The sequence below is a fragment of the Pituophis catenifer genome, unplaced genomic scaffold (assembly GCF_029215685.1).
Source record: "Pituophis catenifer annectens isolate HBS135680 unplaced genomic scaffold, rPitCat1.0.hap2 SCAF_2, whole genome shotgun sequence".
Lineage (NCBI taxonomy): Eukaryota > Metazoa > Chordata > Lepidosauria > Squamata > Colubridae > Pituophis > Pituophis catenifer.
The window spans coordinates 271304968-271377056 of NW_027256882.1; the positions used below are offsets into that span (position 1 = coordinate 271304968).

Below are 72089 nucleotides of genomic sequence, written 5' to 3' on the forward strand. Positions count from 1 at the left end.
CACTGCTTGGATTCCTTCGGGTTGTTTGCAGGTCCTTTTAAAGATAAACTAGGCCGAGAAATAAACCTCACTTCAACTAAAAAAAAAGGGGGGGAGGGAGAATTAAAAGAGCAAATCTAAGCAGAAGTCCACTGCGAACCTCATGATTTCAAGAACACACAATTAATTACTAAACCGCCATTTTACTTGGATGGTTTAACGCCTGTCTGAGTTTCTATAAATAGGAGAAACCGTGATTTCTAAGCTACGATGACTGGATTCACACGACAACACTGAGGAGAAACAGCGCGAACCCAACCGCTGGGCCTAAGTTTCCTTTTCCCTACGTGGGCGTTGGATTGTCACTTTACACCTCAGGCTAAAAACTCAAACCCAAAGACGTGCCGCAAAAACGTTCCCATTGGGATTGACACCCCGGATGCGAGGTGATAGCCGGGGACGATGGGAATTGAAGTCTTGGGAATCTTGGCGGGGTAACGGCCTATATATGGATCCAGCAGAGCGCCTTTTAGGAATCTCCTTAGGGAGCAGACTCAGCGGAGATCCGGCTATTTTTGGAAGGACTTTTTTTTTTTTTGGTCGCGTTTAACGCCGGGTCACCGCGGGGTACAGCCCCGCGCCAGCGCTCGGACCCGGATGGCGACGGCCGGAAGACTTCCTACCGATCCCGCCCGATCCCCCTTCCCCGCCTCCCTCGTCCTTCTCACCCGCCTCCCTAGTTTCTCCCCCGCCGCTGGTGAAGCGAGAGATCTTCCTTCGTCCCGAGCCTGCGACGCTGCTGAGGCTCGGGGCGGCGTTTGTGGCGCCTGGACTCCTTTCAGTCGCTCAGCTCTCTTATCAAGATAACGACGCGAAGGAAAACAAGCCGCGCTGAAGCGGATCTCCTCTCCCAGCGCCTCGCATTCATGCCTCGCCTCCAGCCCCTCCCTCCCGAGCAATTGGCCTGGTCTTTTGGAAAGGCTCGCTCTCTCCCCCCAATTTTTATTTGGATCTGGGGGGGGGAGATGTAGAGATAAATCCCACCCCTCCCCGCCCGGAAAGCAAGGGGAGCAGACGAGGCTATGGATCGATCGCGCTTCCTTGGGTTGGACGAGAACCAGTTCGGCTGGCAGTGGCTTTTCTTCAAGTCTGAAAACTGCTTCTTTCTTGTTTATGTAAAACAGATCTAGCTTGTTAGGCATTGGTCTCAAACATCAATGGATTACGGGTTTAAGCGCATTTTTTTTTATCCTTTTTGAAAAAGGTCCGAGGAAAATCTGCGCAGAACCTATAAATATCCGGCCAAAATGTTGTCATATTGATTTTAATAGAACTGCAGAAAACCGAAACAACCTCTTCACTTAGAATTGGTCTCTGAAGTTTCTCACATACATACATACATACATATATATGTATACACACACACACACAGAGAGAGAGAGAGAGAAGAAAGCATACACACACATACACACATATATTAAAATGACTGTGACTGTTGCTTGCATCCTTACGATTTATATTGATAGTTTCCTGATTGCTTATTTGTACCCTATGACTATCATTAAGTGTTGTACCTTATGATTCTTGATGAATGTATCTTGTCTTTTATGTACACTGAGAGCATATGCACCAAAGACAAATTCCTTGTGTGTTTAATCACACTTGGCCAATTTAAAAAAAAATCTATTCTATCCTATTCTATCTAAAATAAAACTGCATGCAGAGGAGTCCAATATCTTGCAGACACCCAAGGTTGAAATCCAACGCTATAGAAATTCTCCATCTATAGAGTACTTGGCATTCGTGAGAATCCCCTGCTCTTTTAAATTAAACTTGGATTATTTATCCAATTTATACCGAGATCCAGACACATTAAGAACAACAAAGCAAACAGGAATTAAAGCAATTAAAGCAGGCTGAAGTTAGAACCGAAAAACTGAGGTCCTTCAAATCGAGATAAAAAGGAAGCCGTTGCAAGAACAATCAAAATGGAGGGCTCGGCAGGAAACCTGTCTCCAAAAGCTGCTCCTTGCTTCAGGATCTTATTGTGTAGTCTCAGCCTACTTGGTCCATCTAACCCGAATTTCTCCATCCTTGCCCCTCCCCACACCCCAGCTCACCATGACTGGAACTAGCAAGATAATGATGGGGAACAAGCCACCCAACATGCAAAGCTTCCTGATTTGGGACAGATTGGGCTAAATTCAGCATGTTCTTCCAAAAGTAGACACAGCTGGAAGAGGAGTAGCAGGAGGAGGAGGAGGAGAAGAAGAGGAGGAGGAATTAGAAACTGGCCTCAAAAGTTTTTAAATAGGGAAATCAGGTTTTCCTTTCAATTAGAAATCTCTTTCATACCCACCCACCCCCAACCTCATCCCACCCCATGCCAAAAATGTTCTGGATTGCAGTGGCAAATTCTCCTGTTTCTAATCCTTCTGCTTTATTTTGAAGGAGAAATACATCTTCAAGAAACCACAATTCAAAATGGATAGAATTCAATACTGCAGGCTACTTCTGCTGACTGCCTGCAATCTGGCAGTTCGAATCTCACCAGGTTGACCCTTCCTTCCATCCTTCCGTGGTCTGTAAAATGAGGACCCAGATTGTTGGGGAAATATGCGGAGTCTGTAAAAACTGCTTAGAGAGGGCTGTAAAGTACTGTGAAGCGGTTTATAAGTCTAAGTGCTATTGCTATTGTCTCCTTGGAATTGTTTTGCTATCCCTTGCTCTGTTTAGGGTGGTCTTAGATAAATGTATACTATGAATCTTGTTGCTATTTTTCAAGATGCTTTTTTTTTCCAGGCAAAGCTAACAGCGTTTGACCTGATTTAGAGGATACCACGTCTGAAGAAGTTTCCTCAGAGTTAATTACCAAGCATGACTAATGCTCTAAGCACACTTCTTTGGGAGCAAATGCTGTGGCACACAATGAAACATTGTCAAGAACAGAAAGGGATTAGTAGCTTTGGTTTCTACTCTCTTTACATCTCTACACTGAATTTAAGTACTTTTGGGGGCTTACTTCCACATAGGTGAACACAGCACTGCAGCTTTAAATAACTAATATCAGCACTGAAACCATATTTTTAGATGACATTGATCTTTGGTGGTTTAAATGCTTGAAATGAAAATTTTTCTAGGAAAGGACATGAGGCTTCGCTACAGGGAAACAGCAGCTGATGAATCCAATAAAGTCACCTGAAACTGAAATGAATATAGTTTCTGTCCAACACACAGTAAAATGGTCCAGCTTTAGAAGATGATTTTAAGCAAATTTTGGGGGCTGTCCCTTCATTTTTAATTTGTCTTTTTCCTTAAATTTGTCATACGACCATCTTTGTAATATCTCATGACCATCTGTGTATTCAGAATACATTTTATTATTTCATGGCATTGTCATTCTAGAGTTACTGTACTACAACAAATTTCCTAGAATTCAGCAAAAATCTTTTTGAATAAAGTAAACCCACTCTATTTAACTAAAAAGCAATAAGGAAGGGATCAAAAGCCCCACACCAAAAAAAAAAAGGCATATAAATAAACCGGGAAGGTCCCTTACTGTTTATTCTCTCTCTAGCATTTCAGGACAAAATAATGATAATAAATAAAATAAGAATGTTTTCAGACTGAATTCAAGCTAATACAGTTTTGGTAGCTACGATTTGGAAGTCCCTGGCTTGCTGTTGCTTTCTCCTAAAATGAGTTTTCAATTTCCTCATCTATCCTATAAGAGGGGATTTCAAATGATATTTCATTGAATTATTAAGTAGGCCTAACCCCCATACCAGGTATGTACATAAGAGTTTCCAGGAGTTAGTCTGAAGTGCTCCCAAATGACACAACTAACCTGATCTTCCAACTAAATTTCCCAATCAGGTAAGCTAATGCTCCTTCTCTGGAAGATAGAATAATATTTCTTCATCAAATCCCCAACATTTAGCAACTACCTAAACAAAAACAAAAAAGAAAGGAAAGCAATCCCTCCAATAAATCAACAAAAGAATAGACAGAAAAGGAGGTCCTTCCTGGCCACCAGACCAAAATGTGCTTCACCTTACAGAATAGACATCTAGCACCAAATCTAAGAGGTTGATCACATGTCTAAATAAAAATTAGCATCACACCCTTTCAAGATCAATCCAGGGGGCACTCACACAGACACACATACAAAACAAAGGAAACTTCTTGAAAACCCAAGTTTTTATTGTTTCCTTTTTAAAGGAAGCCACTTTGTTGGGCCAGGGAGGAATGGGAGAATCAAAAGGCCATGAAATATTTATTGCAACAGAACCCAACACTGAAGCAAAAGCCCAGGGGCACAATGACATTAATGCTGCAACCTAGCTTGGAGCTACTTGCTGCAGAACTGAGACACTCGAAGAACCTGGAGTTCTGGAAGGTCACAGCAGGCAGCCAAAGGTCCCCTGTGTCAGATAGATTCTCTGGGAACATGGTGGTTCGTTGGGATGCTCATGAGATAATAGTTTGCTTGGTGCTTTACCTGCAAGAAAATCTTACTTGTAGTCCCCTTGTTTCAGAGCTATGCTAGAAGGATGCTTGAGGCATTTTTTCTTTGAAAGAACTCCCTGCACATCCCATACTCAGAAGTCTGCCAGGAAAATGTTGAAGGTTCACACAAGACAGTTTATCTGGTCTTTGGATTAAATCATTGAGCTGCACAATATTTTGAATCGTAAACTAATCAATTGGCCTCTGATATCTACACACTAAGTGTACAGAAAAGCCTTAACCATGATTAAAGCCAGCTAAATTTTCAAAGCTCTATTTGACTTGGGTAAGCACCTTTTCTAAATGCAATGAGTCAGGTCCCTTTTACTCCTTGCACACCTAGAGGGCATATCTCCTCCCTTGCAGGTGAAGTCGTACAGTCAATAATATCCAAGACAAAGAGGTCAACCACAGCTCCAGAAATTGGTGGAGCTGGAAGACAAATAATCTCAGGAGAAATGATCAAATTGAACAGGTTACAACCTTGAGATGTCAGAACAAGGTTGTTGGTTCAATGCCAGAGAAAATAGTTAAAAACAACTAAGTTGAATTATGCATTATAGTGGACAGCCCTGTTTGATTTCCAAGGGAAAACCATCATTGCTCCCATCTTTAAAAAAACAGATAATTAAAATCTGGGTGTTTTCCACTTAAAAGGTTATGATCATGCCACAAGGTTAATCACAGTTGTTACTCAATTATCCCAGGTTTTTGACATTACATTCTGGCATAATAGCATATGTATGTATGTATGTATGTATGTATGTATGTATGTATGTGTATGTATGTAAATATCTGTGTTTAGGTTCACTTGTGTGAATCCAGACATATGTACACAACTCTTCTTCCTTCCAGACAAACAGAAGTGTTATGGAGTGCTTGGTAAATTTTGTTTTTGACTTAAGAAATATTGTGTTAGACCTCCGAAGCATCCCTTCTTCAAGCCAAGATGTCTGGGCAGCAAAGTTATCACCATTTACATTCCAATGTTTATATCCATTTATCAATTCTCCCTTTACAACTCTCATTCTTTTAGATCTGCTCAAGCCCCTTCAATCCCAACCGGCCGTCCCGCCAATTAAGCGCTGCATAGCCGATCGTTCAAGTAGATCTCTCGGGAAGGTACAAGATCCTCTCAAAAGGAAGCCAGGGCTATTTGCTCTGCTCTACCTGCTGTGCTGAGAACAGCCCTCCGTTGAAGTTTGCGGGGCTGACTTGAGAGGACCAAATCCTTAGTTTCCAGCCCAACTCAACTTTCCCACTTTAATGCCATTTGCCAGGTTTACTCAGGAGGAGACAGAAAGTGAAGCCGAACGCGCGATTCTTGCGCCTCTGCTTAAAAAGAAGTTTTATACGGTTCAATGAGACTCGCGGGAAAGCGGCCATAGGATGAGCTAAAATTAATAGAACTACAGCTTTCAAAAGCTCGGGGACCTGAGCGACGCTGTCAATCAAGCTGACAGGTAAAGAAGCAAAGAAAAAAAACCTTCTGTATATCTGAGCCGGTATGTATAAAATATGAATTAATATATAAATATATAAATATTATAATATATATATATATATATATTTGGATAGCCCCGTTGCAATAATCTGTCTGAAAACTCTGATTAATTGGCCATCGAGAAACTATCTATCCGAGCTATCCGCAATAAAATGAGCGTGTTTTATTTTTTTTTTTGTTTTTGTTTTTTTACAAAGAAAAGAATCGACTTGTGAACACAACCCACATGCGATTTCCAGTCGACGGAACGGATAAAGACAGAGACTGGTCTAACGAACGACTTCATCGTCAGTGACTTAAAAAAAAAAAAATCCTACTTAGAGCAAAATTTGATATACCGTACCTACACCTCGCTGTCTTCAACCAGCTGTGCTGAGCTGGTAAGACGGAAACACCCTTAGAGTCTCAGTGGAATTAAGAGCCATATTCTTCAATAGGGTTTGCTTCAACCTGGGCAAAACACCGGACTGCATTTCTCACCGTGCAAAGTTGCAGGTCAGAAGCGGGGAAGAGTCCAGCCATTGCTTCCCCAAGCAAAACGTCGTGTACAGCATGTGTCATCAACACAGCACCAATTTATCCCTTGTTTTTCAAAACCGCTTTTTAAAAGCGAAGGTTTTTTTTTTTTTTATTCCCCGGTGTTTTGCTCCTTTTATACCCCAACTCTCCCCGTGTGAAAATGCGCTCTGAACACCCCATGGGTGGCGAGACCGTTTCCACTTAACGCTGGTGAGATAAATGCTCACCCACCCATCCACCCACCCTGAAATCTGTAGCGCCCCGCCGATCCGGAGGCTACTGACCAGCAATATTCCGAACATAGTTCGGAAATGCCATTTTCGACACTCTCGGCGAGCTAAACCAGCCCTCCCTTTTGAGAGGCTCTCCAAAAGTCATCTCAGGCCGAGGAAGGACAACTAAAGATACCTGCAAAGCCGAGGGAGGACAATGAAGATGATGCTTGCAAACAGCAAACAAATAATTTTCGCTCACGAAAGCGCACCACCCGCCCCGAGAGTCCAAAGCTCTTCGGTTTGCAGCTGGGCACCGCTTGGGAATCTCCGAGATAAAAAGGGAGGTGGGAGCGCCGGCGCTTCTCGAGACACTTTCAACTCGATGGTCGGGTTCACACGAGTCGTCTAACCGAATCCAGTTGAAAACCCGATGATCGCGTTCTCATAACAGGCTAAGCTCGGCTGGTTTTAACCTGGCATGTGTGAGAACCCAACTCCCAATTTAATTCGGTTCAGTGGCTTGTGCTAACCCCCAAACTGGATTAATTCAAAATAAAGGAAGAGTATTGTGTGACCGCTGAGATCTATCTATCTATCTATCTATCTATCTATCTATCTATCTATCTATCTATCTATCTATCTATCTATCTATCTATCTAATACTTTTTTAAAAAAAAATTAAAGGTCTATCTGTTCTTCCAGTTTCTCTTCTTTTTTCAATTTTCCTTTAATGCTCATTACTATCAAACTGTTTTCCCGTCGTGTTATTTTTCAGATAACGACAGGTCCCATTGGTCTCAGCCCACTTATCCGCTGAGATTGCGAATCATGCAGGTCTGAAAAGCACCAGGTAGGAAAACGTTGGTGTAAAAAAAAACCCCTTCTGTTCCGAGAGTTGGAGTAAAAGACGAGCAAGTATCCGTACTCCCAGGCCAGTCTCAGCAGGGAAGGTAGATGCAGCCTGTTTAGCCGCGTTCTCAACAACGCGTTTCCGAAATAAGCCCATTTTGTGCGTTCGCTCAATACAAGGAACAACAAAAGGAAAACGGCATCGAGTCCAACAAAACCCGAAACAGCAAACAGACCGCTCCCGCCATACACAAGCGGCTTAACGACTTCGGGAGTCTCGGCCAACCCAAATGCCGAAATCGCCTTAAGCCAGTGTCCCAAATTCACCTTGGCTTTTTGCAAGATGGGAAGTGGTAAGGATTTTCAATCAAGTGGAAGTGGGTGGGGGGGGGAGAGAGAGACGATTTACACCCAGGTGGTTGTGGACTAAACCAAAAACCAGGGCAATCTCAGGTGCCCCTACTCGGGAGTAAATCCCCTGGAGCCCCACAAGATTCACCCGGCTAGGCTGCGATCCTCAGCTGTAGCTTCTATCCAGAAGCAAATCTAGAAAGGTCCACGCAGGATTGACGGATGCCCAGAGCGCGCGTGCACGATTGGAACCTAAACCACGATTTTAAGGGGGTGAGGGTGGGGGGTTCGGACGCGAAGGGCCGCCCGCTGTGTGTGTAAACACACAAACACACACACACACACACACACACACACACACACACACACACGCACACCAGAAACTCAGCCCCGCCACCTTTCAAGATGCCAGAGCTCCGGTTATTCTGATTCCACCCCCCCGACCTCAGTTTATCGCCTTCCGAGTTTTCACCACTGAGCCTCTGTCCCACTCCCCCACCAAAGGGGGAAAAAAATGGAAGCCGAAAGAAAAACAACAAATAAGGATCTTCGGAGTCCTCTCCAGCCAGAATCCCCCTGCAGCATTTCCAATTCTGTTGACAACACAGTGACAAATAACAGTCATTGTTTAGCTGCTGAACAAAAGCCACCCCCACCCTCACTCCCCACACACGCACAGACTCTTCCCAGGGGAGGGAGGGAGGGAGGGAGGGAGAGAGAAAAAGATCACGTCCACAAAAAAATAATGAACCGATAGTCCACGATGTTTCTTAAGATGCATATATATTTTTAAAACTCTACATTTTCCTTGAGTTTGGAATGGGGGGAGGAGGGAAGGGAGGTACATTCTCAGGTTCACATTTTCTTGGGGGGGGGAGAGAGAAAGAAGGGCCACCTCCCACGACCAAACCGGATTTATTGAGTTGTAAACAAACGTTGAGTTTGTTGCCCCCTTTATGCTTTCCTTTTCAGTTTAAGTCTTCACGTTGTTTGCGGGATAGTCCCCCGTTTTTTGAAATTGCTGCTACGGATCTAAATTGGTACACGGTGGCAGGGGGAAAAAAGCTAACCGTATTTAATCCAAAATAGTCTTGATGGGACTTTTCCAGAACCACAATTCTTAAAGGGAAAAGGGAGAAGCTTGTTGGGTTTATTTATTTATTTGTAATCTCTGATCTAGAAATTTATAAGATAGCTCTTGATGCACTTCATAAAATATTACATAGAGTTTCTTCCAAGCTTAGAATGTAATATTTTGTATTCAGTATTTAGCAGCTAACTCCAGTGCATTCCTATATAAATATAGAATAGTAACTCTATATATATATATATATATATATATTTCGTAAGTTTTATGTGTATTTCTCTTTAGCTAGGTTCTACTTACGTAAGCATAATATCTTGGTTTACATAGGTAGAACCTGGCTAAAGATATATATATATATATATATATATGTCTTTGGTTATTCGGGTCTTCTCCCACGTAAAATTGGAAGTGTCTTGGCTACGTCTCATTCGTCATCTTTAGGCTGGTGTTCTTGGCTTCGTGCTTCCTGGAAGCATGAAGCCCAATTTTACGTGGGAGAAGACCCAAATAACCAAAGACCTACATACAAACACCCGCTTTTATATATATATATATATATAAAAGAGGGTACTTTGGTCATTCTTAATTAGTTTATTGTTTCTCTATACCAAAAGTGTATGGAGTGAAATACTTCCTGAAGTTATCATTCTTCATTCTATTTAGGAAGAGAGAAGTCAAAAACAAAAAACATCCCAAACCATTAGGAAGTTTTAAAAGCCCCACAAACCTGACATAAACATTCAAAGACAGGGAGGGGTGACCAGATAACTCTCCCCATCCTTCATACTTCCTTTGGGTGAGATCCACCCATAGATTCTCCTGCATAAAGGAGTCTCACCTTTGTTATGTTAGCAATTTTATTTTTTTGTACCGGGTCTTGTGGAGAAGAACTATCTTTCATGAATCTCACCCTTTAAAAAAAAAAAAATCAGCCAAAAAAAACAATCAACATAAATCAGGACAATAAAAAAAGTGGCAAGTCTTTGGATAATAAATAATAAATTACTTTATATATATTTTTTGCAATGCAAGAGCAAACAAACAACGAAGTTTAAGAAAGGTGGGGTCGGGAGAGAGAGAGAGAGAGGAAAAAAATAGAGACAGAGGCAAAAAAAACCCCTGCCCTTTATTTCCAGCAAAGAAAATAGGAAGAAGAAAAAAAAATCCTTTAAAAAAATAATAAAGTGAAGAACTATACACATCTTTGGGGGAAAGGAGGGGGAATGTTATTGAACAGTCAGAAACAATACCCCAACATACTTTTTTTTTTTAAATAGCCAAAGAGAGGTATACCTTGTTGCAAGGGAAGTTTTCGACTGGATTTTAAGAAATAAAACAAACTTTTCTTTTTAAAAGAAATCACTCCGGGAGAGAGAAAAGAGAATCTCACCAAAACGTCGCCCCCCCCCCCAAGCAGGTGAAAAATAAAAATAAAAGGAAGGGGACAGAAGAAAAAGCTACAGTACATGCTAGGGGAAACCCCAAAAGTTGGAATAAGTCTGAGGAAAGAAAGAGAAGAAAGAGAAGAAAGGAAAGGAAAGGAAAGGGAAGGGAAGGGAAGGGAAGGGAAGGGAAGGGAAGGGAAGGGAAGGGAAGGGAAGGAAGGAAGGAAGGAAGGAAGGAAGGAAGGAAGAGAAGAAAGAAAGAAAGAAAGAAAGAAAGAAAGAAAGAAAGAAAGAAAGAAAGAAAGAAAGAAAGAAAGACCCAGCTCCACAGCTTCATAATGGCTCATTCTGTCATAAGGGGGGAGGAGAGAAGCTACAGATGGTCCCTTCTTAATCTGGGAAAATGCAACCTACCAGGGCTCCTTCTGATTTCTTTTTAAACATTAATTTAATTTGGCAAAGGGAAGGCCAGCATAGAAAGAGCACCGTTCATGTTAGGATAGTTACTACTAATAGATTCTTTCTTTCTTTCTTTCTTTCTTTCTTTCTTTCTTTCTTTCTTTCTTTCTTTCTTTCTTTCTTTCTTTCTTTCTTTCTTTCTTTCTTTCTTTTTCCTTTCCTTTCCTTTTCTTTTCTCTTTTTCTTTCCATTTATTTATTTATTTATTTACTTATTTATTCATTCCTCCAGGATGTGCAGTCACCGAAATATGCCTTTTGGGGCGAAAATAGGAGATCCTCGTGGGTACAAATCCTCTCTGTTTCTCAAACATCTTTTTCTGGTTTTCCTTGTGATCCGCCTATGATTCTTTTGCATGGATATACTGTCGTCGTCATCATCATCATCATCATCATAGTCATCATGTGAACAACATTTTCATTTGTTCTTGGAGTATTATTAGATCCCATGATTGTCTTCACAGTGTTGCTACCTTATCATTGCAAAACAAACAAACAAACAAACAAACAAAAAAAAAACTGAACAAGAATCCCCAGACAGTTCACGGAGTTTCCTTTGCTTTAGGTTCATGAACAAAGTTGTCTTAAATACTTTTTTTGTCTTTCTTTCCTTCCTTCCTTTTCTACATTTTTGTCTTGAGTCCCCAAACTTGACAGCTTTCCCACTCTCTCCAGCAGGAGGCGAAAGGTTTCAAGGCCCACAACAGCGCAAAGAAGTTCCTCATGCCTCAATTGGACTGGCTACCATGCTGTTAGGTGTATCCGGGAGTTGGGAGGACATAGATGCTACCTCACTTCCGGTGGAATTGGAGCCTGGGCCTCCTTCTGAAAAATTAACCTGCCAAACATGTTTAAAGAGAGAGAGAAAGAAAGAAAGTTTACAACGAAGAAAAGGAAAAGGGTTGGATCCAGATTTAGTCGTTACTGGAGATTAATGGGACTTCAGTTATTACTAGCTTCCAAGGATGTCATGGATCTATGACAAGTGTAAGAAAGCTTAGATCAAATCCAAGGTCTTTGTTTCTCTGACTTTCAAAACATCATTGGTTGTGTTTCTTCAGCACAAATTCTTATTTAGAGGTATCCACATTACATAAATGTTACCCCAAAGAGCCATGTAAAAATGCACCCATGCTAACCTTCTCATCCCATGTCAACCTCTTCCATTTTGTGTTCGGCTTCTTTTTTTTACGGGCGAGGGACTACATTTTTCTCCCCAACCAAAATCCCAGCGTAAGAATAGAAAAACAAGGGATCTCTGAATTAAACTCCTTTTATTTATTTATTTATGTACTTATTTACATAAATAAATGGTTATTTGTTTATTTATTTGTTGCTTTCCATTCCAGAAAGTTACCCTGAGTTAGTCATGAACTATGCCAGTAGGTTTGGGAAAGTGATGGGATTTAGCCGGTTCTCTCCAGATTGCACGAACCAGTAGCGGCAACTGCAGGAGGCTTCGCCCACCTGCCCGGACGTAATGCACAACTACTGTGCATGCGCAGAAGTCCGTGTGCATGCGCAGAGGTGGCGGGTGCGCTCACATTTGCGAATCAGTAGGGAAGGTAAGTGACTCCCACCTCTGGTTTGGGAACATATTCCAAATGGAAAATTGGGTCGCTGAGAACATAAGGCATAATCAGCAGTTACGACTAGAATAAAGAGAAATGGAAAGGCAACATTAAGCAATTCCCATATAGTAAAAGCCACTAAGTTTGATATGTAATATTTTCCAAAGAACCTTGGATTTCACCGAATATTGACTGGCCGAGATATTAATCAGCATGTCAGTTTTAGTATTGCTCTCCAGTATTGTAGTGAGTGGTGAAAGGAATGTGACTCCAAAACAGAACTCTCCAAAGTGGTCAATATTGACACCCAAGAGTTGATGGGATTTAGCCAAGAGGCAGTTACTCACAGTACTGTGAAAGTACAATGTATTCAATTATTTTCATATAATAAAGGTTGGGGCCCAATGAAGAAACTTCTGAAACTTCGGGAAAAAGTTCATGAACTGAAGAGTTTGGGGACCCCTGCTCTAAAGAAAGGCTACAGCCCTATGAATTCTTACTCTGAGTCAGTTATATTGTTAAATGCAGTGAAACAGATTTCTGATTAAACAGTGTCAGTTTGTATTACACTGACAATATACTGATACTAGTAGAGGGGGGGGAACCTATTCAGCCAAAGATTGGGTTCCAGATAAAGCAGATGGGAGAAAATTTTGAATGTTTCCATATTAGAACAATTGTAAGAGCCTTGGTGGCGCAGCAGACTAAAGCACTGTTAAGTAACACCAGCTGCCTGCAATTACTGCAAGTTCAAATCTCACCAGGCTCAAGGTTGACTCAGCCTTCCATCCTTTCGAGGTAGGTAAAATGAGGACCCGGAACACCGCTGGGGGGGGGAAAGCCCTACTAAGCAGGTATATACAAAAGTATGAAGGCTATTGCTTAACGCATTGTAAGCCGCCCTGAGTCTCCGGAGAAGGGCGGCATATAAATTAAAGCAAAAAAAAAAAATGTATTGTAAGCCGCCCTGAGTCTCCAGAGAAGGGCGGCATATAAATCGAACCAATAAATAAATAAATAAATAAATAAATTCAGGGGATGGGGACAAAGAGGGCTGCCATTGGCAGCTAATTTGGAAGCATCAGAGAATGGCAGAAAACATTTGGAGAATATTATTGACAGAGCCAGGAAGGGGTTTTCTGCCTAGGGGTGCACAAAGAATCTGAGTATGACTAGGAAAGGTCTCACCCTCAGACACAATTCTGCAGTTTTATGCTATGTCTATTGGTCTCAGGCTGGGTCCCGTTCTTTTACAAATCTGCAAGTAGCTTGCTTTAAAAGAAGTCTTCCCCCATGATGTCACAGAGTAGATAAGTAGAATTACACTAACCAGTGGATGGAATTCATCACAAATTCATCATATATCCAGGTCTATGAAAAAATTCTCAGCGAAGCCACTGGCAAAGCAGTGGTCCTCTACTAAAAATCCATATATGCTAACGGGCAGTTGAAATTATACCTATCGAATAATTTCAATCCACACTTCTGTTTTAGTTCTACTAGACCAGTGTTTCTCAACCTTGATAGCTTGAAGATGGGTGGACTTCAACTCCCAGAATCCCCCAGCCAGCAGCGAGAGCAGCAGCACCCAGGAGAGATTTGGACATCTTAAACCGGAGGTGTTCCAACCTTACCAACCTTTAAGTCACCTTACCATCTAACATTTTCCATGAGTCTGGCAGAGACTAGGAAAATGACAACCATCTTTGATAAGGTGATGAAGGTGTTGTGTTTGGATGAGGAAGGCAGACCATGAAACTCACTCTGTCATTCTGGAGTTGCCGCTCAATCTTGGCCTAACTATTTCCCAGGGCTTTTAGGATCAAAAAGAAGACACGTCTTATCATCTGTGCCTCTTTGGGCTCTCAGATGAATGATGGGATCACAATATAATAAATTAAAATTCTAGCCAATTGTGAAATTATTCTAATTTTAGTGGGAGTTTTGCCACTAAGAACTAAATTTCAAACATAACAGGGGAAAAAAAATTGCCGCATAATTACTCACAATTTTAAAGCTGCCTAAGGTATCTCTCTCTCTCTCTCTCTCTTTTTCTTTTTCTTTATCTGTCTATGCACACATATAAGGCAGCCCTGCATATGTCTATTTTTATTACTGTACATGCAAGATACAATAGCTGGGCTGGTAATCTACAGACTATGAGAACTTCTCCAGTTGTATACACCCTACAAATCAATTGATAAATTAACAAGTTGCACTAAATCCTAAGGCTTCAATCCAAGTGGGAAGCACCATTAAATAATTTTTATTGAATAGTTTACTTTAAATGAGTTTTGGAACCAGTTCTGAAATTAATGCAATTCTCCTAGAGCTCAGTCAGTTATTTCCTCTCACCTCCCCCAGAAATTACAGCATGTGAAATGAATTTTTTTAAAAAAATATTTTATAGATATTCTATATTTGCAATCAAGTGCAAAAACAATGGGTTGGTTTTGAATATATATAGCAATAGCAATTAGAATAGGAACACATCCTTTCTCTCACATATTTCAAATAGGCGAGTACACAACTGCCACTGTACTATCAAGAGCCTTGATAGTACAGTGGTTTAGTGTACCCTGTTATTAACACAGCTGCCTGCAATTTCTGCTGGTTCGAATCTCTCCAAGGCTCAAGGTTGACTCAGCCTTCCATCCTTTCTAAGGTAGGTGAAATGAGGACCCAGTTTGTGGGGGCAATAAGCTGACTTTGTATAAAATATACAAAAGAATGAAGGCTATTGCTTAACGCATTGTAAGCCGCCCTGAGTCTCCGGAGAAGGGCGGCATATAAATCAAATTAAAAAAAAAAAACATATATACCAGTCTACATGTTATGTTTAGGTATCTGCAGATCAACAAATATGGCATAAGGCAGTTATTTTAAAAAAACAAAATTCATGCTATGATTACCGAGAGCAACTTTCAAAATAATGCCATGCTATAATTTTCTGAAAATTTTCTTCTGCTGAAAAAGAGCTTTATCTTTTCCGGTCTTATTTTCTATCTCATTTTCAAGCTACTCTAAAATTTAAATTGGTGGTGTTTTGAGCAACTTTATGCTTGCAAAGCAAACTGCTCCTATTTTGTCTTTGTTATAGAACTCCTTCTTACTCTGGTTTCTTCCTGTTATCCCCTCCCTTCAACTTCCTATCTGAAAAAAGCCCAATTTGGGCTTCTGGGATATTTAACTGATGTTTAACCAACCAGGGGAGCTGCATTACACTGGAGAGATTATCGCACAATGAAGGAGGTCTACACAAGTCCCTGTACCACTTCCTCGCTAATGGAAATACAGTATGCAAAAGATGCTTCATATACTAGCTGTGAGAAAGAAATTCTCATCTAGAAATGTATAACCCATCTCACAGAACTATTAGGGATATGTTTCAGGGGGAAGAAAAACATTTTTCCCATCGCTTTTCCTCTAGAAAAGAAAAGAGAAAAGAAAAGAAAAGAGATACAGAAATGTATCTCTTTTTAAAGTAGAAAGATTTTAAAACAGCAGTACTAGAATTAAACTACATGAACAGAGCTTATTTCTGTATGTAGAACCATCCTTTCTGAAGGGACACTGATCCCATTTATGAAGTGCTGTACAGTTTCGGAAAGTTAGTGAATGATTCTCAGGATCTTTCTGGATCACTAAAATCAGAATCAGCCATCTGCAATATGTTTTTTTTTAACTTAATGAAAGTTATTTCTTCCACTATCAGGTTAAGTAGACTGCCAAGTAAAATGTATCGGGATTTTAAATGAAAATTTAACAAGCACTGAAACCCTACACAGGTATTCCTCAACTTACGACCACAACCGAACCTAAAATTTATGTTGCTAAGTGATACATTTGTTAATGTATCGTGTTTTGTGATGCCGCACGCATGTGCACGCTCACATTTTCAATGTTAGGCAAACTGGTTGCTACATGTGAAGGCCACCTCTGGCGTGAATGCCTTGTCTTTCATTTGGCAAATTTTTCTCTGATTGTCTGCAGCCTCCCTGGCTTCCCAAAACATCAATTAAATCCCAGATGAAAACATTGTGAAGAAACTCATCCCGCGAAGAGTTTTCTGATCAGAAAACCCGGATAGCCAAAGGAATTGAAGCAAGATGTGGACATTTGTAATAGAGCACCACTATCTACTGAAGATCAGGAGTCTTTTTTGAACGGGGAAAAGTAATATTCAAAAACTGAAAGTCAGATGCCAGTTAGATTGTAGGAAAATTGTATACATGAAAAGCTATTTCTGAAACAGAAAATGTGAGGGATGCCTTCTTTTGCTACAAACCAAGATCAGGCAAGTCATTGGAATTCAGAATATGATATAACTGCATGTGGTGTAAAACCCCATTTTCCCCTTATCAGAGAGAGAGGGAGTGAGGGAGGGAGGGAGAGAGAGAGAGAGAGAGAAAGAAAGAAAGAGAAAGAGAGAAAGAAAGAAAGAAAGAAAGAAAGAAAGAAAGAAAGAAAGAAAGAAAGAAAAAGAAAGAAAGTAAGTTAGTTTATTGGATCAAATCAAAAGTCCTTGTAAACTATGTATTCAGAGATGCCCAAGGCCTTGTTTTGTCATAGTAACTGGAGCTACTGTGAGTGAGTTCCATTACGAACCATTCAAATTAAAAACCATCACTAAGGTGGCAAACTTCAAAAGATTCATTTCCTGAAAGACATATCACAGAATCTTCTGTGACATCACAAAGGATTCTGGAATCACACTTAGGTATATTGTTGCCTCAAGAAGCTGCTTTTGTTTAGCACAACATCAATATGAATGCTAAGATGTTTCTTCTTTGGGCTCAATGTCAGCAAGGCCAAAAGGTTAGAACAGTGTTTCTCAACCTGAACAACTTTTAAGATGTGTAGAGCACAACTCCCAGAATTCCCTAACCAGAATGCTGACTGGTGAATTCTGGGAGTAAACTCATAAACTAGCCAAGTTTGAAAACTATCTAGTTAAACTCTCTTTTGACAAATCACATTAAAAGACAAATTTCCTGCATCAGATTCTCATTATGACTAATTCCATATGGATTTTTCTCCCACTCAAGACTTTTTCTCTATTTTTGTCATACTGATATTTTTTTTTCACATTGTACTATATCATGAAATCTTCCACTATGTTTTAAGTCTCATTTCCTCCCATAAAATTCTATCAGTCACTTGCATCTTTAAAAGAAGCATTGAAATGTCAGTATAATCCCATCTAAGTACACACACAGTCTTGGAAATAAAATATAAAAACTAAAACTTCCCTCCCAGTAAATAGGAAGTCTATTACACACTAGTAACTAGTATGGGCCTTTTCAGAATATATTATAGACGTTTTCATTTGTAGGGGTGCCCTTTATGCTGCCTTTACATTTTACTTCTTTTAAACGTACATTCAGATTTCTCTCAGTGCATTTCTTTGGAAGTCAGTTTGTCAAAATTAAATAGGTCTTTTCAAGTCAGGTGTTGCGGTATAAACCAGGGGTGAAATGCTCCTGGTTCGGACCGATTCGGCCGAACCGGTAGCGATGGCGGCCAGTGGTTCAGAGAACCGGTAGCGATGGTGGCATAAGGCTCCGCCCACTCACCCAGTCGTCATTACTTCCTGGTTTTAACCAGGAAGTAACGACCTGGTGTTAACCAGGAAGTAATTTGTTTTTTACCCTCTGTGCATGCGCAGAAGGGTTTGCACATGCGCAGAGGGTCCATGTGCGCACTTCCAAACCAGTTGGGCAGGTAAGTAGATTTCACCCCTGGTATAAACTATTTCACAATAATTCTATAAAATTATTTTTATTATTATTCTTGAAACAATCCATTCACTATATCATTAAAAGAAGCTTGGACTATGAAGATATATTTCTAGAATAAAAACTTAGATGTTTTCTTTGAATTTGGTAAAATTACACCAACCCATTCTCAGATGTCCTACCATTCCTACTATGAATTTCAATCACTTAAAAATCTCAAATAAAATATAACTTCTTACATTTAAGATCTGGTTTTAACACACCTAGGGCAGGAAATCGAATTATGGCTAAACTTCTGTCCTTAAATCACTTACTTTGACATATATATTGCAGACAATATCATCCCATATGAACTACCAAATGATTAAGTGTTAAGAAAGGGAGCTAAGAATAGAACACAGTGATAAATTCCTATTGGCTTTTGAGTCAAAATTGGTCCATTAATATTATGTTAATATTGCATGTTCTACATGTACCAAATGTAAATATGTTTTTTTTAAAAAAAAGAAATGGATCTAATGGCAATGGAAAGTAAGAAATACATCACTTAACAATGCAATCCTACAAAACCTATCTGAGAGTAAGTCCCATTGAAGAAATCAGGGCTTACTTCTTAATAGGAATGTATACGATTGCACTGTACTGGTACATAAAAGAAAGACATAGACACTTGAAAAAACTGTGCATTTGAACAAATTGTTACACTGGCAAATATGACAATATATAGAAAGTAATCCCTATGACTATTTGGGATAAATAAAAGGGATTAAGTTGTATAAAAAATATAGCAATGAACACCTGTAGAGATTTTTTTTAAAAAAAATAATAATACTGTTACCATCAAAACAATGTAAAGAAAAGAAGATATAATCTCAAATTTTATATTTAAGATTTGTTCTATATTCTACACACACAGCCTAGACCTTAGCAACCTATATTCCATTATTAACGTTGTATTTCATCAGTGTACTCACTTGATGGGTTCAAAAATAACTTGGCAACAATTCCGTAATGTCCATACAAATGCCCATAATCTTAAGCAGTTTAAGATCTGAGGCAAAACACTGGCAGGTTGGAGCGTCTACCAGGCAAACTTTGTTGGTGTTGGTTATAGGAAATGCAGGTTCAATTCTTGGCCATAAAGACCTGTGGGGGACGGGAGAGGTATTCCTGTATCACTTGTGCTGAACATACTTGGCCAGTCCATTCTCCCACCCCACCTTTGGGTCCTCTCGATGTACAGTATAGAATGGAATTTCCTGGATTTTCAATTTATAATGGAAGTTAACTTCTGGAAATGTATCTTATGTTCATACAGACTGGAAAGATTATAAAAATGGAGTTTAGGTAGGAAGATGGGTTTTGTTGTTTTTAACGGGAAGTTGTCTATGAAAGCATTATAGCAATAGCATTTAGACTTATATACCGCTTCACAGTGCTTTACAGCCCTCTCTAAGCGGTTTACAGAGTCAGGATCTTGCCCCCAACAATCTGGCTCCTCATTTTACCCACCTCAGAAGGATGGAAGGCTGAGTCAACCTTGAGCCTGGTGAGAATCAAACTGCCAAACTGCAGTCAGTCAGCGGTCAGCAGAAGTAGCCTGCAGTACTGCATTCTAACCACTGTGTCACCGGGGCTTCATATTAATCAATAATAACAATTTATTAAATCATAAGATGAGAAAAGGCTATAAAGCAGCACAAAGCTAGGTTTCTTAAATACCAAAGACATTAATAAAGTAAAGTAAAAATATTCTAATTACATCCAGGATGGACCCTAAGTCTTGCAAAGTAGTTTTAATGTTAGAAAAGGTATGGTGATTTTTCAAAATAACAACAGCAATTGCCAAATGCCCTTTAACTGCTCAGCCCTATTGATCAATTAAGATAAACTATCAAATTTTCAGCTAGGGAGATCAGGCTTTCCTTCAAGCCACCCAAGGAGCCTATCCCTTAGGAACATAAATACATTCTAATTTGGAAATGGGGAAAGGGGCATATTTTATGTGTTAGAATTGTAATAAACCTTATCTTAAAAGGGCTTCTTGCAATGTTGGAGGGGCAGTGAAGGAAGAAAGTGAAGGTGAAAAGTTTCTTCTGCGATATCGTCTGCTATGTATCATTTCTAAAAAAATTCATTTGCAATAATATTTTCAAAATTAACTGCCTTCTGTCACAATTAATTTAAAAAAAAAAAAACAGGCAATGGCCATGACCCAAGTATCAATAACCAACAGTAACAAAACACAAAGCCTATTCTTTTAATAGCACAACCAGATCCTAGATTTCTGGGCCTAGATTGCTGTGATATAGTGTCAAATGGCTAATAAGACACTCCTAACTGGATGCATCCTACTCTGTGTATATCTCCATGCCCTTCATACAGAGCAACCTTCCCCACCTGGGTGCCCTTCCACATGGATTGGACTCCATCTCCCAGGATGCCTAGCAGCAGCAGGAACGAATCCAGTCAGGTTGGCAAAGGCAGAACATGGAGATGAAGATAGCAAAGCGCCTGCTTCTTGCTACAGAAAAGGGGAAACACAGGGGAATTGGTATCCAGGGCTTGAAGACGTGGCAGCCAGGAGGGTGGGAGAGGGTTAAACAAGGATACCGAAGTGTTTCAAAGGAATGAGCACCAGGACTTGCTTTTGTATACACAGTGGGCCATTCATGGCTGCAGGGAATTGACACTTACGAGTTGCTGAAAAGCCGGTTGATCTATGTCACTCTGCAAGGCGAAATCGCTGAGGACTTTCCAGGGCGGCTGGTAACTCTGCACCTCCACCGGGTTCGCCTGCAAGCCGCCGTCGTGTCTCTCCGGACTGGCTGCCACCATGGGAGTGCCCGTCATCCCCTGGATGTTCTGCAAACAAGGCAGCACAGGCAATGAGCAGCCGAACTAAAGGCACCCTAGATGCTGCCGCATTCACACACACACAAAAAAGAAGCTATCAACTGTGCTTGGCTTTAATGCACACCCTCCCCCATCCTCTAACTTCCTCTATCTTTCATAGCAGGGGTCTCCAACCTTGGCAACTTTAAGCTTGGAGGACTTCAACTCCTAGAATTCCCCAGCCAGCAAAGCTTTGCTGGCTGGGGAATTCTAGAAGTTGAAGTCCTCCAAGCTTAAAGTTGCCAAGGTTGGAGACCCCTGTTCCATAGCACCTGGAACAAGAGGGCTACCTATTTTATCCCCTTAATGAAAGTAGTACCATTTAGGGACAGACCGATTTCTAAACTGAAACAACCTCAGAGAGCACATGCATATGAGCAAAACCCCCATTCCTCATAAATTTCCAGTTGCATTTAGTATCAGAAGGGTCCTCTCTCAATCTGCAATTTATGTTGCCTTGTTCTATATATCCCCAATGTTCTCCAAACATATAGCGTCCCCCTCTCTCAACCAATCCAGAGAAACCTATTGTTCTCAGAGATCTGTAGGACAATGAGTCGACTAGGGGGGAAAAAAATGTCGCCACTGAGTTTAAGAGGATTGTTCCAGTTCCAGAAAGGCAGAGAGAAAAATCCTTGTCTCTATTTTCAGAGAATTTAAACTAGTTCCCAATTTAAAACGTAAATGATTGGACCAAGGTCCTTTCGTCTAAAAATACAGTTGAGAGCAAATGGACTGAGACATTATAGTGAGAGAGTCACGATAGTCAAATGACTGCAAAAAATCAGGAGTCTAGGAGCACCGTTTCCAACTAAGTGATTTTATTAAAAGGCATAATCACAATAGTATATGCCATTTAATAAAACTTAGTCAAACAAAGGAGCTAAAAGATTCCTCTTGGTTTTGAAGCCAGAAATGAGAGTTGTTGAAATTACATTCTAGGATGCATTTTTACCTGAGAGTAAGTTCCAGTGTCCTTAGTGAGGCTAACTTTTGAGTAAATTATTAGTAAGGAAGGAAGGCTTTACAGCCACCATGCATTGAAAAGGCAGCAAGATTCAGCGGGAACATAACAGCCTCTCCAGATTCTGAAAATCCTTCTTTGTTGTTTTCCTTTCAGATTCCAATTTTTCTTTGAGTTTGGGGGGAGGGGAGGGAGGGAGGAGACCAAGGCTGAGCAATGGTGAATCCTCCATCTCTATTATTCAAACACACACTCCTATTTTCTTTGACACCCTCTTTCCATCCCCTTCCACTTTCTTTTGCTGTCTCTACTTAGTGATTTTAATCAGAAGGAAGCATATGGTAGCTATATTGACTTATTCTCTTATTTGGGACTTCCTTTTGAGTAAATATGTCTTAATACTCTTCTTCACTAGGAAACTTGGTTTCATTAGTGGGAGTTACATCAGAGCTACCAGTTCTTGCCTCCAAACATCCATATGAAAAACAACATTCTCTAACTCTTTGCTCCCACTTTAGGATAATCTGGATGTGTGCTGTCAAGGCATGTTAGCCCTTGGTTACATTCATATGTGAAGTAAAAACAAAAACAAAGCCGTAAACATTGAAATTTCAGAATCAAACAGGAACGCTTATTCAGCTACTGCCACTCTAGCATATGCGTAAGATCTCAGCTTGTGTCGTGAATGATGAATGAAACTGGCTCTATAAATAAGGTGGGAGTAAAAGAGCAAATAAGCAAAGTGCAAAGCTTCCTTAACTGCTTGGGGACCGGGGAGGGAGGGAGAAGTGCAAAAAAAATAAGTTTACCCTAGAACAGGGATGTCCAACCATGGCAAATTTTAAGACTTGTAGACTTTAATTCCCAGAATTCCCCATGGGAGTTGAAATCCACAAGTCTTAAAATTGCCAAGGTTGGACCTCTGTTCTAGAAGTAAAGATTGATTTATGGAATTCAAGTCTGAACATGTTTGGAATCACCATAATTCTCTCTTTCCCCATTCACACATTGATTCTTCTGGATGAAGCCCATGGGATAGCTTTTGCTTAGTCTTCATTCCTAAGCATTTTGAACACACATAAATAGCATTCTCCTTAAGGTCAGCCTAAGAGGGAAAGAGACTGACTTTTTAGTTTCTCTCCTGCTTTTTTTATTATTATTTTTAATATAAATAACTCCCTTGACCAAACTGACATTTTTGGTCCTTCCCTGGTTGTGGGAAGAAGCAGTTGGGATACAGAGGGATCACAACAGGCCTCGAGTTAGGGGCAGAACTCTTCCTTCAAAAGAAGCCACCAGAGAATCATCAAAACTGACTTATGATGTTTGGAAACAGGACAGTCTAAGGAGGCAGCACAATTCCAGTGGAGTCTGCAGCTCTGGTGATTAAATTCTAAATGTAGGAACTGCCAATTGTACCACTCCAAAACAGTCCGCACCAGTCTGTATTTAAGCAGTGCTTGGTTCCTTATGTTGCAGCACTAAATGAACACATTAGGCTGTATATTTATTTATTTTTTTGTTTTTACTTATATACTGCCTTTATTAATGATTATTACTTGTATTGTAATTAATTTTCCATATTACTTATTAATAACTATTCATAATTCAAGGCAGCATAAAAACATAACAACAAATCTTCCTCCAGTGAGGTGAGTTGGGCTGGGAGAGTGACTGGCCCAAGGTCCTTAGTTGGCTTTCATGGCTAAGGCGGAACTTGAATTCAAATTGGCTTCTTGCTTTCTAGTCTGATGCTTTAACCATTAGACCAAACTGGCTCCCTTTCTTTCATTAATTAAAGTCACGGTCATGCCAGTGAAGGTTTATTTTTATGGGTTGTTTCTGTTTGGGAGGGAAGACCAAAATCCTGTGGGTATTTTAAAGGACTTGCATCCAAAATAGCTTCCAAATTCAGAGCAATTTACATTCCTTTAAATTGTGGGTTTATGACATTCTGCAGTGGTGAAACGCCACTCTTTAACCAGGGCTTTCAGTCTTTAAAACAAATTTATAACTGCTTCCCACATTTGAGTACTAAGGTGTGCAACAATTAGGTTTGCTTCATGAAAATTTAAAAGAGAAAGTGGAAGCAGGACTGGGGAAAATAATCTACTTTTCTCATTTGATTCATAAATAGCCTTTCACGATATTCACTTAAATACTGCAACTATTGATTTAAACAAGTTCAAGCCCACGATTTTTTTCCTTTAATAAATGCCACCCCGCTCAACAAGGAACCTTCCCTGTGCCAATGCGATTTAGGATTACAATTTTGGGCTTTAATTTGGTTCCACCTGGTTCCAATAAGGAAGGAGTGAAATCCAGCAGGTTCTGACAGGTTCTGGAGAACCGGTAGCAGAAATTTTGAGCAGTTCGGAGAACCGGCAAATGCCACCTCTGGCTGGCCCCAGAGTTGGGTGGGAATGGAGATTTTGCAATATCCTTCCCCTGGAGTGGGGTGGAAATGGAGATTTTGCAGTATCCTTCCCCTGCCACGCACACCAAGCCACACCACACCGACCAAGCCACGCCCACAGAACCGGTAGTAAAAAAAATTGGATTTCACCACTGCAATAAGGATATATAAATCCCTGATGTGGGTGGGGCATAATTTGGGGTACATCCTCTCAAATTTTCTGGCACCTACTTCAGATGGAACATTCAGCCAGGTTTAGTTCTGCTGAACACAATGGGCCTTACTACAGATCTAATGTTTCTAAGTTAAGATTTCCTAAACCAATTCTTTCTAAAAGAAAAGCAATGGAAAAAGTAGGAAAATATAGAAAGGTTAAGAAGACAAAATGTCAACTCCTTTTATATCCAGGGAATGAGTTAAAAAAATCTTCACAAAGGTACCTCTATCTGGAGAGAATAACAAACTGATACTGATGATCACTGACATTATTTTGCCTCCAAATTAACATTAATTAATGCTAATTAATTAACTAACTAAGAGGTCTGTAAGGGGCATGCATAAGAGCACCAGCGTGCCTACCATCCCTGTCCTAATGTTCCCTTTAATTGTACTCATTTTATGTATTCAATTCATGCTTATACTTATATATATCATCTAATATGTACTCGACAAAATAAAATAAATAAATAAAAATAAAAATTACTACTAGGAATATATTGTAAACTGCTTTGGTCTCAACTAGGACTTATTCCACTTCATAACTAGCACTGGGTGTTGGGTATAATCAATGGCACCATTACTTTAGTTATATCAATCTATTTTTCTAACTTGTTTTCTTTTGTTGCATTCTGTTCTGCCTAGGGCAAATCAGTGCAGCTCTAAGACTGAGCCTAAAACAGAGACATAGCCAAAAAATTGTAAGGCCTCCTATCATCAAAACAAGCCCCATTCTCAAAATCACTGTTCTTTTACCTGGAAGAAAAGGCCCTTTTCCTATGGATTCAACCAGTCTCTTTGCTACTGGAGCTATTATAAAAAGCACAGGACCGCCTTCAAGGAAAGAAATTGGTAGCAACCTTTTATCTCCCTCCCTCCCTTCCTCTCCCCACTGCCCTCCCCTCCTCATTTAAAGGGATTGAGAGCATAATTAATTGGCACTCAGAATGTTTCCAGCAAAACAAAACACCCATTGAAGCAACATCACACACACACAATATCCGCCCCTAAATCTCAAGGGGCTTTCAAGCAAAAATAAAAAGGGGTGAGGAGGGAAACCAAGTCCTGATGTACAAATCATCCTAAGGAGGTGCTTCTCAATCTTGGCATCTCTTTAAATTGTGTGGACTTGACTGACTGGGGAATCCTGGGAGTTGAAGTCCACCCATCTTAAAGAGTTGCCAAGGTTGAGAAACACTGCCCTAGCCTAGGCCACGGTTTGATCATGGTTGAAGCCACACATACAACAGGTTACACCTAAACCCAAAACCACACTATAGCCAAAATCGAAACTGAACAAGCCATCTTATAACTGAATACAAAGTAGGTGATCTTAGCTTATGGCTGTGTTCACCTACATATTGATTTTGGTTAGATCAACCTTAGAGTAATCAATGGCTTATCACAACTTAATGAACTGTAACTATCCACCCTATAATAAACCACACAGGGCAGGTACTTCCACTAAGCTAAAAATTGGGGAAGGGGTCATTTGTGGTTCAGTGTGTTGCACGAACACATCCTCTTTGGAATACACAACCCATTTAATTCAAGAGAGCTGGGTACAAATTCAAGGCGCTGAACTGCAGAAGAGATGCGTTCCCACGATACCTTGAACCCAGGGGTGAAATCCAGCAGGTTCTGACAGGTTCTGGAGAACTGGTAGCGGAAATTTTGAGCAGTTCGGAGAACCGGTAGCGGCAAATACCACCTTTGGCTGGCCCCAGAGTGGGGTGGGAATGGAGATTTTGCAATATCCTTCCCCTGGAGTGGGGTGGGAGTGGAGATTTTGCAGTATCCTTCCCCTGGAGTGGGGTGGGAATGGAGATTTTGCAGTTCCCCTTCCCCATAAGTATCCTTATGATTCTTGATGAATGTATCTTCTCTTTTATGTACACTGAGAACATATGCACCAAGACAAATTCCTTGTGTGTCCAATCACACTTGGCCAATACAAAATTCTAATTCTAATTCTAATTCTATTCTGCCACGCCCACCAAGCCACACCACGCCCACCAAGTCACGCCCACAGAATTGGTAGTAAAAAAAAAAAATTGGATTTGCTTGAACCCAAAGCCCTTGGCTCCGCATGAAAAAGGCCAAGCCTCGTTTGAGGACGGCTGCCCCCTAGAGGCCGGGAGGAGAAGGCGCCACGCCCGCTTACCGTCTTGTCGTTGGGCTGCTGCTGCTGCAGCTGCTTCATCATGATGCTCCTTTTTTTGTCCTTGCAACGCTTGTTTTGAAACCAGACCCGGATCACTCTGGGGCTGAGACCGGTCATTTCCACCAGCTGCTCCTTCATGAGGGCGTCCGGCCGGGGATTGGCCGCGTAGCAGGTCCTCAAAGTGTGGAGCTGCTTTTCGTTGAGAACGGTCCGGACGCGGGTCGTTTTTTCTGGCTGCTTATGGACGTGGGGCCGGAGAGCCGGCTGCCTGGCGGAGATAGGTTCTGCTGTAAGGAAGGGAGGGAGGGAGAGGCGCCTGGTCAGTGGCAAGACCAGAAGACAAACAGACAAAGAGCAACCCTGATAGCTTTTGGGAGACCTTCTGCCTCACTCCAGCAGAAAGACTGGATCCTGGCTTGCAGGGGTAAAACCTAAGCGCCTGCCTTCAGATTCCAGCGATCAACGGGAAAGATTTCCCCAAAGCCTCACTCTTCCTTTAAAGCAGAGGTCTTCAAAACTTGGCAGCTTTAAGACTTGTGGACTTCAACTCCCAGAATTCTCCAGCCAGCGTAGAATTCTGGGAGTTGAAGTCCACAAGTCTTAAAGCTGCCAAGTTTGAAGACCTCTGCTTTCAAAACTCTTTCACCTTTAGGCTCCTAAACTAGGGGTGGGCAAACGTGGCTCTTTTTACAACCTGTGGACTTCAACTTCCAGAATTCCTGAGACAGCCAAGTTGGCTCAGGAATTCTGGGAGTTGAAGTCCACAGGTTGTAAAAGAGCCACATTTGCCCACCCCTGTCCTAAACCATACTAACTAGACTATCTACAGTAGTGGCCAAAATTGTGGAAACCTTTTGGGGAAAGTGTATTTTCTAAAACTAAGCTAATAACACCACTTTTTTTTTTTTTTTTTTGGAGTAGTACTATAAAATGATATATCAATGGAAAGATAATTTAATCAAGAATGTAATGCAATAACTTTTATGAAGGATTTGCTATTAAAAACAGCAGTTACAGTATAAAGAAGAAAAGTGAAACACAGAAAAAAAATGAGATATACAAAAATGATCACCATAGAAAAAACGAGATATACAAAAATGATCACCATAGAATAAAAAAGATATACAAAAATTATCACATCAGTTAATACTTAGTTGGGTAACCTTTAGCATGAATTACGGCCTTGCAACATCTTCCCATGGAGTGAACCAAGTCTTTTTATTCTGCAGCTGTTCTAATGTGAAACCAAGATTGAATGATTGTTTCTATTAATTGGGTTTTATCGCTGGGTCGCTTCTGACTAACCAGTTTCTTTAGTCGGCTCCATAGATTTTCAATTGGGTTAAGGTCTGGGCTATTCCCAGGCCATTCCAGCAGTGGAATATGATGATCTTGAAATCCCTCCCCCCCAAAAAAAATGATGTTATTAGCCATTAAACCTCAAAAATACACTTTTCCCAAAAGGTTTCCACAATTTTGGCCACTACAGTTTTAGTTTGAAGCTTTACCTGTTAACCAATCCTCCACCCCCACTTCTCAAAATGAATCCAGCTGGCTGTTCCAAAGCAACGCCCTTTGCCTAATGCCTTGGGCTACTCACAAAATAGCCAATCTGTCTCAACCTAGAGAGCCTGATCTGTTGGTAACTGGAACCAACCCTGCTTAGCCCAGAAGCCTCTAGGGCAGGGGTCTCCAACCTTGGCAACTTTAAGACTCGTGGACTTCAACTCCCAGAGTTCCTCAGCCAGCAAAGCTGGCTGAGGAACTCTGGGAGTTGAAGTCCACGAGTCTTAAAGTTGCCAAGGTTGGAGACCCCTGCTCTAGAGTATTGACAATCAGAGATGCCGTCAAAGAAGTCAAGATAGCAGACATACAACTATCGTTTGACTTGGTTTTTTTTTTTAACCCAGACTCTGCCGATACCCCTATTTGCAAGCAAACAGAGTTGTTAACTTCTTGGGAAGGAATGTTTCCCAATGACATGCATTTTTCTTAGTGAGCTCATCGTCCATTTAGTGGGCATCTCGTCAAAGTAAAACTTTTGGCATATTAGCTCAGCCCCAGCCACCACCACCATCACTCCACATCAAATCTTCTTCTTGCTGGGGGGAGGAGGAGGAGGAGGAAGAGTGTGTGTGCTTTCGAGAGTTGTAGGGATCTGAAAGGCGATTGCTGGAAGTTTCATTTATTATCTGTGGCAGATGGATTTGAAAAACTCCAAGGAAGGGGAAAAAAGACTGCTACCGCAGCTATCGCTTGGTGGGGCCCTTCGTCCTTAAACTCAGTCCTTCCCAAGTACAATGCAGGCCAAGGCTGAGTTCATACAACCCGCCCCGCTTTTTAATTGTGGATGGCTAGATTGTGCATGGTGTGAAGCCAGATAGGTTGGTTCTTTTGTGGTTCAGTACATTTTGCAGCCTTCAGTAATTGGGTTAAATCAGTAAACAAGGAATTAAGTCTGTGGAATGCAACCAGAGGAATACCAAGACAATGATCCAGCTGCTTTTGTTATAAAATCCCAGGCTTCCTATTCACTGTTATGATGGCTCTTCCACACCCAGTTATGCACTCTGGATTTTACCCAGAAACATCTATTGAAAATGAGATTTTTTTTTCATGCCAATAATTGTCCCTTGCTAGGAAAAAAAAAAAAGGGTTTAAGAAAACTCTGTTCGTTTAGCAATTTTTTTATGAAAAGCTATTTCACCAATCCAACCAGCCAAACCAAAAATCCTGCAGGGATTAATTAAAATGTTTTCAACTGACACCCTTCCTAATATTGCAGTAGTACAGGTAGTCCTCGACTTACAACAGTGCGTTTAGTGACCGTTCAAAGTTACAATGGCACTAAAAATGTGACTTATGACCGTTTTTTCCACACTTACGACCTTTGCACCCACCCCGTGATCATGTGATCAAAATTCAGATGCTTGGCAACTGTTTCACATTCATGACCATTGCTGTGTCCCATGTGATCACCTTTTGTGACCTTCTCGCAAGGAAAAACATTTGGGAAGCCTGATTCGCTTTACAACCGGATTACTAACTTATCGACTGCAGCGATTCACTTAACAAGCATGGCAAGAAAAACTCACTTAACAAATTGTCTCACTTGACAACAGAAAGTTTGGGCTCAATTGTGCTTATAAGTCAAGGACTACCTGTATAGGCCCTTCATGAACATCTGGGTTTGTAATTTCTAACTGAACACAGATAAATACATTTTTGAGAACAATCCTATTCATTGGAAAGTAAGTTGCATTCCTATGCACTGTTTACTCAGAAATAGCTTCTCCCTGGTCAGCTGATCAGTAAATCATCCTCCAAAGAAGAAAAGTCCCAGTCTTATATTCTTTTCCCTTGGCAGAAAATGCTACAGAAAGCTAAAAAAAAAAAAAATCCTCTTCCCATCAACCTTTTTCTTGAAATATATATATATATTTTTGCTTCTAACTTTAGACTACAAAGAGATGAAAAACAACCATACCTACCAGTAAACAACTTGATGTCAAATAAACTATCATAGGTTTAGATCTGGTCTATGTGGGGGGGTTCTTTCTTCCTTCAAATACCCACCTCTTTTCTCTATTCCTCAAAGTAGAGTGTCTAGTATAGAAACAAAGAAAATGTAGTCCAAATGTGGAGCTTATTTGACTCTGTGGGTTTTTAATGCAACATTTATTGCAGGGGAAATTGTGCTGCAACCAGTGAGGCTTCCTTGGAAGTAAGCCTATAAAGGGCTAAGGCTGCTTGCTATTTTTACATTTAAAGGAGCCTGCCTGAGAATACATTACATCACACTTTTGTCATGTCCTGGGTTAGTCATGGACATGTGAAAGAAAACAACAGTAAGGCCTTCAAACTTGAACCACCTTCTTTCCCTACTAATCCCCCTTCCCCCCAACAAAAAAAATATCTAGGGCCCTCTGGATGTAGACTGCAATTGTCTTGGCCACTCAACACCCTCCATTGCCAACAGACTGGGGAAAAGGTTGGTTCAGGGGTTTTATTTATGGGGGGGGAGGAAATGCCTTCTATAAATAATAATAAATAAGGATGACAACAAAGAAGCTGGAAAGTTTTTTTTTTTTCTCAAAACTTGAGTTGGGGTAGGAATCAGGAGGAAGAGAAGTGGAGCAAAACAATGCCAACTTCCTAAACTCACTTTTTAAAACCTTCAGCTACAATTTCTACCCAAATCGTTAAAAGCTTTGGAAAGAGGCAGCAGGATCTTCTACAAAGCAATTACCAAAGATCAGCTTGTTGACAGTTGTAAATGGCTGCTGGAAAAGTTTCCCCCATATTATGAGTTTCCCTGTTCTGTAGCAACTTTCCCCATCCCAGTGCTTCATTCTAAAGAAACATCTTTGGAAGAGATCAGTGGGTGGTTGACATATTGGCAGCACCCCCACTGGGAGTACACTCCCTCTCCATTCTCTCAATCTCCCCCTATCCCCCATTGGGGGAATGCTGAAATAGATTTATTCAAAATATATATATATATATATCTTTTTAGCAGCTATTCTAGGAAGCCCTATTGACCTCACTGAAACTAATGTTTGAATAGACATCTAAGGAAATTGTACAGTACTCCAATAGATACCAATATAGTTTTCTTTGATAAGACCAATAGTAGTCTCTGTGATTCCCCTACAATTAATATTTGATTAACCTAAACCATATACCTGACAGCACAAGATACACACAAAGAGAAAGCACACACACAGGGAGTATGTCTGTTTATCCATTTAAAATATACCTAGTAGCTTAATAATCAGTTGATAAGCTACCAAAGATAACACATTATTTACCATTGGACTATAGCAGACTTTTGATCCACATCAGCCAACTGAAGTTTTGTATTGACTTCAACATGAGATGGATTGAACCTCCTGTCTCTAACAAGCAAACTATACCAATTCAAATATGTGTCTCCTGAATACCTTCAGGTTCACAGGTTAACTTAATATAAACAATGTTTCATCTCTGGATCCTAAGTACACTTACTGAAGGAATTGTGATCCCAGTCGTATTTTCTCTTAAGGAAAGTCTACTAAATACAGAGGAGTTACGGCTGCAATTTAATTCGTGTGGAAATAAATCCCATGGATATTTAGTAAAACTTACTTTTAAGTAAACACGTATAGAATTACACTGTTACTTTCACAGAAAAGGGTTTGCAAACATGGTGAATAAGTTGGATTTTATGCACTAACTTCAACAGGTGCAGATACTCACTTCAGTAGCAGTATCTGCACCTGTTACCCCAAAACACAAGCCCCACTGGTTCTTCTGAAACTTCTGAAACAAAAACTATGTTATTTTTTTCAGTAGGGAATAAATGTCTTTAAAATCACTGGAACGTTTTCTAAGCAAACATGATAGGCCTCAATTGTGCAAAAAAAAAAATGTGAATGCAAATATAATATAGTTCAAAATGTATTTGCAAATGTTTGGATTTGTCAGGCAGAGTGCCTAATCTCAGGGATAAGACAAATTAGACGGCAACTCTACGTTTACTCTTCCTGGGAATAAATCCTACTGAACTTAACTTCCTGATGAAGTGATCCACAAAAGCTCATGCAGCAATAAACATGTTAGTTTTGGAAGATACCACAAGATTCCTTCCTGTTCTGTCCTTTCTGCATAAACACATCTAGAATTGTTCTTTTCTGCATAAACACATCTAGAATTGTGTTACCAAAATCCTGACACCAAATACCACGTCAGCTCAGACTTTGGGAAGTTGAAATTAAACTAGAGTATAGTTATTGGACAATGGTTGTCCAGTCTAATGAATCTAGTATATTAGACAGGAGAAAGATAAACTTGATAAGCTTGTGGTTCAGTATTCATGGAAACCAGACTTTCAGTTTAAGGATAATTTGTTTGATTGAGGTAAATATAACAATGGTATTTGTTTAACCCTGGTTTTGGATTTTGCCACTAATTTTCATTGGATTCCAACAGATTTGATACAGAGGGAAGAAACTGACTTAGAAAGAAACTTTTACTCTATATAGGGGGATTTAATGTGGAGAAAACTATTTGGTGTAATAGTTAAGGTACTAGGCTAGAAGCCAGGAGCTTGTAAATTCTAGTTCTATCTTAGGCACAAAGCCAGCTGGGTGACCTTGGACCAATCACACTTTCTCAGTCCTAAAACTAAGAGGAAGACTAAGAGATTCCAAAAATCTTGCTGAGAAAACTGCAAGCAGTACACCAGAAGTCTAATGCTTAATTTTAAAGGCCACCCACAGTCTCTGTTGTGAAAGTGAGTGGCCATATAAGTGATTTAAATTTGTAGGCACAAAAAATAATATATCAAAGAATTCTGTTGCACATCTCATTGACTTGAATGGAAGCGAGTCCAACAGTCACGCAGGACATACTCCTCTCTATCATTTTTTCAAGGGCATCTTTCTTAGGCACATATCTAGCCAAAACTAAGCAAACCTTCATGCCCTAAACCTAAACCTTTCGTGCATGTCTTTTCATTTACACACCTGTACTATCCTTTATAACTGCTTAGAAATAGTTTCATCCTATTTATTTGTTCTGAAGTTAAAGCTCAGAAGGGCAATGGAGTTTGCTCTTGAGTACTAGACCTGTAGCTTTCCCCTTCTTGGGTGGGAAAGTGTCATCGTTTTCCTTCCACCTCTAATTCCATACCTCTAATTTCACGCCTTTGATAAATCAAGACGGTGAATAATGGAAGCTTGTGACACAATGAAATGCGTTAGTTTTTAATGAGCCCCCAAAGCTGCTTGCACTGTAAAGAAAGCTACGGCTTTGCAGCTCCCAACCACCGGATTCCAGGATTCCTTGGGGTCCATCCTTTTGAGCTCCTGCAGAAAAGTTGGGGTTTTTTTTTCTGTAAGAAGCTAAATACGGTACAGAACCGGGCATTTAAGGGTTAGGCTGGGCCTGGCAAGACCGTAGGTACAAAGGAGCGCAGCACCAGCCCAGCTGCTCCCGGAAGGGCCCAAGAGTACCTGCCATCTGCAGCGGCCTGGCGGGGTGCAAGGGGCTGAGGGCGTCTCCGGCGCCGAGACTGGCTCTTTCCACCACATCGTGATCCGCTCGGCAAAAGAGGCCGTCCTCTCGCAGCGCGAACTCGTCCCCAGGAATCAGCTGGCGGCTGCAGGCCACGCAGCGAAAGCACTCGATGTGGTAGACTTTGGAGCGGGCGCGCATCACGAAGTCGTTCTTGCTGAACCCAATGTTGCATTTGGCGCACTTGATGCCGTATAACCTGAGTTCGGATCCCGTCGGAGGGGATGAGGCGAGGAAAAAAAGAGGAAGGAAAGGGAACAAGGAGGAGGAGGAGGAGGAGAAAGAGAGAGAGAGGAAAAAAATTATTTCGTTTCAGACCTCTGTTTGAATCAAGCCCCCCCCTCCTTTTTTTTTTTGACCCGATCCGCCAAACGGCGCGTTTTTAGGCGCCCGTCCAAAGCAACCTTTTTCTATTGAACCGGCCCAGCTGGCTCTCTCGCCCTTTTAAATGGAGTGGAGGGGCAGGTGAAGAGACCCCCTCCCCAACCCAGATTTGGAGCTGATGTTTTTCGATGCTTGGAAAAAGCACCGCGGCCGCCGACGCTCTTGCCTGGCAGGGAGGAAGGAAAGGAACTTTGGGAAAAGGGGTGCATTTTTAATTTTTTTTTTAATTAGATTTATATGCCGCCCTTCTCCAGAGACTCAGGGCGGCTCACAATGCGTTAAGCAATAGCCTTCATACTTTTGTATATTTTATACAAAGTCAGCTTATTGCCCCCACAAACTGGGTCCTCAAACATGTTTTTACTAAAACATATATTTTGGTTGCAATTTATTTTTGTGCGTGTCTCTTTCTCCAACAGTGGAGAACTGCTCTGCAGATTCCTGGAATCTAGGCTTTTCCCGAGAAGCTGGCAGAGAATGACAAGGAAGGCAATCGCCTACGGTTAACTCTAGAGTCTAGACCGGTTAAAACGAGGGAGATTCAAATGTAAAGTCCGATTTTAAAAAAAACAAAAACAAAAAAAACCCGCATCCATCCTTTAAAACACATAAACACCGGCTGGTTCAGGCCGGGTCGACTTCAAAGCAAAACTGTGCTGAGCATTTCATTTACCCTCTTATAAAGCTGCGGAGAAACCATACACCTTTGGGCCAAGATCCTCGCACGGGTACCCAAAATCCCAAAGAGGGAACACATTCCTCTTCTTATAGAAACTATAGCCAGAAACGGGATTTGGGAGGCAGTCATTGGCTGTAGTTGGGGTTCTGTTTTGGAGATTAAGACTCCAAGGGCTTAAAACACACACACACACACACACACACACACACACACACACACACACACAGGTCTGAAGATGGCCATTCGTACGAAAAGCGTTCTGGTTGAACTTCTCAAGTGCGTTTGGGTTGTTGCTCCTGGAAATTTTGAAGTTCGTTTATTAATTCGTAGATGGTGAGGCCCGAGTCTCTCGGGCTTCCTGGTTCTGGATTAGCAAAAGCGAGTGGCGAGGCCTACCTTTTCGCCAAGACTGAACTTTGCTTGTTTACGCGAGTGCAAGGACGCCCACCCAAATTTGGTTCTTTCTAAAGAGAGAGTTAGCGGCCGGGAGAGAAAATCCCCATCATTTTATTTTTATTTTTCAGTCCCGGCTATCTGTACGTGGAACGAATCGTTTCGAGTTAGCTTCGCCTTCTCTACCTCGGAATTTTATATTCGGAGTTTATATTCCGGAAAGGAGGAGAAAAACATACACCGAATCTTTACAAAACTTTCCTCCAAAATACACCCGAAGCGCTCCTAGAGCAGGGACAGGCCCCAGAAACCTCTGGAGCACCGCTCAACCCAGCGAGGGGGTTAAGGTAGTTTGAAAAGGCGAATGAACAACCTTCTGTTCCCTTGCTCGCCAGCAAGTATAATTTTTGTAAGATCCGGGGCGCGGTTATACTGTGCCTGTTTATATATCAGCCGTTCCTTATCTTATCACTGTGCAACCTTCTCTTCTTAAAAGTAAACCGAGGGAGAGAGGGAAAAAAAACCATGGATAATAAAATAATAACAAAGCCCCGAACTACCGGCTGTTTTTTCTTAGCGAAGGAAGAAGTGACAGAACTCACTTCGGCCCTGGGCCAGGAATGAACTACTGGAAAGAGCGAAGATGGGAGAAGGGGCCCCCATCGGAAAACGTTTCTTGGGAGCCGGCAAGACCCTCCAGGTCCACGAACCAGCCTCTCAAAAGCAAAGGCGCTTCCATCCAGCCCCTTGAACTTGACTTTACACTTGAGTAAGCCTTTCCGAAATAACGTTTTTGCCTTTTAGCTGGAAAGATACGGGGTTTGCTTTTCAAGTAAAACAGATTTGCAAAAAAAAAGAGAGAGAGAGAGAGAGAGAGGCCGAATTGAATGCTGCAGTCCTAAGCAGAGGGACTAGGACAGTCATACCCGAAGTCGCCAGTGGCATTTCCTTCCGAGTCAACCTGCTCTCTTTAAGGTTGGCGAGGGGACAGGCAAATGGAGAACTTGGGAGATACCGTGCCTGTTACGTTAATTATTTGTTCCAATTGCTCAGCTCCGGATTTTTTTTTCCTTTTCTTTTTTTCTGAAAGCCCCTGGATTCTGAAAACGCATTCAGCAGCCGTCGCCTTCCAGAAGGATGCCGCCTCGAAGCTCTGGGACTTAACCGCCTTTCGGGGAACCACGGCAGGCAGGCAGGCAAGGAAACTGGATCTCGTTCTCTAGCGGCCTTTCTGAAGGCGAATGTCGAGGGGGGTGGGGGGAATTCTCGCCGGCGACCTCAGTCTTCGCCTTTCAGAATTGCGCTCCAAGTCGTAAATCGAGGTTGTTGTTTTTTTTTTTTAATGGGGGGAAAGGGGATCCAAAAGGAACCCGTGAGAAGAGTTCGGATCCAGCGAAAAGTTGCTACGCAAAGCCAAGACCGAGCGCCGTTTTAAAACCCCACCGCCAGCTACCTCCTCCTCCTCCTCCTGCCATTCCTGTTTAGGAAACCTTAAGCAGCCCTCTCTCCGTCTGGATTGTGTCCTCGGTGCAAGTCGCCAACCTTTGCCCCCCTCCGCGAAGATCAAACCCAACCAAGGGTACACAGTAGCTTCGCGTCTCCTCATCCCAACCCCCCCCCGTCCCCCATCCCACCCTCACCCTGCCCTGCGGTCACCGAAAAATCCCTGAAATAAGGAATAAAAAGCTTCTTTTCTTTCTCTCTTTAAAAAAAAAAAACTATTTATTTGTCGGTTTATTTAGTTGTCAGGTCAGCGGTGGCCAGAACAGCAGGAATTTTTTTCTTTTTCTTTTTTTTTTTAAAACCAGCTCCCAGATTTTCGGGGTAGGAAGGAAGCCGCTTCCATTATCTAAATGTAGCGATTGTTCGCTAACAGCTGAGGGGCAATTTGATCTCCTCTGTCCAATTCATCAAGGCAGATAAGATAAGAAAGGAGAGGCGGTCCTAGAACGCCCAAAGGGTTAATATTTAAAAAGATTAAGACCTGTAATCCTACCCACACGCTTACCTGAGAGTAAACCCTATAGAAAAGTCTGGCTCCCGAGTAGACCTACCTAAGGGGGGGAGGGTCCTGAAAACGAAGTCTTTGTGTGGGTTTCCTCATCCCCACCCCCACGAAGCAATTGGTTGTTGTTGTTTTTTCCAGCATAGAGCGGACTTTATTTAATGACCATTGCTAGAATTCATGGTCAATGCTTTTATTTTATTTTATAGCTGTCCTCTACCTTTCTTCCAATGGCTTAGGGCTGGCTGAAAAAAACCCTCCTCCGCATCGGTGGTTTATGTTTTTTGTTTTTTTTAAAAAGGTGAAGGGGCCTGGTTAGAATGGATATCGAGGGAAATGTTTGTTATTTTCCTTTCCTTATAACGCACTTTCCTGAAAAATAGAAAAAATCTGCCCCGTTACCGCGCAGGAGAAACCTTCCCCCCCCCACTACCTCCCACCTCATTTCAATTATACACTTAATTAGCTAGAGTTCAGGGGAGGGGCTGGATTCATCTGAATGACAACAAATTGCAGCTGCCCCTCTAAATATTACTACACGCCTCAAACTAGACCTCACCAGAAGAGTCGAAAAAGAAGAGCCGGGAGACAATATCCCCCCTCCCCGCTTCCCATCAAACCCGGAATGCTCAAGATATTTATTTGATGCTTTGGATCTATTTTCGAACTAAGCTTTTGGGCCAGAGCGTCAGTATAGCTCTCCTCTGAATGCCCTGCAGCAACATTAACCTTCCCAGCCAATTTAGTGGCCGTGGAACATTTTTTTAATAATAATAATAATAATAATAATAATAATAATAATAATAATAATAATAATAATAATAATAATAATTAGACAGTTCTAGGACACTTTTTGTTTGGCTTGTTCTACCGTATTATTAGGAGGCGTATTATTAATTTTTTTTTCTTTTGAAGGTGTGAGGTGGGACAAATAAATTTATTTCCCACCTTTCCATACATTTAAAGCCAAGAAGTGAATCCTGACTACGGCAAAAGCAGCTGGCCGCGAGTCCTTCCTCAGTTACCCAGGAAGTAAACGCACATACGGGCAAAGACTTCAGAAGGAGGCGGCCTTCAACCAACGTCTGACTGAGCCCCTAAAACCCTGAAGGTATTTACTCAGGAGCACGGAGACCTTTACTTCCAAACCGGCCTTTTTTTTTTTTAAGGAAGGGGGACATTTTATGCAACCTGCCTCCACCCCATACAGATTAAAAAATAAATAAATCTAAAATCTAAAAAGGGGGAAACCCATCACTTTATAATTATCTGCATCTCTTTATTTTCCTCGACCCTCGCTGTTTACTATGCGCCCCCCCACTTCTAACCACGGGATCTGCTTATGCCTCAGATTTCTCCTCTGTGTGTGTGTGGTTTTTTTTTTGAGCCTGCGTGTACCTTTCTCAACACATTATTCCAGGCTTCCGAAGGGATAAAATAAGAGCTCGCTTTGCCCTAAGAAACAAGTCCTCCTGTAAGACTCGAGCTTCTCCTGTAAGAACCAGAAGAATCTCAACCGTTCGGTTGGAAGCGAACCAACCGCGGACGTCCTCCCCTCTTCCTCCGTCCTCCCCTCTTCCTCCCCCTCCCCCTCTCCCCGGACCTACAGTCGCCATAACTCCCAGCGCGGTGCGGAGGAGGGGGAGGGGAAGAGACCAGGGCAAGAAAAGAGAGGCTCCTTACCTGATATAGTCTCGCTTACAGTAGGTTTTCCCATCCCTTACAAAGCACGTACAAGTCTCGTCCAAATACTGGTTACATTCCGCGCACTTCAAACACGCCGCGTGCCATTCCAAATCCGGGGAAACCCGCAGAATATACTGGTCGTGGATTTGATTGCCGCAACCGACGCACAAGGAAATCAGCCGCTTTTCTGAAAGGCAAAGGAGGAGAAGAGACATCGTTGACGAAGCGGTCGCTCTCCCACCGAGATAAACGCGTTTGGTTAGTCCCCCCTCCGTTCAACCCCGCCGGTCTTGAGCCTTTGGCTAGCTTGCTCTTTAGGAAACGCGGCGGTTGTTGCCGCGTTGCATTTTCGGGCAAGGAGGCGGGGAGGGGGGGAGACCCGGAGGGAGAAAAAAAAAAAAAGAGAGAGAGAAGGAGAGGAAGGGGGAGGGGTGGGTGCAAGAGAGAGAGGGGGGGCGTTTTAAGAGAGCAATCGGGATGAGGTTTGTGTGTCTCCATCAAAGGCTTTCCCTTGCTAAGGGAGAAGGCGGAACGCAAAGTTAAAAGTAGATTTGCGGAGACGGGGAGGGTGGGAGAAGTGGGAGCATTTTCCACGCTTTCCAAGCAACCCAAATAATAATAATTTGGAGTCGGGGGTTGGGTGGGGGAAGAAGACGAGTGGATCGGAAACACACAAGCCCTTTTCCCCATCCCAATTTTCTCTCTCTCCCCTCCCCCCCCCGCTTTGGCTAGAGACTTGGATTCAGGCGGCGTGGGTGGGAGGCGTTGTATAGTTCCCAGCTGTGGCGGACCGGAGCCCGCAACTCGTCCCGAATCAAATTTGGTGGAGGAGAGAAATCTCCCATTGTTGGAGAGGAAAATGGGATCCTTCGGGGTTGAAGGCCCCCGAAAGATTGGTAGCGCTGCCGCAAGCTCGCTCAAAGTCATTGCCGAGGCTGTGACGGGCCTCTGGCACGGGACCCCTTTCGCTCCCCTCCCCCCACCCCCCCTCCCCCCTAACCTCAGGCAAGACAACCAGATCCCTCTGCGCATTTGGGGAGGGAAAGGTAGTTCCCATTGATCTTCGACAGATTTTCAGCACGTTAAAAATAATAATAATCCCGAGACATCTTCCCCCACAATCCGGTTTTTCACGCTCCCTCGTTTTATATCCCCCGACTTTGGAAGCGCCGTTTTTTTTTTTTCCCCTGGGAAACCAAAGCCCGCCGGGGATCTCTCTAAGCATCACACCCAAGGCGAAGGGATCGCAAACAGGCACCGGGCCATCCCTTGCCTTCCCTTAACGAACGAACTCCAAAAACGATTCGCTTGGCTCTCTCCTCCTTCGCCCTTAAAACTAACGCTCGCGAGGACCAGCTTAAAAAGAACCGATCCGAACCGATCCCTTCGAAATCGTCGCTTCCTTACTTTTCGGTGGGTCGCCCATATCGCCCATCTCTACCAAAGGGTACAGTGTCCACCGTGAAATGGTGCCCGGCTGCACAGGAACTTTCCCGAGATGATGGAAAAATAATAATAAAAATAATAATAATAATAATAAATAAATAAACAAATAAACCGGCGGCTCTGCTTTTTTGGAGGAGGAGGGGGGGGAAGGAGGAGAAGAAGAAGATGCTGTCAAGGGACGGCAGAGATGCTTCCTTGGTCCGCCGCCTCCGCCGCGCTGGGAATCGACCTCAGGGAGGATGGATGACCGGACGCCCTTCTTCCTACGGTGAGAAGGTGCTCCGTCCGGAAAGGAAAACCGCCAGCGGGGTCCAGGCAAGCGAGAGCGAGCGAGAGAGCGAGAGAGAGAGAGCGAGCGCTCTCGGAGGACGCTGCCCAGTGCGTGGAAACTCCGCGCGCCTCGACCACGAGCCTCTTCCTTATCTCTTACTCAAACTTCTCTGCTCCAACTCAGCTCGCTCGTCATTGGCCGGCGTAGGCCGCGGGGACGTCAAACCTGCCGTCTTCTGATTGGCCGGAGGGAACACAGAAGCAGCTGTTCTGATTATCATATTTCAGGGGCTTGGCGAGCTGGCCAGGCGGCGGCTGCTGGAGAAATCCGCGACAGACGCAGAGAAATACTGGGGAGGGGGGGGAGAAAGCGGGTTGGGGAGAGGGAGAGGGAGAGGGAGAGGGGGGAAGGAAGGAAGGAAGAGAGGAAGGAAGGGAGGGAGGAAGGAAGAGAGGAAGGAAGGAAGGAAAAGGAAGGAAGGAAGGAAGGAAGAGTGGAAGGAAGGAAGGAAGGAAGAAAGAAAGAGAGGAAGGAAGGAAGGGAGGAAGGAAGGAAGAAAGAGAGGAAGGAAGGAAGAAAGAGAGGAAGGAAGGAAGGAAGGAAGGAAGAGTGGAAGGAAGGAAGGGAGGAAGGAAGGAAGGAAGAGAGGAAGGAATGAAGGAAGAAAGAGAGGAAGGAAGGAAGGAAGGAAGAGTGGAAGGAAGGAAGGAAGAAAGAGAGGAAGGAAGGAAGGGAGGAAGGAAGGAAGAAAGAGAGGAAGGAAGGAAGGAAGAGAGGAAGGAAGGAAGGAAGGGAGGAAGGAAGGAAGGAAGGAAGAAAGAGGAAGGAAGGAAGGAAGGAACCAGAGGCAACTTTTCCGCTCCTCGTTTGATTTCTCTTCCCCCCCCCCATACTCACACACACACTTACACTTAATCCGTTTTTACTCCCCCCCCCCCTTTGCATCAACACGCCTCCCCTTTCATTGGCTTTAAGCAAGCATCTCTCTCCCCCCCCCCCCTTACTACTGTCGCGCAGGATTTTTTTTTTAATTTGGGGGGGGGAGGGAGAGGAAAAAGAAAGAAACGAGACGTTTATTCTCTGAACAGCTTCCCCTCCTTCAACTATGCAGGCTGTGGAGGGGGTGGGGGGTGGGGTGGAGGGGGAAGCAGAAGGAAATATGGATCAGGTGACTGATCAAATATTGTGGGAGGGAAAAAGAGCAGGAGGAGGAGGAGGAGGAGGAGGGGCGGATTAAAAGCTATGCAATCTGATTTATGCCACAAAAAGGGGGCAATAAAGGCTTAGCCGCTTAGATTTTCGCCCGCTATTTTTTTAGGGGTGGGGGCGTGGGGGGGGAAGGGGTAGGTTTTTGTTTGTTTGTTTTAATTATTATTTGAGGCGAAGGATAAAAGCGCCAGCGAGACTCCGGTTGACAGGACCTTGACAGGGGCTTGATTCTGCTGCCCGGAAAGCTTCAGTTTCCCTCGTTTCTTTCTTGCGGCTTCCCCATTCTCGTAGTGGTGACACAGACGTCAAAGGGAAGGTGGGAGTACCGCAGCTACTCGCAGGTGTTTAGCACTTGGAAGTTGTGCGTTTCTCACCACCACCCTGGTCCCACGCTAGCCGTTTTTATGAAGGTAACAATCCCCCCCCCCTAGAATTTCAATGGAATTTACTCCTGGAGTAAGCGGATAGAGAGACGGAGGGAAAAAGCTAGACTGAAAAATTTCCTCCCTTCCTTACTCTGCTGAAGGGAAATCTTATTACAACTACTGCTATTGTGTGTTGCCTGTAGATTTTTACAGGAACCTTCCCCAACCAAACCTACTGATACTTCTATTTCCCAACTATTGCTTTTGCTGTAGGTAGGAACCTGGAAGTACTTTACCATTTCAGCTTCCCATTAGGAGGTGTGAAAATCTTGCAAGGCCGTTTCCGTCCCCACGATTAATAATGACTTCTAGACAATCTCTACCTGAGTCTATGTTTATGTCAAAGTCTATGTGTGTGGAAACGCCACTGGAGTCTTACATCGAGACTCGAATCTAATCTTCATCGCTTAGTAAGGCTAATGCCACCTGATCCTAAACACAGGTAGAAAATACAAACGGTACTATGCCCGGTTCATGTTGAATGAAATATAGTGATGAATCCTTTTGGTGATACAAAGTACAAAGCACATCCGAGCTACTGTTTTATCGATACAGTGATGGTTGGGTGACGCTGTAAGACTTTATAAATCACTACTTTGGGAAGTGCTACCACTCACCTTGGGAAGGTGGGCATTGATTTCTCCTGACACTGCATAGAATCATCCTGTTAAGTGAGTGCAAGAAGTGAGGTTCGGTTTATAGTTTCTTAGTAGAAAGTTTATTAGCTCATATTCTAACTTTCGACTCCTTCCTGCGGGCACAGACCCCTGTAATACACGCACTATTTGCTCCCAGGCCCTTCTTCCCTCCAACGATTTCAGTCTAAGTGGACTTTTTGATGACTAAACGTTTAGGGAAAATTTATTTTATTTTATTTTTTAACGTTGCGGGATTCCACCCGGCGGTTGGACAAGACTTCAAGATCGGTGCTCTCAGCCTCCTTTACTTGTCCACCTTTCAAAGGCGTTTTCTCAAAAGAGACGGGGAAAAAAGGAATCAACAAAGAAGGAAAGTATATAGTCTGTATAGGAAGTTGGGTTTCTTTCTGGAGTGGTTCGGCTCGATGGAGGGGAATCGGGGTAACCCAGCTCATGTCCAGCTTTAGAAAATAAAACCACCCCATTTACCAACTACTCCCCCAAAGCTTTCCAGGAGCCTAAATGTAAAAATAAAAATAAAAATAATAAAAATAATGCGTACGTGACGTCCAACCTTCCTTGTTACTGATGCACGTGAATTTTAAACAGGTTCTAAACCAAAACGACCAACAGCATCGCTTGAAAGTTGCCGCGCTTGTTGTTCCTGAGGTTTCTAAGAAGTAGAGCTAACCCGCTTTTCAACTTCGGCTGAAAAGAAAAAAAAACAAAAACAAAAGGGGAGGAAGAATGTAGCGTCCAGCGGCGCAGAGCTTCTACTCAGTTGACCGTCTTGAAAATGATCCTTTGAGAAGGTCAGAAGGCGAACTTGGGCTATAAACAAATATGGCTGGTATATTCAGCATTCACGGTGGCGGATGGGGGGGGGGGGCAGGTAGTCGGGATGAATGTCATCGCATCCAGGAAAGAGGCGGACAGGAGCATAGTTTCTTTCACTCTCCTCCCCTCCCCTTTACTCCCCCCATTACTAGGTTTAGTCTGTAAAGCAACAGCAAGCAAGATGAGTAAAGCTAATGGTTTAGGCGCGGGGACCCAAATCCAGGGGGGGCTTGGTACGCTGACACCGTAAAGCGTACCAAAGAAGGAGGGGCCTTTCATGCCAGATAATTGCACCAAAATAAATGCCAACCTAACCCACCCACAAGCTTCAACTCGACATGCTCAGAAACGACTCTTCGGATTTTCTGACTAGGAAGCTGAAGCACCATCAGGGATTCCTTAGGCAAGGATGGGAAACGGGGCGAACCTTTAAGTACCCTGGCAACTCTGCAGAGGAAAACCGAGGGGGAGTATTAAAGAGGGAGGGGGGACGTCTTGCTCTCCGCCCTCTCCTTTAAAGGCACAATACGGGGGAAAAGGCCAGCCGTTCGGGTTCTCGGAGGTAAAAGGAAGCGCCTTTGCTTTAATTCACCTGTCCCCCAACCTGGTTTAGAGTCGTACCTGAATGACTAGTCCCATATTCTCCGGTTACATTTCAGCGTTTAGGTCCCAATCGATTCACTGAGATTCTCTTTTAAGAAGCCTCTGCCTAGTTCTAGCAGAGTGCTCAATTTTTCCTTCCTTGGCTCCATTAGGGAATAAATAATACAAAGGTTGGAAAAAGTCTTGTTAGTGTAGCATCTCTACGTCTATGCAGAACGTTTTCTACGTTCACGCTCGGCTCTGAGACTGTGCAAATCTTTGCAAAGAGGCTCTTTGGATTGTCCCTTTAGTGTCACGAGCCGTTCCCCCCCCCCCACTTGCTCCCCCCCCCCATTCTAGACTTCTACTCTGGATCCAACAGCGTTTGAAGCACATACGAGGCTCGTGTTTTTATTCCATGTATATATATTGGTGCCTTGAATTCTTCCCACCACCTCCGGCATCATTACTATAGCCACGCCGGGAAGGGGAGGTTTTTAATGCTGTTTTTGAGTTTGGCCTTCACGCGATCGCAACAGCGACCCCTTGTGTCCGAAAGGAGAACGGGTCCTCTCGATCGGCGAGCCATAAACCCAGAGACATTCGGATAGCCCTTTTCCCCTCTTTTCACGAACATTTAAACACTCTGGGATAACGAAGCAGTTCATTCCAGGGTACCGAGAGTGAAAAGGGCTTTTTACGGGTAGCAAATAAAAAGGTTGGGAGGGCTCGAAGCGTTTATATTAGGACGCTCGATTGCAACATAACAATCGACGGGCGCTAAATATAAATACATATATTTGAAACACATATGCGAATTTTCTGCAATTTCCCCCCTCTTCCCCAACCCCCATTCCCGCTGCCCGAAACGAGTGCCGCCTTCTTCTTGGAGCGAGCTCGTTGGAGACGAGACGATTTTTAAACTGCCGCCGATTGCCAGAAAATTGCCGTTTCGCTCATCTCCACCTTCGGACTGTTATTTCTGTACTTTCAAAGGACTTATTCCGGGGGGGGGAAAAAGGAGGCGAGCTTTGGTAGAGGAACGTAAAGAAAGGATGAGCAAGAGCGGAGAGAAGAGAATGGAGGACTCGGGTCTCGGCTTGACGATTGTTTCTCCATCCCCGCCCTTACGGCTTGGTTACTTGCTGGTTTTTGTTTTCCTTTTGACGAAGGGACCGCAGGAAAGAAATGTTAGTGCAACGCTGGTTTTTTTCAGGGATTAAAGTGAAAAAAAATAAATAAATGTTCAGAGCAAGTGCAAATATATCTTGCTCGTGGTGGAAAGATGCCGGAACCAGACAGACAAGTAAATAGAAATGCTGGGAATTAGCTTAAAACGTTTTTTTTTTCCCCATTTCCTTTCCTTTCTCGGTGGTTAGGAGAAAAAAGATTTGTGCCAGAATGGAAGGATGGAATGGATGGAAGCCTCTAAAAGCCATTCTCTCAGAAATAGACCCTCTAAAGTCCCTTTGCCTCCTCCGGACTAAAAAGAAGACTTCAGCTTGTTACCCAGATGTTGAGAATCAAAGCCAACCAACCAACCAACCAACTAACCGGATTTTGTTGTTTTTGTTGATGTTTTCAATGATTGTATATTTGTTAGTGGTGGGTGGGGTATGAATGCGGGCTACCCGATGCGATTCTCTGCTGTGGAGGTGGGGATAGCTGAGGGTTAACTCTTCCTGTTCCATACAAAGCATCTCCTGCCTTTTTTTCCCCTGGTAGAAGAATTCTCTTATAATGGTTTTGGCTTAGGAGGAAGGACCGCGGTTGGGTGTTTGGGTGGAAAAACCGCCTCCTCTCCGCATCTCGAATGCCGCAAGTCAGAGAGGCCAGAAGGAGACTGGGAAAAATTTAGGGACAGGATAAATAAAGCAGGTCTTTGGCTGTGATTAAAATCGTCCTGGACAGAGAAAATGCTCAAAAGGAGAATTTCCTTTAAATCGAAGTTGATATTATCAGCCAGTTATTTGGTCTTTCTTTCTAGCGAACTTTTTTTTAAAAAAGAATTCTATTGAAAAAAAACAACATGGCAGTAAAGTTTATTATTAATCCTTGGTATCATCGTTATCGGTATCATGAGCATCATAACCAACAGTTTTGTGTTACTGTTGTTAGATTGCACAGGATGCAACTTTTAAGAGAACAAAGTTGCCATTCGGTTCCAAGTCGAATCTCAATGTAAACAGCAATTCAGGGTTCCCCCGCCCCCGCTTCTGTTCAATCATGTCCGATTCTTGCAGACTTCTTGGACAAAATCCCTGCAGTTTCCTTGGCAAAGGTTTTTCAGAAATGGTTTGCTATTGTCTCCTTTCTAGGGCAGAGAAAACGTGGCTGGCCATCCAGATGGCTTTGTGCCTAAGATGGGACTCAGACAACTGACTTCTGCTTGATTGCAGGTTTCAGCCTTCACCACAGTACCACACTGGCTCTCAAGCTAGTCGGTTCCTCATTGCAATTTCTTGGATGCACTTTAGAATAGAATAGAATTTTTTTATTGGCCAAGTGTGATTGGACAGACAAGGAATTTGTCTTGGTGCATACGCTCTCAACGTACATAAAAGAAAAGATACGTTCATCAAGAATCATAAGGTACAACACTTAATGATAGTCACAGGGTACAAATAAGCAATCAGGAAACAATATCAATATAAATCGTTAGCATACAAACAACAAAATTACAATCATACAGTCATAAGTGGAAGGAGATGGGTGGTGGGAACGATGAGAAGATTAATAGTAGACTTAGTAAATAGTCTGACAGTGTTGAGGGAATTATTTGTTTAGCAGAGTGATGGTGTTGGGGAAAAACCTGTCCTTGTGTCTAATTGTTCTGATGTGCAGTGCTCTATAAGGTAGGAGTCGAAACAGTTTATGTCCAGGATGTAAGGGGTCTGTAAATTTTTAGAGATTTACAATAAAGGGTTTAGCTTGAGATTTGTACCAAGAAGCTAGCATATGAACTTCTACTTAGAGATGAATCCCACTAGACTTACTGCAGAGTAAATGGAGAAGGAGGGAGTGTAACTCTCAGGTCTAGTGAGCCAGAGACTTTGGGGTCTTCTACAAAGACAGTCCCAGCTACCCAATTCAATGTCTTTCCAGATTCATCAGCAGCAGCAGCTGGTTCTGGTTAAGAAAATGTAGAACTACTAGTAGTGATAATAAATATAATAAATAATAAATAAAAACCAAGTAGAGGAGAGGTGGACAAACCTGAAGATCTGTACAATTTTTAAATTAATATTTTTTCAATATACAAATCAACCAAGAAATGTAATGAAACTTTTGGGCCAGGACTTATCTTTATCTTTGGGATACCTGAATGGACTAACTGGCACTAGATATGCAATTGAGATACATTTGCCCATTGACAGACACCCCCCCCCCCCTCTATTCTCATGGTAGTTCTATATTGTTTTATCTGGGTCAAATTTACTCTTGAGTGAATATATATGTTACATCTGCTGCTGCTTGCTTCAAAATGCTATTACACATTCTTATCTCAATCTCAAGAGTTGGTAGATGCCTCCAGCAAGTTAGAGCTTGAGACAATCCATTTTTCCCCCTTAGTGTGAATGTAGAAATTTGGTCCCACTTTGAATCTGGAGCTCTACATGCTAGCCTCAGTAGCATTCCTACTGAGCTAGCCTTCTCCCAACATCTTCTACTCCACAATTAAGTAGGAGAGAAGCGGCAGAAAAAAAAGCCATGTACATCTTTTCCAACCTATTGGCTCTGAGATTTAGGTGGGATCCCTACCACAAATTGGATTTTTCCATCTGGTTAGATCAAGAAGATAGGACTTCCCACATCCTGTCTATCATTTTCAGAAGCTCTGCCTGGGTTAAGCCTTCCCGGTGATGGCCCTTTTGGTTGGAGCAATGTCTTCAGTAGACAAAAGGCTGCCCTCTCCTTATTAGTAACCCAGAAGTCAGTTAAGACCTGGGATTCCAGAGATCCTTTGAAGAACGGTGGTGGTGGGAATGTTTGCTCAAGAGTGAGACCATCCTGGACATAAATAGTTTCAACTTCTATTCTCAAAAAGACGCTATAGGGCATTGCACACCAAAACAACTAGACACAAGTACAGTCCCCCCCCCCCCATGCCATCACTCTGCTTAACAACTAATTCCCACAATATTGTCAAATAATTTACTAAGACTGTATTACTATTCTTCTTCTCTTCCTTACTAGTATCTACCTCTTCCCACTTATTACTATAACCATGTTGCTTGTATCTTTCAATTATATTGTTTTTATTTGTTTCCTAGTGCGATTTGATAGCTTATTAGTAACCTTGACTATCACTAAGTGTTGTATCTTTTTATTCTTGATGAATGCATTTTATTCTCCTTATGTACACTGAGAGTATATACACCAAAGACAAATTCCTTGTGCATCCAATCACACTTGGCCAATAAAGAATTCTATTCTATTCTATTCTATTCTATTCTATTCTATTCTATTCTATTCTATTCTATTCTATTCTATTCTATTCTATTCCATTCCACTCCACTCCACTCCACTCCACTCCACTCCACTCCACTCCACTCCCTTCCCTTCCCTTCCCTTCCCTTCCCTTCCCTTCCATTCCATTCCATTCCATTCCATTCCATTCCATTCCATTCCATTCTATTCTATTCTATTCTATTCTATTCTATCCTATCCTATTCATCTGCACATTGTATTGTGGAAAGTGTAAGCTGCTTAGAATTGGTAAAGTGAAGTTCCACATAAAACCAATAAATAAACACCAAAGCCATAAAATAACGAACAAACTCCCATAGTTGTCCATTGATAAGGACATTCCATAAAATTCTCTATTCAAGAAGCCAGTGTTTCAATTTCTTTCTCCTCTCCCTTTCCCTCCTATCTTGCTTTCGGGGAGGATCCTAAGCCTTGCTCGAGGCTTGCATTCCTTCACTTCTTTCATAGTATAAGGCTCAATTCACTCTATCTCTGCCACTTAAAAGTATCCTCCTAATCTGCCTTTTCCCCCCTACTTTTCAAAGCGCATCAGAAAAGCTAGGCAATTCTCAGTTCACTTGGGTTTAATTCCATAGCAGTGTCTGTAGTTAAGTGGGTGGTCGGATTTTAAGTTTGCAAGATATCTTTTTTCTTTTTTAAAAAAAATAGAGCTTAGGATCCAGTGACATAAGATTGCACCTAAACCTGTTTAGGTCTAGCAGATCTTACCATTCATCCTTCTACACATATATGTTAGATAGATAGTTCTTACAAAAAACATAACCACTGGCTGGAATTCTCAGGTTTCTGGATGTCTAAATAAATACAATTATTAACACACTCTTTAAAACACTTTCAGTTAGCAGCATGAAATAATATAGATTTTGGAACCTTTGGATCTCACCATATTATGCCATAAATTTCTCTTCTCTTCTCTTCTCTTCTCTTCTCTTCTCTTCTCTTCTCTTCTCTTCTCTTCTCTTCTCTTCTCTTCTCTTCTCTTCTCTTTCTCTTTCTCTTTCTCTTTCTCTTTCTCTTTCTCTTCCCTTCTCCTCTCCTCTCCTCTCCCCTCCCTTCCCTTCCCCTCCCCTTGCATTTTATATTTTAAATTTTATGTCATGAAGTATGTCTTATTTTAATTGTGATGCTTCTGACATGAATAAACAAAATTCTACTGTACTTTTGAAAGTATATGCACACTTCATTGTATCTGGAATTTGATATATGTACCAGTTATGCACCTTATGCAAGCTACAAATAGAATATTTTATACAGAGCAATTTCTCTAGTAACTACTTTGAATCTACTGAAATAAACATGTTGATTTAAAACAGGAGGAGAATAAACAAGAGGAGAATAAAAATGTTGATTTAAATCTTAGAGGAGAAGATTCCCAGACAAAGTCCTATTATCTTCAATTGTAACAAATAAAACCACATCCTTCCTGATTGGTTCAAAGCTTGACTAGCTTCAGTATTTGGTGCCATACAGTGATTAAGGAGTTGCAAATTAACAAATACCATCCTCCACTGTTGGCCTGGAAGTCAGAAAATAGTATCTAGCCATGCATATAAACAGTAGTAACTATTCTGATCTGTGATAGATAAGTCCAATTCCCTTTGTAACCAGTGGTGGGATTGAGATAATTTAACAAATGGTTCTCTGCCCTAATGACCGATTGGGTGGGTGAGATCTGTCTGTCTGTCTGTCTGTCTGTCTGTCTATCTATCTATCTATCTCTATCCCCATCCCCATCCCCATCCCCATTCCCATCCATCCATCCATCTATCCATCCATCCTCTATCATCGTCTATCATCTATCCCTATGTAATTTCCCTTAATGTACTTTAGAATAGAGCAATCAAAGTTTGACCCACAGTGTTTATGCCTCTAGGACTCTTTTTTTCTAGTCCAGAGTGCACAGGACCAGCATTTTCCAGCCTATTTTTATTTTGCAGACCTTCTGGGGTGAGTCTTCAAGGATGAGTGATGCTACACACTATGGTCTCCATTTAAATAGCAAACTTTCCCCCTCTATTTGATTGATACTGCGAGAGGTAATTTTCAGCAATAAAGATGGGGAATGAGAAGATACATGAAGAGTATCAGTGTGTAAGAAGGAAAAGGGGATGGCTAAAAATATAGGGCATAATATTAACTTAGATGAATAGGAAATTATTTGGAATAAAAATTATACGTTAACAAAATCGGCAGCATATAAGGCAAATCAATATAAAATGCTCTATTGTTAGCACCTAGCATCAGCAAGACTGGCTAAAATATTCCCAAACTTAAGTTTTTTTTTTTTTTTTTTTTAATTTGATTTATATGCCGCCCTTCTCCGGAGACTCAGGGCGGCTTACAGTGCGTTAAGCAATAGCCTTCATACTTTTGTATATTTATACAAAGTCAGCTTATTGCCCCCACAAACTGGGTCCTCATTTAACCTACCTTAGAAAGGATGGAAGGCTGAGTCAACCTTGAGCCTTGGTGAGATTCGAACCAGCAGTAAATTGCAGGCAGCTGTGTTAATAACAGGGTGCTTTAAACCACTGTAGTACCAAGTCCCAAGTGCTGGAAATGCAATCACCACCAGGGTACCTTCTTTCATGCTTGGTGGCTGTGCCCCGAAGCGAAGAAGTATTGGATCAAAATACAACACTGGTTACAAGATTTAACAAATGGCTAAATTGAGTTAATTCCGGAAACATTTCTCCTGGGTGCACTAAAAACCAAATATGATAAAAAAAATAAGTTATTTGATTCTACATATACTTACAGCAGCAAGAATTGCATTTGTGCAATATTGGAAAGAACATAACTTACCACCAGAGGGATTGATTATTCAAAAAATATTTGAATGTGCCAAAATGAATAAATTAACCTTAGAATTAAAAGAAAAAGATGATTCAGAATATTATGCGGTGTGGGAAAAATGGTATGGGTGAATAGATAACAGAAATAAAAATAGGTAATGTTTATAAGGGAGTTGAAGATGTATATATATGTATATAATGTAGATTTCATATGAACTGTTAATCCAACGTCTCTAAAAATGACACTGTCTGTTTGATTATGTATTAGAGTTTTGTAAAAGAAAAATTACATATATATATATATATATATATATATATATATATATATATATATACATACATACATACATATACATATATATACATATACATATACATACATACATACATACATACATACATACATACATACATACATATATATATATATATATATATATATATATATATATATATATATATATATGGAAAGGGGACAACAATTTCCCAATCTGCATGCTGAAATAAGGAAAAGGAATGGAGAGAACCTGGATGAAATAATATTTGTATGTATCTATTATTGCTTACTTTATATTGGGGAAAAGGTTCTATAAAACAGAAAGTTGGGAAAGCTACGTATGTGTATTTTTGTGTATAAATATGGCAGATTGGGAGTTATTTGGGTCTTTGTGATATTCACATAAGCACTTGGTCCTTGAATCAATGCACATTGTGTCTTACTACCTTTGAGATGTAAAATTGTCACCTCTCCTTGCTCTAAATGGAAGGCGAAAAATGTCTTTGCCTACTCAATAGTTTTCAGCAGTATTTCTCAACTTTAAGAGGTGGACTACAACTCCCATAATTCCTCAACTGTCATGCTGGCTGGAAAGTTCCAGGAGCTGAAGTCCACACATCTTAATTTTGACAAGTTGAGAAACACAATCTACAGCACACACACAGCTGTACAAAAGAATAGCATAGGCTTGGCTTTAGCATAATGTGATCTCTAAATTTTAGCTTCTGCCAAAGTTAAGACATTTGGTAATCTACTAATAACCAGGTTTTGCATAATAATACATTTGCAGCGGAACAATATTTAGCATAATTCTCAGCCTGGAGAGCAGAACGTTTAATTCCATTAAGAGGGGAATGGTTGTAAAAGCTAAATATCTTTAATAATTGAGGGGACTACAAGCCCCACCTGCCCAATATTGCTACAAAAATAAATATATTAAGTGGAAATATGTATGGGTTTTTTTTTTTAGCTTTCTGCTCCTCTTGAAAAGAGAATCCATTGAAGGGGGACAAAGCAAAGAGTGGGGTGAAAAGGGACAGATATTACCCAGGCCAATGTTATATGATAGGAACATTTTGATTAGGGGTAGTATTCAATTACTTTCCCTCTCGGTTCACAAATGTGAGCACATGGCCTTCCGTGCATGTGCTTTGCTCACACGAGCACCTTTTGTGCATGCGCCCGGCCTCAAAAATGTCCCTAAATAGGGTGGCATAGAGCCGGGGCAGGGGGGCAGGTAAGGGGCAGGTGGGTGCATGATTTCTGCTACGATTCGCTCAAATCAGTCTGAACCGGCTGATTTTTGATACATTTCCTCTGAGAGGAATTACTGATAACCTCTTTTTGTTTCTGAACTCTTCTGATTCAATTTTAAAACACAGCCAGGATTGACCTGGGCTGTTTTACTATTTGCTGACATGGAGATGCTGTGAACATGGGGATGTTACATGTTTGCAAGTCTACAGCTCACAAAACAACAACAGCTAACCTGCACTGGCCATTTTTGGTTAGCAGCTCAGAAATTAAAAAGCCAGCTAATCATTGTCTATGGAGATTCTCAGTCATCCAGGTCAGGGTTGTCCTAAAAGTGCTTTTTTCAAGAGGCAAGTGGACTTTCTGGTTTTTCTTTGAAGATGTTTTGCTTCTCATTCAAGAAGCTTCTTGGATGCGAAGTGAAATATTTTCAAAGAAAAACCAGAAAGTCCTCAAAGTTGCCTCTTTGAGAAAGCACTTTTGGGCCAGCTAATCATTGTTTGAATGCTGTCCGTTTGCTGAGTGCCTCATCGTACTTCCTCAGTTTCATTCTTAAAAACACATCCCTTTCCCCTCTTAAAAAGAATACAAGGAAAATTGCTAGTGTTTCTGTGGGAAAATCCTTCTCTGTCTCCCAGGTTCCTTATGCTGGCACAGTGGCTATTCTTTATTTGTCTCCCAGAAACTCACATAACCACAATGGGATTGCAAGAACAGGAAAATGGGGTTGACCAAAGCATTCCACCCAATCCAGAGCACTGGATTTAAAATACAAGCAGTGAAATGCTGTTGCAGCTATGATGATAGATGCTTAAAATCATGCCTGAGTGATGGTCACAATGCCCCTCATAAAGAAATACCTTGGCAGTTTTTACAATTACAGGTACCTAGTCATGGCTTCATCCAGGGGTGAAATGCTCCTGGTTCGGACCGGATCGCCCGATCCGGTAGCGATGGCGGCGGGTGGTTCGGAGAACCGGTAGCAAAAATCCCTGTGCCCCCCCCACACCATGCTCAGCTGAGTCGTACGATCATTTTAATTTTTAATTATTGTTGTGTCTTGTGTTTTTAAATTGGCTGTACACCGCCCTGAGTCCTTCGGGAGAAGGGCGGTATAGAAATAAAATTATTATTATTATTATTATTATTATTATTATTATTATTATTATTATTATTATTATTATCAGAGGCTTTTTTTTTTTTACTTTTAAAAGCATTTTTTCTACAACCTCTTCCGACGAAAAAATGCTTTTAAAAGTAAAAAAAAAAAAAGCCTCTGATGATAGTGCGGCTCAGCTGGGATCCTCAGAGGCTTTTCAAAGCATTTTTTTCTGCAACCTCTTGGCTGAATTCTCAGAGATTCCTCCCATCCTGCTTACAATCTTTCTGGACAGTTGCCTTCTGGCAGAAGATACAGAATAATTAAAACTCAGACCACACATTTTCTGAATAGTTTTTATCCCAGAGCTATAATTGCATTCAACAATGAACTAAAGGGCCACCATCAGTGAGCTGTTGGACAGCATTACTTGGTCTGTTGTGTGGATGTTTGGGTAGTTAAGGGGTGGGGAATTTGTGGTGAGTGGGAGTGTGTTTGGGGATTGTTATGTGTGTTGGACCTGGTCTTAGGTGTTAAGTGAATTTCGTTGTATGGGTATACTGTGTATACACGTACATTGACATTAAAGTTATTATTATGGCATAGGGCCTAGCTATCTTCGAGACCGCCTGCTGCTACCGACGACATCCCAGCGACCCGTGCGCTCCCACAGAGAGGGCCTCCTCAGGGTGCCATCAGCCAAACAATGTAGGCTGGTGACCCCCAGGGGGAGAGCCTTCTCTGTGGGGGCACCTACCCTCTGGAATCAGCTGCCCCCAGAGATAAGGAGAATCCAAGACCTCAGTGCCTTCCGCCGTGCCCTTAAAACCCATTTTTTCCAGCAAGCCGGGCTGGCTTAGGAAGAAATTTTTTAAAATTTTTAAATGTTTAATTGGTTTGTGGTTTTTTAAATTTTGGGCCAAATTTATATAGATTTTAATTGTTTTTAATATTTGTATTTCATGTTTTTAATTCTGGCTGTGCACCGCCCTGAGTCCTCAGGGAGAAGGACGGTATATAAATTGAAAATAAATAAAAAAATAAAATAAATAAATTATTATTATTGTTGTTAGCTGAAAAGCTGACAGCCTGGGTTTGAGACCTGAGCACTGAATGACAGGGTGAGCTCCCATTACTTGCCTCTGTTTCTGCCAACCTAGCAATCTGAAAGAATGCAAATGTGAGTAGATAAATAGGTACCACTTTGGTATGAAGGTAACAGTGTTCCATATGCCTCGTCATCTAGTCATGCTGACCATGGAAAGAGTCTTCAGACAGGAATGAGCCAACTTGCTGTGGCCAACTCACAACGGGACACCTCGCCACAGGACAATTTAACAAATACAAACTTTAATTTCAACAGAACCATGGCCAATAATAATAAAATGAAGTCAATTCAGAAATATAAGAGCTACAATAATTTTGACTAAAACGTGGTCCCCAATAATAAAAGTAACTGAATGAAATGATTAATACAGCATTGAATTGTCCTGCAGTGAGTTGTCCCATGTGAGTTGGCTGTGGTGAGTTGTCCTAGACCAGGGGTCAGCAACCTGCGGCTCTGGAGCCGCATGTGGCTCTTTCACCCCTCTGCTGTGGCTCCCTGTCACTCAAAATATGTGTCACAACCGCCAATGTGCGACACCCACCAACATGCAATTTATTGAGCTTTTCAACCCCCAGTAGGCCTACCATGAATCAATCCAAGAAAAGAAAAGTTTCAGAAGAAAACAAAACGTTTAATTCAACTACATATGCTAGTTTTGTGGCTGTTCAAGAAATAGTCAGGCATGGGAAGGGATTTGTGGCTCCCGGTGTTTTCTTTTCTGTGGGAAACGGGTCCAAATGGCTCTTTGAGTGTTTAAGGTTGCAGGCCCCTGTCCTAGACCCTCTTTGGACAATGATGGCTCCCTCAGCTAAGAAACAGAGATCAGCACTCCCCCCCTAGAGTTGACTGGACAGGGGAAATCTTTATCTTTAATGTCAGTCAAATCCAGGATAGCTCCATTTCTACAGGTAAATTGGGATAAACAATGTTTGCTGGGACAACAGAGAGTAGCTTTTTAAATTTATCTTTGAAACCAATCAAAAAGGATTTGGGAAAAAACAATATGGGAGAGAGAGGAATTCATGCAGGAGCTATGGAAGTGGCATATATTGGACGTAAAACAAGCAGAAGGCCTTGGAAAGGAGATGGGATCAGCCTTACCAGATAGGTAGACCAGACAGGAAACACAACCACACAAACCAATTTTATTTTATGATACAGCTACATGAACAGAATCTTGCAAGCCAGAAAGTACAATTTTCCTGCCATCTCTACAGTCTGAGAAACAAGGGGCAATCCTTCCTAAGCCTCTTGCCCAGTCCACTATTCAACTATGGGCTATGTTGTCTCTTACCCAGTGATGGGATTCAATTTTTTTTTACTACTGGTTTTGTGGGTGTGGCTTGGTGGACGTGGCTTGGTGGGCATGGCAGGGGAAGGATACTGCAAAATCGCTATTCCCTCCCCACCCCACTAACCTGCTTTCCAGCTCCGTTCTCCTGTGCAGGGCAAGAAAAGAAGATCCAGGAGATTATCTGGGAGACTGGGAGGCAGCAATAGACCGACCACTCCAATCAGCTGGGAGGCAGCAAATAGATCAATTGAGTGCCCCAGTCTTACAAGCTAGGCTACCCTGCAGCCCCCGGGAGCCAAAATGGGGCGCGTGGGCAGTGGTGGGTTTCAATTTTTTTTTTACTACTGGTCCTGTGGGTGTGGCTTGGTGGGCGTGGCATGGCATGGCACGGCTTGGTTGGCGTGGCTGTAGAATCTTCATTCCCACCCCACTCCAGGGGAAGGTTACTGCAAAATCCCCATTTCCTCCCAATTAGCTGGGACTTGGGAGGTAGAGAATAGATGGGGGCGGGGCCAGTCAGAGGTGGTATTTACCAGTTCTCCGAACTACTCAAAATTTCCAGAACTGGTCAGAATCTACTGAATACCACCTCTGGCATGGGGACTTCTGGAAGGGGTGGGGCAGGCAGGGGCAGGGCCAACCAGAGGTGGTATTTGCTGGTTCTCCGAACTACCCCAAATTTCTGCTACCAGTTTGCCAGAACTGGTCCGAACCGGCTGAATGCCACATCAGCTCTTACCCCTAGGCAATATCTCCCAAGGTCTTTCCATATTCCAATTACAGAAAGTGAGGAACCAATAGAAGTCTTTGTGGATAGTTAGGGTGCTGAGGGAAGGGAGGCTAGCATAAACAAGAGTTGTTTATGAATTGAACTGAAGAATGTGAGAGGAAATCACATTCTGGATTTCAACCCATACTTGAATTGACTTCAGTAAACAATTTAAAGTCAACATGTTTCCTGGAATGTTGATTCACATTTGCTAGCATTTTAGCATCTTCAAGAGCTGGACATTTGCTTTCTCCATCAGCTGAAGTTTTGGACCATAGTTTTTTTTTGGATAGCTGTCTAATGATACTCCATGCAATTGTGACTTTGAGGTCGTGAAGCGGGAATACATAAGGGCACCTCCACATTTTAGAGCAAGGTGGAAGGGATTTTTAAAGATGTGAAACAAGTATTTATGGATATCTGAAATACCATCTGGAGTCTGAGTTCTAGGTAAGATTTGATCCGGTTTCCATGACAAGATCAAGGGATTCACTGGGGTAAATCCAGGTTCTTCACTATAACTAGTTAATGAGTGTGGCTGGTTACCTGAAAATAAATCATATGTGAGTAACCATTAAGAGTGGGAATCTTTTAGAATCCATATACTTTAGCTTAATTGAACTACAAACTGATTTGAGGGTTTGATGCAAACTTGCCTGCAAATACGCATTAGTAAGTGTATCTCTGAATAAGCAAGTTTAGGATTGCTCTAAACAAAGGAACAAGAAAGATTCTAATATGCAAAGCTACTTGATATGCTTATTACTGTCTGTTTCAATGTACAGTGTAATTAATGCTTCAGTTTTGAGATACTGTATGTAATTGTTAGCAGATTACACCAGTGAAGTTAATCAGTTCTTTAAATGATTAATTATCGGCTTTCACAAAGAGTCTTGTTTTAAAGAAGAAGAAGAAAAAAAAAAAACATTGCTAGAGTCATTATGCTACGAGACAAAAGAATATACTACAATAACTTTAAAGGTGGTGAAATTTATGGAGATTCATTGTTGGCAAGGCAACTAAATACAGAAGAGAATTCCTCTTATTCTTACTCTTTTCCATATCAACTCTCCCTTTCAGAAGACTTTCCACTTGCATATATTTTACTGAATTGTTACGTATCTTGGAGAGACAGAAAAAAAATATAAGAATAAAATTTTAAACAGCACTAATGCTACCCTACTGTTTGTATAGCACAGAAGTGTTCAAAGCACTGTGTGTAAATTACTCCTATAACAACTATGTAGAATAGATCAGTATTATTATTCATCATATAGTGCATTGCATATATTGAAGTTAGGGATACAATGATGTCTAGAAACTGGGGCACTTTATCAAAGGCCACTTAAAATAAAAGTTTCAAACTGAGATTTATATCAGTTGAAATTAACAGTATCTACAACTATCAGCTCCAACACTGGAAGTTTTTAAGAAGATGTTGGATAACCATTTGTCTGAAGTGGTGTAGGGTTTCCTGCCTAAGCAGGGGTTGGACTAGAAGACCTCCAAGATCCCTTCCAACTCTGTTATTCTATTCTATTCTATTCTATTCTATTCTATTCTATTCTATTCTATTCTATTCTATTCTATTCTATTCTATTCTATTCTTCCTAATCCTATCCTATCCTATCCTATCCTATCCTATCCTATCCAATCCAATCCAATCCAATCCAATCCAATCCAATCCAATCCAATCCAATACTTCAAATAAAGAAAGAAATGGAAGAAATGGAAGAAATGGAAGAATGGAATATAAATCATGTAAGTAACTTGAAAAAGAAGCACACCTTCAAACAAATAGCTTTCCTCATGTTTCCAAAGTAAGCATTTTTGATTGTTAAAGAGGGAAAAAAGACTATTGTATTTGTATAACACATTATGGCAGGATCGATTATATAAGTGCTTTGCAGATCAAAGGGAGAGATGTACTATAAAACAAAGGAGATGGTGAAGCCCTGGAGAAGCTAAGACCACCCAAAGAGTCAGCGGCAGTGCTTAGATTTTAAAACCTGGAGTTTATTACTTCTGAGTTACTGCTTGTGCTCACTTGCTAGTATTTAAGGATCTAATCAGCTGAAATTGGCAAGGGGAAAAAAGTCATCTTAAAGTAGAGATTGAATGTAAATTTTTTCTCACCAAACAAGCCAAGGTCTCCCTGGTATGGAAGAAAAGCCAGACAAATCCTTCTGCCTTGTACGTCCTTCCGCATAAGAAGAAGATCTCAAATGAAGATCTCAGCTGCCAGAGATATGTACATAACACAGATGACATGGGTGATGGAAACCACTGCTATTTAGGTAGCAGGAGAAATGGAGACAATACATCCAGTCAGGGGTGGGCTTCAAAATTTTTAGCAAGGGATTCTCTGCCTGGTTGCTGGTGAGCGTGGCCATGGTGGGTGTGGCCTAGTTGGCCTCCTGCACCACGGTGGAGGGGGTGTTTTTGCCCTCCCCAGGCTCCAGAGGCTTTCATCGAGCCTCCAGGAGGGTGAAAACAGCCTCCCTAGGCTGTGGAGGCCCTATGGAGGCCGGAAACAGGCCCGTTTCCAGTTTTCCCAAACTTACAGTAGGCCCGTTTTTTCCCCTCCCCGAGCCTCTGCACGTGCCCTGCACTTGCTTGCATCCAAAATGGGCTGCGTGGGGACTCCTGGGAGGGGAGGGGCAGGGTGGGCAGGGCCACCCAGGAGTGGAATTTGTGGGTTTCCAAACTGCACAGAATCTTAGCTAGAGGTTCTCCCAAACCCCTGCGAACCCCCAGCAGCCCACCGCTGCATCCAGTTCTCAAACTTAACTTGAAATTTACTGCTACAAAACTATTTACTGTAGAAACTACAGTCAGCCCCTGAAGTTTGCAAATCACACAGACTGCTGTGTGGACCCAAAATCATTGACTAACTTAACAGCACCCCTAGTGGGTCCCCAATTCCCGGGCCGTGGCCCACTATCAGGCTTTGAGCCATTCGGAACCAGGCTGCAGAAGTAGGGAGCAAGCGCGTACATCCACATTTACATGAGCAATGGGCGAGTGCGTACGGACACTCCATTTGTCCGAGTGGAGGGTGCATGTGCCCACTGCTTGCACAAATGGAGCTGTGCACATGTTTTCCTCCTGCTCGCATGGAACCATCCCCTCTCCACCAGGGGTGGATTCTAATTTTTTTTACTACCGGTTCTGTGGGCGTGGCTTATTTTGTAGGCATGGCTTGATGGTCATGTGACAATTCTTTAGGATTTAGCAGAGGTACTGGTCTACCAGGCTTTTAACTGCTTGCAGAGCTGTACCGATCTACCCATTTATTTTTTGCAGGCACTGGTCTACCCATTTATTTTTGCAGGCACCGGTCTACTCATTTGTTTTTGGAGGCATCAGTCTATCACCACACTGCCTTTTAACACTGATCAGCTGTAGGGCAGCCCTTTGAAGCCCCGCGGCAAGAGTTTAAACAGTTTTTTTCCTTCTAGCCGATCAGCTGGGACTCAGGAGGCAGCAATAGATTGGGGGTGGGGCCAAATAAAAGGTAAGAATAACGTGGGGGGGCGGGGGGGGCAGAACCGGTTCAGTGACATCATATCGTTACCGCTACCGGCTCGGTGGAACCGGGCCGAAGCAGGAGGAACCCACCACTGCTCTCCACCCACCCAGCCGGGCCGCAAAGTCAGAAAGTTTGGGGAACTCTGATCTAACTATATCTGCAGCCATGATACTTAGTTGGAGGACCAAGAATTTCTTCAGGCAACTTCTCCCAGGGTTTAGAGAACTGTCCAGAAGAAAAATTGCCCTGTCAACTCTTGCCTGGAAGTGGATTGGGAGCCAATAAAATTAATGGCAACATGATGCATTTTGCTTAGAGTAAATTCTAGGCTGAAACATCCATTCTGAATTTCATTTGTTCTTCTCCTGGAGCTTTGTGAAGCAAATTGCTACGTTACTGGGCAACCCCTGCTTGAAATCCTTTGTGTAGTATTTAATTATGGACTGATATCTATATGCTAAACAAATAAATGTGCTGATATTTGGACATATTGTTCTGGGGTATGTATGAATGCATGCATGTATATGCCTTCAAGTCACCAATTTTCTAGAAGGAAACATATATAAAAATAACAGGGAATTCTTCTGAAGATTTTTTTGAGCACAGAATGAACCTATGTACTACATCAGTTGTTGAGAGTGGAGTGGCAGACATGTTTAAATAATCTGCCTATTGCAGGTCCCTGGGAAGAACTTGATAGGTGATAAAAATACCAAATCAAGTATAAACATCTGGTTGATTCTGAGACCAACCATAATGTAATATTACACCACCACCCCAGTTTTGGAACCCAGAGCAGGCATGCTTTGACATTTGCAACTGATATATTATGGACATTGATTTACTAAATGGCAAATCCTTAGCATAAGGTTTCACCGCATCTTTTAGTAACAGAGCAGTTGCAAGTAAAATGTTTAGAACTTTGTCTCATTAGTGTTATGAAACATGCGACCAAGTTTAATATTCAAATGCTTTCTGTAAAAACAGCACTGTTTTATGCAAATGGATTGAATGCAAGATGTTCCTTCAAACCCCAAGAGTATCTTCCACTCATGAAAAATGCAGGTCTCTCTGGATGGTTGAGGTTCATCGGCAGATACATTTCTGACAGGAGGACCCTCCTCTTTGTTGGTGATCTGACATGAAAGAACAGTGAGGGGCTTCCATTGTAAAACTGACAGTGATGGATGATCTGCGCCCATCAGCACCAGAATTAAAACATCACTCCAGTGGATCCCATTATAAATTACCCAAAATTTCCTAAACAAACACGGCATTGGGTATTCCACATACTGTTGGAAATTATTCATCTTGTAAACTGATTCCGAAAAGCTGCATGCAGGTCTGAAAGGCAATTCAGACAATAATTAGATATAAGAGATGAATATAGAATAAAAATGATCATCATAGAACATTCATTTCTATGCTGCCCAAGGTGGCTACTTATCCATTACTGAATAGGGGAAAATCCAGCAGCTCCTAGGAATGTTTATACCAGAGCAAAATAGCTACCGTATTTTTCGGAGTATAAGACGCACCTTTTCCCCCCAAAAAAGAGGGTGAAAATCTGGGTGCGTCTTATACTCCGAATGTAGACCCACCCAGCTTTGCAAATGGAGATTTCAGAGGCTGAAAGAAGCCTCTGAAAGAAGCTTCAGAAAAAAAGCCTCTGAAAGGCTTTTATCTAAAATAATATGGCAAGCAACAAAAGAAGAATCAGTAAAGGTTCTAACCAAACTATATTAACAAATCTGGAGAATGACACAATAACCAACAGATCGGAAGAATTTAATCTACATACCAATATCAAAGAAAGGAAATTGAACAGAATATTTATTTATTTATTTATTTATTTATTTATTTATTTATTTATTTATTAGTTCAATTTATATGCCGCCCTCCTCCGAAGACTCAGGGCAGCTTACAATGCACTTATAGCAATAGCCTTCATTCTTTTGTATATACCTGCTTATTAGGGCTTTTGGCCCCCTATAAGCGGTGTTTCTACAAAGTAAGCTTATTGCCCCCACAATCTGGGTCCTCAATTTACCTACCTTGGAAGGATGGAAGGCTGACTCAACTTTGAGCCTGGTGAGATTTGAACTCGCACTAATTGCAGGCAGCTGGTAGCTAAGTGCTACATAACAGCACTTAGTCCGCTGCACCTCCAAGGCTCTTGGTACAGATAGTCCTTCAGAATAAAAGCCTCTGAAAGAAGCTTCAAAAAAAAAAAAAGCCTCTGAAAGAAGCTTCAGAAAAAGAGGCTTTTTTTTGTGAAGCTCTGTTTCAGAAGTTTCAGAGGCAGAAAAAATAGCAAGGCACAGAGCTCACAACCAATGAACCTGTTGCTAAAATTCACCTCTGGAAACAGCTGATTAGGGGTATTCCGGGAGGCCGATCCACCCATCAATCAGCTTTTTTCTTATTTTCCTCCCCAAAAGCTAAGGTGCGTCTTATATTCTGGTGCATCTTATACTGCGAAAAATATGGTATTTCTGCCTTTACATTAGCATGGGAAAAGTTAGTTTATATCCAAAGATGTACACATGAAGGAGTGGAGATTAGTATAAAACTTACCTTTTATAGCAGTGTTTGAACTCCTGAGCCAGGGTTTGCCTAACAAGCTAGCATCTGTTTTCATGCCGTGAACAATTAATGAAAATTACTGGTAGTCCTCAATTTATGACCACAATTGGACCAGAATTTTGATTGGTAAGCAAGGGGTTATTAAGTGAGTCATGCTGATTCTACAATCTTTTTTTTTTTTGCCACAGTTGTTAAGTGAATCAGTGCAGTAAATAATGCAGTTGTTAAGCAAATACAACTTCTCCCATTGACTTGCTGGTTGGGAGCTGGCTGGAAAGACCATAAACAGTGACCATATGACCCTGGGATGCAGCAACCATTGTAAATGCATGCCTGTTGCTAGGTGCCCAAAATTTGATCACATGACCACAGTGTTGTGGCCCGCCAGCGGCCTGCACGGATCATGGCTGATCCCGACGACGAAGAGGCTGGTGTGGGGTCGTGCCAGCAGCGTGAGCAGCAGGCGCTTGCGTCGGACAGTGAGGAGGCTGAAGAGGATGTGGTGCCAGAGGCAGAGACTCAGCCAGGGCCTTCAGAACCTCCTGAGGCTCCTTCAAGTGGAGAGAGTGAAGTGGAGGAGCCTTTCCTCAAAGCTCGAGCACGCAGGGCTGCCAAAAGGCAGGAGTGGCTACTCAGGTGGAGGAGGTTTCCTTGAGAGTAAAGTTTGAGGATAATTGGCCACTCCCTTAGCCTATTTAAGTCTCATGCACTTAGTAATTTCTTGCTGGAAACATCGTGTAATTATTACAGAGCATTTTGGAGAGTGAGTGTCTTATCGTATCTTGTTTTCTGAGCTGGTTGCCAACCTTTGCCGGACTTTGTTTATTCTTGGTATGTTATAACTTTGATAAGGACCGTTGGTGTGCATCACAATCCTTGGGAATCCGGAGCTGGGACAGAACACACAGGGATGCTGTGAGGACTGGTCATAAGTTACTTTTTCCATTATAACATGGCCATTAAATGAGTGGTTATAAGACCAGGATTCTTTGTAAGCCAATATTAGTTTTAATAGATTTTTTTAAAATTATGAATAAGTGAAATAATTACAATTTCACTCTGATTTTCATATACTATAATTTCTTCTAAAAAAACTGTATCCACTGGATTTCATTTGCTTTGCTAGGCTCATAGTGAGAGCCATATTGAAGCCGTTACTTACGAGCTTCAAGTACAGATAGATCTGCTAATTTATTTTTATTTTTTTTTTACAAGCAAAGAAATGTCAGTGCTTCTGCTCTGCCATATTTAGTCTGAATGAATTCAGGTTTTGACAAGTAAACATGTTTTGTTACATCTCTAAAAGCTCAAGGAAGTCATGCAAATGCATCAATGTCTGCTTGAGGAGCTATTTGGAAATAACTAATGTATAGCTTCTTAAATAATTGAAACGGTGCGATATTTCTATCTCTCTAGCAAAAGTGGCCAATCTTAGCAATAAAGCAGAGGGCGGGGATCCCCCTTTCCGACTTTAGTTCAGAAACCAAAATATGCCAATCTGATGGCTTTGCAGGAGAGCCTGGGCACCACTTGATAGATTAGGTACTTCTTCAGTAGTCAGTGAATTAAATAAATGACTGATAAGTAAATAAGCTGAGGACTGAGGTTGATCCCTTAAAGATGCTATTGTTAGCCCACTGGCACACAAATGTAGAAAAAGTGACATTCTGTTCTCAATGCAATTGAGACTCTGGATTTTTCAAAGAAAATGTATGATTATTGGCTTTATTTTGATACCCTTCTGAAGAAGAAGGAATACTGATCACGCTGTCAACCCTGAAGTGAACCTGGCTGAGGCCATCCTTGAGGCTTCATGGTTGCCACAAGGCAGAGGGGGAGAAAGTCCATTTCCTGCCCCTACTGTACTGCTAAGAATGGAAGATGCCACGGAATAGAGAAGAAGGATGCTAGCAATGAGTAAAAATATTGCTGTTTAAAATAAAAAAAAAATACAAAAATTGGTCAGGGGTGGGCAAATATGGCCCCTTTATGACCTGTGGACTTCAACTCCCAGAATTCCTCAGCCAGCTTGGCTGTCTCAGGAATTCTGGGAGTTGAAGTCCACAGGTTGTAAAAGGGCCACATTTGCCCACCCCTGGTTTACATCAATGGATAGAATTAAAGCATATAGCTTTATATATATAAATATATAAATCATTTATACAATTCACAAAAGTATAATAGCAGTCATCATTCTCCTAAAAAATCTGCTAAAGACGATCTCATAATCCTAAATCTAAAATTGTAGGTATTTTTTTTAATGTATTATTAAATTTCAAAAATGGTATTTGAGCAAATCAATAAAAACAGAATAATATACAGAATAGGGCAAAGAATTACTGTATTTTTCAGTCTATAAGATGCTACGGACCATAAGACTCACAGTAGCTTTAGAGGAGGAAAATAAGAAAAAAAAATCTGCCTCTGCCTCCCAGCATCCATCCAGTATTCATCTGGCTAGTGTCTTTGCAGCAAACAGCAAACAGCCTGGTCAGCTTCAGCATGTTATCGCAGCCTCAGCACGTGGCTCATCAGGGGTCTGCTCCATTGTGCCCACCACATCAGCTGGATCCTGGCCTCCCATAGCCCTGCTGATCAGTGGGCGACTGGAACGCTGCCATTGCTGCCTCCTCTGTGTCTGCTGCCTCCACCGGGAACACTGGAGTCTTCACTGCCGAGCAGCTGATTGGCGGTTGGATCTGCCTCCTGCAATACCGCTGAACAGCTGTTCGTGGTGGTGGGGATAGCCACCACCTATCACTGCCAACCCCCCCACTGTAATATTCTCTCTATAAGACGCACAGATATTTCCGTCCACTTTTTTTGGGGGGGAGGCATCTTATAGACCGAAAAATACAATAACATATATAGAAATGGCTTATTAAAAAGAATAATTGTATTCTAATAAACATGTAAAATTTAGACTTCTCATAATCTGGGCTACCTCTGATCTATCATTACTAATATGGTGGTTGTCTTTTCTAGCTTGTTGTGTTATATTCCTTTCTGAATTGAACATGACTGTGTTTATGTCATTACTCTAAGTCACATGGTTTTGGTGGAAAAATGGATTTTATTGCCCATTGTTGGTAGTCAGAGGATGTTAGTGGTGTGACTGAAAAGTAGAAGATATATTATCGGTGAAGAACAAATAATCTGTTTAGGAAGGAAAGGAGGAATCTAGTTTCTAGTGACAGATATGATCTCAGATTTTGAAAGATCTCAAAACAACTGGAATGCACTTTGAAATCAAAATAACGCTTGGCTTAAATCCAAAGGTGTCCTTCTACCTGCTAAAAAAAACACTCCTCCACTGATGAAAAATATGTTTTCAATTTAGCAAAAGAGTGCGCTGTTGAGAGTATTGAATAAAGCAAATAAAGTTTTTTTGTTGTTGTTGATTTTTCTTTTAATTTTTAAAACAAAACAAAACATAAAACAACCATCATCCATTACAATTACAAAAAGTGTGTCGATCGGTTACAATTCTTTTGTGCTTAATCCCATATCCAAAATTTACAAGTTGTTTAATCTCTCTTATTTGACAGTTTTTTATATCTCTTTATATTATTATTCTCATTTAACAGTTATTTAACAATGGCATATCTCCCTTAAAAATCCGCTTCATATATTTTATTATTACATTTATTTCATATTTCATACTTCATTTCCATGTTTTATTATCTAGCCATTGATAAAATAAGTCCCATATCATATAATATTTTTATCTTCCTGTTCTCTAATTTCAAATGTCAATTTACTCATTTCAGCACATTCCATAATTTTCTTAATAACTTCATCTTCCATAGGTATTTTCTCTTTTTTCCAATTTTTAGCAAATACAATTCTAGCTTCTGTTAAAACATTCACAATTAAGTATATCAGGTCTCTATTATATGTTTCTGGTAAAATCTCTAATAAATGTGAATAAAGTATTTTGAACTTTAATGAAAACAAATGCAAATATCTTCGTTTAAGAAATAGCCATATGCACAGACACAGAGATACCTTGTGTAAAATGTGAAGGTGAAATGAATTCTGATTCTCACAACAGGAACAACCATTTGGTAAATAAGAAACAAATGCCAGAGAACTTCAAGAGCCAGTAAAGAAATGGCAAAAGTTTGTTGGCTGAAACATCAGGAGAAGGAGACCTAAATCTGAACCTTGGGACTGATGAGAATGAGAGAGAGAGAGAGAAAATGAGTTTTAGATGTGCTGCTGAATGTCAAAAATATGTTGGGAGAACATAGCAATTCATTATATATAGCACAGTTGTCAAACTCATGGCGTCATGTTGCTGTCACCTGACGTTTTGGGACCTTTTCCCCTTCGCGGAGCTGGGGTGGGCATGGCCTGCACGTGACGCATCCGGCCCACAGGCCACCAGTTTAACACTCCTGATATACTGAATATAATGAATGGGAAGCATCAAAATGATAGAATTGCACAAATGTCAAGTGCAATTTAAGGCTGCACATCAATCTGATGTCCATCATACAGCTTCTGTGTCTTACAAAGCATTAATTCTACTAAATTTTATATACTAAATTCTATATTCTACCAAATTCTAAATTTGCAAACCCTTCTCAAATATTTTGTTCATTTCATATCAGAATTGAAACAATCAGGATCAGACTCGGAGAAAGTGATAAGGATGATCAGAAACGGAAATTCCGAAGGATCTGAGTATATTTAGCAAAACATTTGAGGAGTAACGTAATAGTCTTTTTGAGCTTCTGACTTTTTCTTTAACAATTAGAACACCTCCTAAAGTTACTGAGAATCAGCAAGCAAATTAATAAAATAAAAAGAAAATGATTCCGTGATAGACAATTTGCTTTAGGAGGGCAGATTCTTACTGAATGCTTGTTGTGGCCTGTACGCGGCCTGTGCAGCTAGTAGCTGATTCAGACAGCGAGGAGGCTGGTGTGGTGCTGCGCCAGCAGCCTGTGCAGCTGGTACTCGAGTCGGACAATAAGGAGGTTGGAGAAGATGTGGAGGAGGTCTCCTCGAGAGTAAGGCTTGGGGCTAATTGGCCAGTCCCTTAACCTATTTAAGGAGGAACTCCGACTGAATCAATTTGCAGGGAACAACTTAGTTCACATACCTTCGTGTCTTGTCTTGCTTATCTTATCAGCTTTCTGCAAATTGCTTCTGGGCATTCTGCCAATCATAGTAAATTTTCAGTTATTATTGTTTGAATTCTTGGTGGCTGTTAATGCAATTAATTAACAGCCATTGTTGTAAAAGACTGGTTTATTCAGTAAACTAAGGTTCGAACGGACTTTGTGTCTGCTGCGTTCTTTGGGTCCGTAGCTGGGGCAGAACAATGCTAGAGAAAAACTTCCTAATAACAGTAACAGAGTTGGAAGAGATCTTGGAGGTCATCTAGTCCAACCTCCTACTTATGCAGGAGACCTATACAAGGGATTCGAACCGCCAAACTGCCGACCTTTCTGATTGACAAGCTCAGCATCTTAGTCACTGAGCCACCTAGCCAGGCTTTTATATATAATAGTAAAAGCCTTCTGATAGTAAACCAATTCTTCAGACATACAGTGGATTATTATTATTTTTTTACATTGGATGCATTCAAATACTGAACAGTTTACCACTTATGAATATTTTAAGTGGATTACATCACCAAGGTGGTTGATAAGCTAAATGGTCCTTCCCAATTCTTTGAATTTCTATTTGTTTTAAATCCCCCAGACATACTCAAAATCTATTCTAGAAATTTGGGAAGGTTACAGAGTGGGAGAAGATAAAGGTCTCAAGCCACGCATCTTTCAGCTCGGGCAACATAGTATTTCAGATATATTTTATCAAGGGCTTCCCCCCTCCCCTGCCCCTTCCAAGTAAGGCTTAGTGTTATTAATCTGATGCCATTCTGGGACCACATCATCTCAAATGTACAAAGTTCCCTTTTAAATAAATACTCTTTGTTATTTTTAGTAGAACATGATCCAGATCTAGACATTATGTACCTTTTCCTACAGATGTCAGTTCAAACCATTATTCATTTTTCTGCTAGCTTCTTCTCCGTTCCCCAGCCAATTACTTTGGGAATTGAGTATTTTCAGAATGCAAAAATCCTCAACCTCATGAAATATGATCGGTTGACCAAGAGAATATCGGAACACTATGGGCTTAATATTTCAATTTCTTATGTCAAGGGTTCCACGGGCTAAAATTTGCAACAGTTAAGTAGTATGACCTTTGCATTAGTCACATGAAATTCAATGCACAAATGACAGTGTTTGTACATTAAATATTTGTTCATCAGTTTCAGGGAGGAAAAAGATAATATGACTGCATCCTACAAATATGGACAAACATTCCTCTTTATGTGAATCAGTTAGTTACCCATGATTTTAAACAATCACCAGCAATCTACATAAATCACAATCCCAGAATGTAATAATTAATGCCGGTGCTAAGTGGAATTAGAGACAAGCATCGTTATTTCTTTTTCATAATTGGAAGCAGCCACAACCACTCTTAAACTGCTCACTTCTTTTAGTTGCCTTAATCAGATTTAATCAAAACTTTGCATGGTTTGAATTCCAATGACATGACATTGAAATGTCTACCAGAAAGGCTTTCCTTGCAGGCCTGACAAACTGGCGGCCTGTGGGCCGGATGTGTCACATGCAGGCCATGCCCATCCCGGCTCTGCAAAGGCAAAAAACATCACGACATGTCATGATATGTCACGTGATGCAATCGAATTTGACACCCATACTTTAAGGGATGATCTCAAGCAGTGTTTCTTAACCATGGCAACTTTAAAATGTGTGGACTTCAGCTCCCAGAATTCTCCAGCCAGCATTTGATGTCCTTTAAGATATATATTTAGGAAGAAGTTCTCTTTTATTTTTTGCATTCCAGGAATGGAATCTTGATTATAAATATTTCTGATGTGTTGATCTGTTCCATCAGCTGAAAAAAAAAATAAACAGAATTGCTACTTAGATCAGGGGTTCTCATCATGTTTGTTTATGAAGATTGTTATAGCATGAAAACCTTTTGTGGACATAAGAAGTTGCAAACATAGTTATTCTTAATGAGTAAAAGGATTTTATTTGTTATTGATTTTAAATTAAATTAAATTTAAAAATGTAATTACCGTATTTTTCAGAGTATAAGACGCACCGGAGTATAAGACACACCTTAGTTTTTGCGGAGGAAAATAAGAAAAAAAGCTGATTGGCAGGTGGATCAGCCTCCCGGAATACCCCAAATCAGCTGTTCCCAGAGGTGAATTTTAGCAATAGGTTCCTTGGTTGTGAGCTCTGTGCCTTGCTTTTTTTTTTTTTTTTTGCTTTTTTTCCTGCCTCTGAAACTTCTGAAACAGCTTCAGAAAAAAAGTCTCTGAAACAGCTTCAGAAAAAAAGTTTCTGAAGCTCTGTTTGGGGGCTTCTTTTCTGAAGCTCTGTTTGGGGACTTCTTTTCTGAAGTTTCTTTTCTGATGCTTTTTTCAGCCTCTGAAAGCTCTGTTTGAGAAGCCGGGCGGGGCTACACGCACCCAGATTTTCACTCTCTTTTTTGGGGGGAAAAGATGCGTCTTATACTCTGAAAAATACGGTATATAACATCTGTACACTCTATGTATTCCACAGTAGTGTCATAGAATTCTCAGCAATGGCCACATAGGCTAAAATTCACATATCTGGAAATCATCCATACTGAGAAATGCTTCTACATAGTATGGTTAGGGAAATCTAATCCCAAATACCAGACTGCTTACACACTAATCTTGAAGAGTTGATGCTCTCCCCTTGGTTAGCATTAGGTACTGGATGAATGAAGTTCTACCACTTTTGTATCCTAAAGGATGGTGTTTATAGCTTTGAGTTGCTTCTGGATCCATCTTTAACATTGTCCATCCTTGACTAGTGGCTACTGTGGCTTGACGAATCTTTTACCGGCTCAAGTTTGTATGGGAGCTATGGCCTACTTGGATAGAGATAGTCTCACTACAATAATCCATGATCTAATTTATTATTTAAATCCAATGTGTTATTCATGGGACTATCAAGTACTCTCTGGAAATGGATCACACAAACACATTGCTCCAGTTCTTTGTGATTTTCACTGGCTTCGAATTAGTTTCTAGTTCAATGTAAGATTTTAGATTTAACCACTAAAGCCTTTCCGGGCTTACAACCACAGTATCTGGAACAATGCCTTTTCCTATATGTTCCTACCCATTCTGTGAGATCATTTTCAGGGGGCCTGAATATATTTTGTACTGAATTCATTTTAATGTAGACATTCATTGCTTTAACCTAACAGAATTTGGTTATTTGCATTTAGAAACTATCCCAGTTGGACTGATGTGGGGCAGTGCACATGAGCAAACAAAACAAAATACTTTTAACATTTAAAAGATTCCAATAATAACACTTTAAGGGCCTCCTTGAATGAAAATAATACAGGGGCCACCA

At 41.5% G+C, this 72089-nt stretch overlaps 1 protein-coding gene across 1 annotated transcript; it reads right to left on the reverse strand.

Moving 5' to 3' along the window:
• Window positions 1-11577: 11577 nt before the first annotated feature.
• On the reverse strand, window positions 11578-40458 carry ISL1 (ISL LIM homeobox 1). The gene is made up of 6 exons (XM_070935899.1): window positions 40431-40458; window positions 39021-39210; window positions 33816-34075; window positions 26821-27107; window positions 20863-21030; window positions 11578-11694 (listed from the first exon to the last, which is right to left on the reverse strand). The coding sequence occupies exons 1-6, from the start codon at window positions 40456-40458 to the stop codon at window positions 11578-11580; spliced, it is 1050 nt and encodes a 349-aa protein (XP_070792000.1).
• Window positions 40459-72089: the final 31631 nt, after the last annotated feature.

Bases quoted from the DNA above. Each gene is read 5' to 3' on its own strand.
- ISL1 (XM_070935899.1), bottom strand. From the start codon at position 40,458: ATGGGCGATATGGGCGACCCACCGAAAA. The intron at 34,076-39,020 runs GTAAGGAGCCTC...ATCCGAACTCAG, and splicing joins TGTAAGCGAGACTATATCAG to GTTATACGGCATCAAGTGCG. The intron at 11,695-20,862 runs GTAAGTGTCAAT...CATGTTTGGCAG, and splicing joins AACCGGCTTTTCAGCAACTC to GTTAATTTTTCAGAAGGAGG.